We start from the raw sequence: 72,089 nt of genomic DNA on the forward strand, positions 1-72,089 counted from the left end.
CTAACCAGAGGCAGACTACATGGAATGTGAGCAGCTGCTTTTCTGCAGGCATAGATATGGTGTCATGTGGGAGAGACAATAGTCCCTGGAGAGCATCAAATTGTGAATTCTACTCTCTCATCTCATGTCGAATTGCTGGAAGTTTCTTTGCAGTGGTAGTGACTCCAAACCAGATCGTCTACAGGAGCTAATCCTTGTGGCTGTGTTTCACTTTGGTGCCTTCTCTGGTGAACAGATGCTGGACCTGAGTGTTGGACCACAGGATGAGGTTCACAGGGGTGCTAAGAAATGGCAGCAAGCTGCCTCAGGCAAGGAATTCATCATGCAGCCATCTAGAACTACTCTCTGGAAGCAGTTCCAGTCCTTGTTTCTCTCTCTTGTATGACAGCTGTTCAAGATACAGAAGTCTTATTTAGGGCCTTAAGCAGATTTTTCTGCATCTGGCTGTAACAGAAGATTCCAGCACAGGAAACTAACTGGTATTGTTCACGAGGTTTTATAAATAGTGTTCCTGAAAAAAAATGTTATTTCACCAAGAAACAGGAAGGAAATGCTCAATTCTGGAAACTCATCTCCTCTTCAGTTAGGAGACACAGCATTTTCTAAAACCCTCTCATTTAGCTGCAGAATATTTTTACCACCTTGCAGAATGTCATGTGCACAGAATAATCACCATCACGCATAATAACATAGAAGAGGACAAAAAAGAAAACTTCCCAGACACAAAATACAATTTTGCTGTTCCCTCTGGAGTGCATGACATTTACATAGGTAAGTGATGGTTCCTGGAAACCTGAGAATGCTCCTAGAGAGCTGCTGAGCGTCATCTTCAGGACATTAAAGTTTAGCTCGAGGTAGAAACCTTCTTGATTGTGAGGTGACTAAGAAGAACTTTAGGATTAGAGCCACCATGCCCTGTGATTATCATGGGCACTAACCCCACACTTGTCTTAAAAGCTAAAATTCACAACTTTTTGAGTCCAGTGCAATTCACAGAGTACTTTTTCAGCTCCTTTATGAAGGTTCTCTTCTGGTGCCACCTGGACCTATGACACTTCCTGTTGTCCCACAGCAAGCCAGATGCTGTATCTTTTGGAGAAACTATTTTCTGTCCTGCCAATCCTTTTCTGTGGCTGTGCTCTTCTTTCCTGGTGTTGCCTTGAGAGGCAACTTCTCTTCCCCTCCTGTGGTGGCTGCCCCGGTAAAATACTGTTGAGGTTGTGCAGAAGAGGTGGAGTTAGAGCATAAAGCTACAGTGTTTGCTTCCAAGATATGCAACTCTTCCGAACTCTGGTTTGGAACATACATTACAAAGAGGGGAGGGAGGCACTATGCAGAGCCAAGGGCACAAACTGCATGCCTTTATGGAAGGATAAGAGGCAGCATACTTAAATTTCGCTGCTTGGGACAGCAAACAGCTGCCTTCTGTATTTGTCAGACACTTGCCTGCCTTCTGAATCACAGGCATGTGTCTTTCCCCACGTTGTGGGATTTTCTGTTTTATTTTTTCCCAAGTTTGAAAATTGCTCAGAAATGGCAGTGTGAAATCCCTACTATCTGCTATTTGCGGTGAGAATAATTTACATGCTGTGTTATGTACAAATATAGTCCTACGTTATTACATAACAACTGAAAGTAAAACAAAATGAAGAAGGGGGTGGAGCGTTTGCTGCTGTCACTGGAGCAAACTTCATCCTAACTTCTTCTGTGCAAACTTGTTCACAGCTTCTCCGAGACTTGTGAGTATTTTACATCTTTTAATATACTCTCGCTTTCCTTTCTTTCTTTCTGGTATTAAAAACATGAGGGGACTCATACTACTTAGCTTCCAATTATTTAATGAGTTTGAAAATTGTCTTGTAACTTTGTTATAAATATAAAATGCATAGTTTAAGTATTGTATTTAACCTTGTGCCTGGCTTCTGTGTCTCTGTTTCTGCTGTGTGAGAGACATCAGCTAGTATGGAAAACTGGTGCTAGCTAGTGGAAAATTGTCATTGTTTTCTAAGAAATTCACAAAGCAAAAATTAGGAGAAAACAGATATTCTGCAGTGAGCCTAGTTAACATAACAGTGACAGAGATGAAAAGCTAGAGAAAAAGTTCTTTACCATCTTAGTGTATACACTTGAAAGAGCATTAAACACAAGCAGGGACCTGAAAACCTGCGGTCAAGTGAAATCGTACTGAAAACCGTGATCCAGGGATACTGTAGCTGATAGCAGTATAACAGGAAGGTACTAGCTGGTAGTAAACCCAAGGAAGCAAATAGATTTATGAGTCTGCTGTTAAAAATAGCACTTTCCACCTAATGAAACCAAAAGGCAGGAAGAAAAGTATGCATGGGGCAGAAACTTGTTAAGAAATGTATTGTTAAGACATGCAAAATGACCTCTGTAAAAGTCAGTAATAGGAAATTCTCCTTACTGTGCACAGCCACTACCTTGTGATTCCTTCTGTATGCAGCAGGTATATTTGTGCTGTTTACACTTAAGAGAGTCTAATATCACAGAACAAATTCCTCATTATAATTACCACCATATGTTTTGCTATACTTTCTGAATAGCCAATAGCACAGCACTTCCTTTGCCCATTATGAATGTTTTTATTTCTATTTAGAGTCAGCATTTCATTTGACATGTACTAGATAAAGAAAAAGGTATCACTTAATAATCTTATCCTGGAAGAAGATAATTATAGATCAACTTAGTATAAACAAACTATTTTTATAGATCAACAGGAGTATCAAAGTCATTCTTCAGGAGCCTACTGGGCTGTTCTAAACTCTAAGAGCATGTAGTATGACCTTTATAGCCTGTCACAATGATTTTCACTCTGCAAACTCAAACAAAAGTCAGCTTTGGTAGCTCTTTAGAGTGTAATATTATACCCTACTATCTTTAAGAACGCTTAAATTATTTGGGAAAAAGGATATTACTGTCAAATCCATTCTGAGGCTTTCTCGATCTTCACTGAAAATAGAGAGGGATCATAGGGGACAGAGATACAGGCTGATGCAGAGTAAATGGGTAGTATGGATAACATAATGCTAGATTTTTTCAGAATAGCAAAAAGCCCCTTGTCACTTCACCTTGCAGTATCCTGGCTTTATAAGAACATAAATATCTTCCAGGCTCTGGCCAGTAATACATGTGACACAAACCTTCCAATGTCAGGTGCAGGGTTCCGTCAGCCAAATGTTTCCCTGCTGTGCGCTCAGGGTGTTCAGCTTGCTGCAGCCACCACAGCTGGAAAAAGGCCCATCTGGAGCAGTCCCTCTGTGAGACGCATTGTTCCCCTCTGTGAGATGCATTGTTCTAGCAAAATAACCTGTTTTGCATGAAGTTGATCACGTTCTGCAGGTCAGCACAGGTTATTGCTTGCAAAGATCAGTAAAGCAGAGCAGCCCAACCTCAATTGTTGGAACAAACTTGTTAGTCTGCACAGATATACTTATTTTATTCCTTTTTTTTTTTTTTTTGTTTTCTTTTTACATAACACAGTCTTGTTGATATATACTTTATTTCATTACTGCACCATCAGAAGCCAAAATCTGAGAGGGTGAATACCCTTGCATTCATGTTTTTCACAAGGTCTTTCTGCGCACTTAAAAACTCATAATGGAAGATAGTGACATTAAAGGTCATTTTAACTACATGACTATAAGGCATTGCCAATTCTCATTATTATAATACATTGCCAATTCTCAATGCCAAATTATAGTGTGTTAGGCAAAGCAAGAACATCTGAAACATGTCCATTTCATTTGCTGTGCATGCATGATAAAATATTTCTTGTTTTCAAAAGTATTTCAAAAATAATTGCTCAGAAATGGAGGGGAGAAAGCCCTACTATCAGTTATTTATTAATAGCTGTTGATTACTCAGAGATGTGTATGAAGCAACATTTTTTTTTTTTAATAACTAGTTCCCAAATTTAAAGACATTCTTCTCACTCAGATTTCTGATTCCCATTTTACAGACTTCAATAGGACAGGAGTTCGCTCCACGAATAAATACTGATGTACTTGCAAGCAAGCTGATACATTTGTCTCTGCAAAGAACAACCTCTGGTAGAAAGCGCTATTAATAGGTCCTCATGGGAATATATGCCGAAAACTCCTTTTTGAGGAGACATTCAAAGGGATTGAACCATGATGGAGGTCTCCAGTACCTAGACCACACAGCTTATTCTTCCATAGACATAAGGACTTCCAATTCCCTATCATTAATCGCAGATCAATTTACCTTTGTGTGGCTTCTGTGCCAAACACTGAAAATCATCCACAGGTGCCCACCTCCAAGGTTACTGCATGCTGAAGGCCCTTCTGCTTTTGCTGGGCCAGTGCCACTCCCAAGTCAGGTGCTGTGATCCCATGCTCAGAGGGGACATCAAGGAAGAACTGTAGTAGCAGGACATCATTTCATCCAAGGTGTCTGTACTGTATCACTGTAAGCAGGGATCCCACTTGGCCAGGGGTGAGTGCCACCTTTCAGATAATATTCTGCGTGCCTCTCTGGAGGTCTAGTCTGGGATTTCCTCTGCATTCTTTAGCTGATCTGGGGTCTATTCACCATCCAGCAGGATTCAGGGGAAGCTGGGGCTAGACTTTTATATCATGCTGACAACACAAATAATTAAGGCGCCTCAGCAGCTAATAAAAGCTTTCTGTCTTCCATTCATAAATTAATGTACTAATGTAAAATAAGGAGACTGATTCTTTTTTAGCTAAGAAATCAGCAAAGAACAGCAGAAATATCTGGAAGCCAGCAGGAGATATACTATATAATTAAACTGTTGTCCTTGCCAATAGGTTATTATCAGCAGGTAACAAGATATATGTATTGTTACAAACCATCTTCCAGTATTTCATGCTATAACAGATGAGATATGGCTTTAGTGGCAGCATAGGGTGATCACTCAGTCATTGTTACCATTATAGCTACTGTAAATTACAACTTCACAGTTTAATAGTTTATGAATTAACTCTAGTACTGATGCCTGAAAATTCTTTACCCAAAAATGACTATTTTTTTTTTGCCAGTTGAGGAACTCCTTTTAAAAGCCTGCTTTATAAAAATACCTGTAGACTAGAAAGGTTGACCCTGTGACAGTTGAAAAAATCTTATAGCAAAGTTGCTAAACCAACCCACCCGTGACTAGACTTTACCAAATATTTTAGGGTACCTTTTTGTAAATAAAATTCCAAGTGAAGCACATTTATTGTCTGTAAGGATTTTTTAGTAGATGGATTGTCATATTCTAAACCACTAGCCAAAAATGGCTCACACTGCACCTTCCCCAGCTGCAGTCTCTGCCAGGAGTCGGTGAATGTCAAGTGTTTAGTAATTCTCTTCCCTAGAGTTTAAGCTATAAATAAGGACAGTGTGGAGAAGTTTATTGTCTCTGCTGGAGAAAGGACTTGAGCTCATTGGTGATGTCAGGTCACTGTCTGCTACAGATCCTACATGCACAGATACAAAATATGACCATGCAGTTGTTGAGCTAATGATTTTGTGAACAACTGGTGCAGTAGAAGATACATTTCATGTACAGGAATAACAACACTGGCGAGGTTTCAGTTAATGTAGCTTAAATACTATATTAACTGTTAATATGTTGTTAACTGTTATTAACACAATACCAATTCTGATTCTTTTGATGCTGCACTGGCTAATTAAGGATTATGGCACTTATACCAGTGGTGCCTGCCTCTATCTCTGGCAAGTGACAAAGCATCACTGTCTGTCTTCCGGCAAGGTGAAGCAGGAACCTTACCTGCCCTTCCAGGATTAAGGTATTGCAGGAACATGGAAATCTGTTTTCCTGGCATCTGAAAGCTGCAGCTAGTTACTGTCGTGAACCTGCTTGAAGGGGTAAAAGGTATCAACATAAGCACACTTGTTTAAAAATTACTAATTATATCTGTTTGTATAAGCCATATAGGCTCTCCCCTGAGTCACGTAGCCTCAGCTTGAATGTCATGTCAGGCTGTGCCAAAGTATTTTAAAATACTGAACATCTGCATACCTGTTAAAACTTAGTGCACGCTTTTAAGAACACAGGAATGTGAGTCACAGGAACTTTCCCAGACTAATCTGTTGTAGCCTGCAACAAAAAACCAAAACGTATGGTTTATTTCCCTGCTAGTGTACTTTGGTAATGGCATAGTTGCTAGGTGGAGTTTTTCTTTATGCTGCTTCTTGACAAGGTAAATAGATCAAAGTTTTTCACGTTCCTGAGGCTAGATTAGTTCTGATACTAGTATTAACGTGATTAGTTATACTCAGGGCTACCGCATGCAACATAGATCACTGCCAGGCAGCAGAGGGGATGGGAAGGAGGGAGGCACTGGGAGCCCACCTGGGATTTCACTGGTCTCTGTTCTCAGACTGGGGTTTTCAACTGTCAGTCTGCCCTGTGATGACCAACACCAGATGCTGGTGACAGCAGAAGTCATCAGATCAGGGTTTACATGCTGCATTGCTGGTTACAGCTTTCTCTCACTAATTTTATTTCATTAAAAAAGCCTTAGTTACACTGCATCTTATAGTAGTTAGTTACATGGGCACAAGAAATGTGATTTTCACACTGGCTAGGATATGTGTATATAAAATAAAAATAAAACCCAGATATGCTGTATTTCACATATTCTTCTTTTGTATGGCCCCATGTCTGATTTGCTGCACATTCCTTGCACCGTGTTGTAAATCCAGAAAAGTTTTATCTTTTATTTTGCCCTCCCTTTATGGCACAAAAGTCCAGAGGGTTGGGAATTTTACTATACACATGGAAAAAGACTGGAAGAACCTGATAATTTTGAGTCCAGTGTGTGATACCTGGAGATGGATTTTTAAGATTGTTTAGTATTCCTTAGGACTGTGTATGTTCACATACAGCCCCCAGCGGGTTCTGTTGCAGCTATGAGACCTCAATGCTTTTTTGAACTCACCTTTATAGAAGGCACTTATTTCTCCAAATCACAGCATCTGCACTGGAGAAACCTGTATCTGAGCTAGCTGACTATAACAGTCTGAAATATGTGCTTGGGGAGCAGGAAGCGTCTCATTCTAAGGGCAGATACCCAAAGCAACCTGAAGTCAAGATTTCTTGTGGGAGAGAACTCAGAAAATTATTATTACTTGTGAAAAATCTAGGTTAAGGAACTTGCCCAAATCACAGGGAGATGGTGAGATGAAGGCAGGGACAGGACTTCTTTCCTCAGGGCTGCATTCAGTTGCCTTTGTCATCAAGCCCATGCTTTGCTTTCTGTCATCTTCTGTCTCCTTTTCTACACATCTTCCTCTGTCAAGTAAGGATATTTATACAATTTTTTCATAAGCTTGGTCCATTTGGTTCATAAAACCTGTGAGAGAAAAAGGAAATTGTTGCATCATACTGTGATTAAAGATTTAATACTTTTTAAAAATGATGTATTCATGAGAAGACAGTGGGCATGGGAGAAGAATATGCTTGAGTGCTGATAAATCTCTCACTTCTGCTACACCCAGCCTTTCCTCCTTCCTTTCACCTCCACCCTGTCTTAATTTTTTACTGTGCTGTCCATTCAGTCATGATACTCAAATTCCACTGCTGTGTACCAGCAACATCTGAGATGGAGTATATTCATTGTGAAGAGGCTGCTGGAGACCAGCTACACAGTGTCAACAAATCTCTTCTGCAATTATGTAAACTAAGCCATATAAACTGACCAATTCATGCCTTGCCCAAGTTTGTGCAGATTTTCTAGGCTGCCAAACTTGAACACATAACTAAAAAGCACAGCTTTAATTAAATAGTTATAAACATTTTCTTTACATGAAAGAAACGCATATTTCTGCTAATTTGTTTTTGGAAATAGCTGAACTACTCTTGATGAGACTTAAAATAACTAGCCTAAATAAGTCATTCAGTGCAGGAAATTTCAGCTCTAACAATTTCAGCTTGACCAAACTAAAAGCAACTGAAATGGAGCCTTATTGTTTTAGACCCAGCTGCAGAAGGCCCTAACAAAACTGTGGGCAATAGCTCCTTTACATACATATTAATAGAGATAGGACTATGTTCCCAGCTCATATCTTTGGAATTATTGGTGTTTAATTTAATCTCCTAAGGAAATAACGCTTATGCAATCACACATCTGTGTGCATTTGCATGTTTCTGCCTCCCTCCTCCATCACATTATTTTTTAATTCAAGGCTTAATTTCATGGAATAATTTGCACTGGAAGACAGTGTCTACAGGTCATCTCTTCCAGCCTCCCACCTGAAGCAGGGCTAACTTTAACATTAGAGCAAGTTGCTCCAGTCTTCATTGATTTTTATAATGCCTCTGAGGATGGAGCTTCCACAACTTCTTCTAAGTTGCCTCCTTCACAAACTTATTTTGTTGGGACTACTTTTATAAATAATACTACTATTAATGTCCAAATAAAGTGTTCTGCCACCATGTTTTCATCCTTTTCTGCTGTATCTCTTCAAGGTCTTGCTGTGGATACAAACCCAGTTATTTGAAACAAAATAAAACAAAAAAAAAAGCTGATTTCTCCAACAACCCTGAGACTTGGCACATTTGAAAGTGAATGTAGAAAAAAAAGTTTCTAAAAGAGAAAGGAAACATTCCAATCAGATTTCATTGTGTAATCTTTACAATGGTAATAAAAACAGGAATGAGCTGGTTAGACAGCTGCTGTGATTCTTATGATGAACACACTGCTTAAATGGAAGTGGTATAGTGGATTGCTGCCGACCTGACCTTGGTTCCAGGTGGTTTTCCTCACTTGTTGTTTTCTAATTGATTTTGTACAATGAGGGGAGAACAAAAGTAAAATTGCATATCTGGACAGTACTGTGTCTATGTAAAAGGCAGCTCTTAAAAACAATAGTCATATCATGCTGTAGGAATTAGGGGAACTCTTCCAGCCCTAGAATCAGACTGATTTTAATGACTTCATTACTAGCTAATCTGGCTACAACCTCTCCTCTGAGTGCCATCACAAGTCAGAAAAAATTATCCTTTGATGACCATATAAATTTTCCTGGGGGAACCCTCCTTATACTGCAGCATTCAAATATGACAGTGTAAGAGGGGTCTCTACTATCTAGATAAAAATAACCCTTTTTAAAAGTATGTGTCTCGTGTTTTCCATTAATTCAGAAGATTGAAAGGGGACTTACAGATGTTACTTGCCAAATTTCAGCAACATCCTGCTTTGAATGTTCTTAACAGATGTGCTGAGAGCTACTCAGAACTCTGTTGTAACATTTTATATAGATAGATAGATAGATATATATATATATATATATATATACACACACACACTCTTATTTCTCCACTTCTAGGTCCCACATTGTACCTTCCTGATCCAGATCCTGTGCATCTGTTCTGAGTAATGTTCCAGCAGGCAGGATGCTGGGGACTGCGTGGCCAACCCAAAATTCTGCTGAAGCATTGAGCAGGCTGGAGAGTCAGGTAGGTGTAATTTAAACATGACGTCTTAGGAAATTTCAGCAAAGCTTTAAATGCCATTTTTACAGTAATAAAACCAGGTAATACAGCAAACTTAGTGTTTGGAAACATTTCCAGTATTTTAGATGAGATCACTAGCACCCTGTTCTTTTCTGCTTTGTTTTTTCCACTCGTCGTTGTTCACTTGTACCAGAATTACATAGTAATCAGGCCTGGATTTTTTCACATTTGTGTTTTTCACAGTGGCACAGCAAGTTCTAGCAGACTTTCCCTCTTGCTTGGACTTAATGCCCATGTCTATGTTGGTCTCTTCTCCCAAGTAGCAAGTGATAGGACAAGAGGAAATGGCCTCAAGTTGCACCAGGGGATGTTTAGATTGGATATTAGGAAATAATTCTTCCTGGAAAGGATTGTTGGGCATTGGAACAGGGAAGCGATGGAGTCACCATCCCTGGAGGGGTTTAAAAGGTGTTTAGATGAGGTTCTTAGGGACATGGTTTAGTGCTAGATTTTGGTTATGGTTGGACTCGATGATCCTGAGGGTCTCTTCCAGCCAAACCGACTCTATGATTCTAGCTGAACTTTCACAACATGCAAGGCTATAACCTCTGACCCTCCAGGGTATTTAATACAGGAGGAAAATCCTTGCAAATGCCTGGGCAACAAGAGAAGTTGAAAAGAGTTAATCATGGTAGAATAGTCTAATATGAAGAAAAAGCTGAGTGGATTCCATCCACTGAGAGTATATTATTGTGCACTCTATAATAGTTTTGTAAAGATTATTTTTGCTTTAAATAGTTAGTGATCAATAAAAATATGAACTGGATGTTACTTTTGTAGTTGAGCTATCTTCTCACTTATTTTGAACTGAGATTATTTATATAAAATAAAAACTGCACAAGAGCTAACTAAGAGTATTCCAATAATGTTAGAAGTTTCAGAACAGTTTCCAGAGATCAGCTCAGAGAGGCATCACTCACTGCAGAACAAACAGGTAGTTAAAACATTACCAGGTATTTAGCAACCAAGGTTCTGAGCTTGTTTTCCAGAAATCAGACTATCCTTCCATTACCAACATGACACTGTGTAACTGAATCTCTGTCTGTTGGCCATTCTGCTATGAGTTATCTCCACATGCTAGAAGATGCCATAAACAAAAAGTTAGAATGGAGCAGCTGGCCCTTGGGAACTTGACAGGGAAGCAATGAAAGAAGGTATTAATCACAGGCTCACAAATAATTACTTATCCTTAGTGTACACAAGGGTCCTTCTGCATGCACTGAACTAGCTCCTATCCAGTTGCTAGCCTGTGGGCTGTGTGATGCTCTTAAGCGATGTTGAAGAAGGTCATTGTTAAGGAGATTTCTGAATAAGAGTTTATTCCTCATATTAACCTTCAATATAAACAGTTACACTAACATAAAAATGGGAACAACCTAAATAAAAGGGGGAGATGTACGTGTCACCCAGTGTCTTGCTCCACTGATTCTAACAGCTCCCAGTGCACGCAGAATTTTTTGTTCTCTTAAAAGTTTCTACAATAGTTTACCATATGATTTGAAACTAAAAGTTGAAATTAAATTACAGACTAGCTGATTCATTATTCTTAGTGCAAGGTTGTCTATCTGAATTTGAAAGTTCAAAATTTACTTCTAAAAAGATCACTGATATGCCACCAGTACCTGTAATTCATTCATGAAAATGAAATAAATCAGCCCTGACCTTGGTTGTTAATTTATTTTCTTTTCTCTGAAATGCCTGTTCCTTATTCAGTTGAGTCAATGAAAATGTCCCCGTTTAAAGCAAGTGTTAGGCCTATTTATCTGTTGAAGAAATAAAACTCACCGCACACAACCTTTGACTTCTGTTGTTCAGCAGATGCACATCTGTAGAAGGACGACACAATGCCACTGAGAGTGCAGCCTTTTAGGTTTTCACTATTCTGTCCTGTCTCCTTTTTCGTCATCGTCGCATTAGGCACTTTTTTTTTTAAACACAATCAACTTTAGATCTGTAACCAGAACACAATTTCAGTGCTTTTATTATCTAATTCATGCTCATATTTGAACGTAGTTTCATATGCAGTATTTTTTTTTACATCTTTATAATTATCTAGACAGTTGTAAACCAGATTTATTCTGTTACACTGTGAACCTACTGAGGTTGCTGGACAAATAGAAGCCTCAAAAATAGCTCCAGACATATTCACTAGCCTTACTACTCCTCAAAGGTATTTTTTATACAAACACCAACCATAAAATTCTTCAGTGTCAGAGTCAAAATTCATCAAAGTCATAAAAAGAAAGAAACTAGAGGTGAGTGTGACAATTAGTGTGCAACTTAATAGGCATTTCTGTGAATGACTTAGTAACAAGTTTTTTATTATATCATCTTGGGAAGTGAGATAGGCTGTAACAGGGTAGACATGCTCACTATGTGAGAAACTCCCAAGAAAAGCGAAAGCAATCCAGGCAGTGTTGCTCTATTTCTTTTCTGAACAAACTGCCTGTTGGAGATACACCTCTAACACCTCTAAGTTAAGCTTTGCTTCAGTATTACAGTAGGCTGCAGACTTGCCTTGTTCTGCCCTTATCCAGCATCTCCAGTCCTCCAGTCAATGAAACAGCCTAAGCCTGAATCAGGCCTCTTTTGCAAAGCTGAATGAAGATACTTTCTCTCCACAAGCTTTCCAGATGGTGGCAGGAAGCAAGGGAAAAACCATGGAACAGTCATTCCAAACCTGATGAAAAATACAACTTTCATTATTGCTGCCAAGGAGAAATGCATGCAATAATAATATTTTCTGTTCCCTAATTCCAGAGTGAGAATAATAAACAAACTCTCTTCCATTGAGAAGACCATTTTCTATTTCAGAAAAAACAAATCTTTATATGAAGATTAATATTCCTTTTCTTACCTACTCAGCTCACCATCCATGTGTTTAGTGTAAGATTAATTCAGTTACCATATCCTGAAGAGGGATCAGACAATAGAAAGGAGAAGCCTCTATTTAAAAAAAGGGAGTAGCATAGAAAATTGTCAGAAGTCAGTACTGAGAAACGCAGCAACAAGCAGAAACAGCTGCTGGAGTAACTGCAGAAAAGGTTGGTCCTGCAGGAGAATATTCCAATTAAAACACCAGTTCAGAAAAGCTCTTCAGCCTAAAATTAGTGATATGCTGAGAACAACTGTGCACTTCTCCCTCACTCAGGCTGCAAGATGATGAGTCACTGGCAACCTCACTTTTTTTTTTCTGCTATTTGCCTTCTTGTGCATGTGTCAAGGACAGCAGGCAGAAATACTATGTTAGCGGTAGCATAGACTAAGTCAAACCTGCAGCCTTAGTACTTGCAGGCATGCTTACTACATCTGCACTGGTACTTTCAATGAAGTTTGAAATATTTATTCTTACAGGCTGAACATCCTGGTGCAAGGTTTGTGGGTTTGTTTGTTTGGTGGGGTTTTTTTTGTTTGGTTGGTTTTTTGTTGTGGTTTGTTTTTTTGTTTTGGTTGTTGTTGTTGTTTTGTTTGGGGTTTTTTTTTTGTTTGTTTGTTTGTTTGTTTTCCCTAGGAAAAAACCTTTATATTTGACAAAGTCTTGATGCAACAACCATAAGGTGTGTGCAGCACACACAAGAAAGTTGTTTAAAGGAACAGCTGCATGGAAGCCTTCAACTTGTAGCTTCCTTGCTGACAACCTTGGTGCTGTACTCAGCTGGCAGGAGGGATTAAATTGCATGAACAATAGTCTTAGCAGTTTTGCTTCTCAGCCCCTGTGTAATTCCCCTGCCTTGTTTTTGCCAGTATTTTTTGTGTCAAATAAAGGAAGTTTTTCATGCACCTGAGTCAGGCACCATCTAAATGTTGTTATTTAGCCTCAGCAGTAGCCATTGTGAACTCCTTTTCTATGTCCCCGCAGAAAAGATTTTGGTAATTCCACAACTTCTTAACATCCTCCCTTCTATCCTGTTTGTCTGGTGACTGGATCAGGGGCAGGGTAGTGGAGTGTAGTAAAGGCTTGAGCCTTGGAATATTGTGCAAACAGTCTGCAATGCCTGAAGGGCCATGCAGACGAGTCCTAATGTTCCTCGTGTAGCTTGGCAATCCAAACTGTGCAAATCCATCTGTCATCCATGCACTGCAAAATTTTGTAAGCTGAGATCTCAGCATCCACTTAACTGATGTAATCTGCTCATCTACAGCCTTGGTGTTTGACCTGACCACAGCAAACTGGTGAGCTAGGGATTAGTAGTAAACTATGCCCTGAGGTGGAACTATCTCTTTGGTACTCTGTCTTAACCTCTAGATTGTCTCTGAGCAGATTTTTATGATAATGACCTTTCCATGCCACTTAGTCATTTTGCTTTCATATCACTATGCCTTGTTGTGAGTCACCGTTCTTTCCCAACATTCACTAGTAGTTTACTGTGCCAAGAAATAATGGTCTCCTGAATGAAGTTGCTCCAGGAAAAGTTTATTCACAGCTTTTTAGCTGGAGGAAAGGGAGGAAAATGTCAGCATCACAACTTACTTGCAGCTTCAAGTGAAAGTGTATTAGCACTTCTTTTTTAGAAGAAAACAAACTCCCTCCCCAAATGCAATCTGGAAGTTCCACTTCAGTCAAGACAGGTGATTAATGAAGTCCTTTTGGAGCAAACATGGGATTTTGTTGCATTGACTTAAATCACAAAATCTAATAGATATCCTGCAGTGGAGGCAGGGAAGGAGGAATGAAAGACCTTTCAGTGCCATTTGTATGTACTGATTTAAAGAAAAACAGCTATGGAAATACAGTTATTTATTTGAAATTAATTCTGTTATTTATAAAAAAACCTAAACATATATATAAATATATATATAAATATAAATATATATATATATATATATATATATAAAAATAAAAAAGACATTCTCCCTGCAGGTATTAACAGTAAGTTCTTGTCTATGCTATCAGACAGTTTCCAGCTAAACTCATAAAGCACAGGCTCCTATGAAAGTAGTTGTTTCTACTGCAATATAACACAAAGTACCAGACTGTTTATGTCTCACAGTACCCTTTGCAGAAGAAGAATTGGTTGCCTTTATGTCTTGGCTAAATTCTTATGTGGATAAGAACTTTTCCTCTCTCTTGAGTCCCAAGTATGTGTTTCTTCATGTCTCCTTGCTGCACCTTCAAGCAAACTTTTCATCGGAAAACCTTGATTTGTATGCTTTGTACATATCTAAAAATAATGAGATGAATCCTCTGACTTCCAATTTTCTCCAGAAGCCCTGTGGATATCTACATGATTTTATTTAAAAACAAACAACAAATGTGCAGACAAACACAATATTATTTAATGGACTATAACTTTGAGCTTGCAGTTATGCTATTTTTGTTACAAAGGCATTTATCACCTCACTATCCTGTTCCACATAGCCAGAGAATCGCTCCATTGTCCTGCTCGCTTGCTTCTATTCAGAATTCAGAGTGCTAAAGGGTTGTGCCATAATTTGGCTGATCTTAGACTTTCCCAGCATATTTTGGTCAGTTTATTCTTTCCAAGATACACCTCTCTGTGCTACTAAAGAGGTCTGATTTAAAAAATCTCTAGTCAATAACATGAATTTCATTTTGCATCAAGATATTAATTCAGAGAGAAGACTAAATAATATGTCAAAATTGAGATCCTGAATTATATTAATCATTCACAACACTTCTCTAATTTGCTGTTGATTTGTAGATAAATTTGTCAACATAATTTGAGAGGTATGTTATGGCATTTTGGACTTAAGTTATTTCTACCTGTGCAGAAGCAGTCTTTATTTGCCTTATAGCAGAATGTGCCTTTCACTTAATATAATTACTCAGTTAATTAGAAATAATTCGTGCTTCCCCCTCCCAGTTACCATTTTTCTTTCAAACATAAATATCTGGGATGTGAGGTTTTTTCCATTATAGACATCCCATGACTCTCTTTCTCACCTGTCAATACTATGTCGCCTCCTTAGATTAGTCAACAGAAGATCCTACCACACAGGATAGTCTGTCGGCCTCAAATCCTATATTCCATATCAGCAAATAGTACATTGCCTGCCACATATTTTTGTCAGTGTCAACAGATGTTTTTTCCTCTGCCCTGCTCCTCAAATCCCACTCATGTCAGGTGTAATCAAAATTCAGTAGTATCTTCTACTTACCCATTCTGCCCAGCAGCTCCCCTTTCAGATATTCCTATGAATATGCTGGCAACAGGCAATGGTTACACGCCCTTAAAAGTTTATCTTATTTTTCATATCCTTTTCCATTTTACAAAGTGACAGTCCCCATGCTGTTACTAAAAGAGATTAAGCCGTGGTGTTTAAAAGGCCTTTAGATGAGGTTCTTAGGGACATGGTTTAGTGCTAGAGTTAGGTTACATTATGGTTGGACTCTAGGAAAGAGATCCTGGGGGTCTCTTTCAATTGAAATGATTCTGTGATTCTACGATATGCAGTTGTTGAAGAATCTTCTGTAGAAATGTCAGGTAGTAGGTAAAGATCTTTAAAAAAATAAATTTAAATAAAATCAATATTTGGTTCTGTTTTGAAACTAGGAGCCTCTTCTAGTCTGTGACATTAGTACCATGACACTGGATAATAAACCGATGCAGTGTCTAGAGACCATTGAAAACTGGCCTAGGTGTCACTGAGATTTTAACTGCAAAGTGGTTTAGTAGCCAGTCTCTCAAGAATGGTCCCACCATGTAAGCCCTGAGGAGAAACTAACATAATTTCCAAGGAGCAGGATGCTTGTTCACCTTACAATCCACACTGGCATTCAGGAGAATTCAGTTCACTTTCTGAAATCTCCACAAATTCTATGCATGACCAGGGCCAGTAAAACAATATTACTGTGTCTCAGCTCCCCAGCAGTAACAATGATGTAACAACTCCTTCCTTTTTGTATTTTGTCTGAATGGCTGAGGTGTTTCGTAAATGGAAAACATTAGCCTTAATTACAGATTTACATAGGTTTAGGGTATAGTACACTAGTTTACATCTTAAGGGACGTTTTCAGTTGCTACCATTAGACAAAAAGTTGTATAACATTAACATAAAGTACAGCTTCCCAAAAAAATGTCAGCCTTTCAAAAATGCAGGCGATGATCTCAATGTTTTTCTCGAAAAATGAGTTCACACAGAAGCAAATAGAATCAGTTTGTTTCAGCCAAGCTATTATCTTTTTTTTCTGATAGCAATCATGCTGACATTCATGTAACTAAATAACATATACAATTATTGAAATTAATTACTATTATTCACTCTACTTTAAAAAAAGACAGAAGTCAGATACACCGAGTTGGCTGCATGTGAGTGAAACTACAATTTGGAAATGACTCAATAAGTATTCTTTAACTGGGCTCATCCTCTAACTGAATGTTAATCAGTATCCTCTGCAACTGTAAAACAAGATGATTATGAATATGCTGTGACTTGAGAAAGTCACACCATTAAGAGATCATTACAAGTAAAGTAAATAACACAGCTTCAGGAAAACTGCTGAAGCTTCCTGGTATTTTTTTCCATTTATTTTGATCTCCTGTGCTTGGCTTTGCTCACTTCTTCCCAGCCTCTCCAGACCCATGTAGGACAATTAAAAACAGGTAGAAAATTTAGAAAAATTTGCATCTACCACATCACATCACAGAAAAGAGGAATGGGCCAATTATTTTTTGCCAAAAATCTTCAAAAACATTTATGTACTGATTCTGACATACAATATGCTGCTATCGGGTCCGAATATGACTGTTGAAGAAAAATTATACCAGACCCAAAACATTGCTGGAAAAGATCTAAACAGATATCATAGCTCTATAAAAAACTGTAAGGCTTGTAAAAGGGATACATTAAACTATTATACTTTGATCAGTGCATGAATCGAAGTGCTTGGTTCTGTTTCTGCAAAATTACATAATTAAAATGTTGTTTTGTGCTACATTCACCCTTTCTAAAAATAGAATTTGAATATACTGGAGTTAATATCATATGGAAAGACTCCATTTCAGAGAAAGAGATACGTACCTTTGTGCAGATTGTAGATTGACTTTGAGATTAAAAATTACTTTACTGATTCACTCCAGCATTCATTTCCTGTTAAAGTTGAAACAAAAGCTTATCATAGAATACGTCCTTATTAAATATTTATGGTAAAACTTGAATAAAATACAAAGAAGATATTAAATTTGTCCTGACTTTGGGAAACATTTTCATTGACACCTTCATCTCAGGAATACCCTGTCTTCTCATAAAGGCTGGAACTCTTCAGTGTAACATTTTTCTAGATTTGATGAAGCATTTGGGTTCTAATATTCCTGAATGATGAGAGAAACATGACAAGTCTCTGCCCTCACAATCCTGATTTATGAGGTAGATTGGCTTATTCCTCCAGCCAGAAACATAGTATGCATATATATGGGAGGAAGAGTGATATGCAAGCTGGAGCTTGCAAAGACAGCAGAGAGAAAGAGAAGAATTCAGGACTGTTCTCAATAATCAGCTCTGCACAAGAAGATGCCTCAGAGCTCAGTTGTGGGACAAGACACTTTGGATCAGGAGAGGAGTTTGTTATTTTTTAAGTAAAACATATGTCAAGTTGTTATATTTAAATGATTTTCCTCTCAGTTTCAAGTGGAAGACTCTCACAACATCTGTGTTGTCTCTAGAAGTTATTGCACAGTAATTCAGTATAGAATACTTCTGATTACTAGCTTGAAGATGAAGGAGACCTTCTAGAGGTTTTATTTAGCACCATGACTTTGGTGGTGCTGGGGAAAGTGAAAGTAGCACCAAGAGCTAGAAGGTAAGCTTCATAGGCTGAACTTACCCCTTGTTCTGGTGTGAATGTGATTTTTACCACATCTGTTCTGTAACTGAACAGACACCTACACTGATAAATTAAAAATTTTTTGGGAATATGAAATAGTCAGACCACCACTATAGGCATTGATTTCACACATATCTCTGAGTTTATGCGATCATTTCTCCCTGTAGGAGCCCTTAGCTTAAAATCAATGCATTTGCTTTCATTTCCTTACCAGGCAAAAGAAGGAACTGTGATCTAGAGAGGATCTAGGGAAAACCTAGTGAAGAGCTATGATGCACTGGCTTTGAATTCCCCACAGGGATGAATAAACCCCATTGAAAATTCTGTTACGAGTACCTGGTTCAACCATTTGCATTGCCTGCAGCTGATCAGAACACAAAGTGTACCTCTCTTTTCTAGTATTCAAATTTATCTTGAGCTTTGAGAAAACAGTCTTCAGTAGTTGGATATCCTGAGGATATATATGATCCAGGCAGCTTTACTGACTTTCCTGCTCTCTCTCTTCTATTATCCCATGCTCAGAACCACTTGACTTGTGCATTGTACTCAAAAATCCTTATGCTACTAACATTTGTTATCTCAGTTGGGGGTTATCTAACAGTACCTGAACATATTATAAACGTATGGTGATACAAAAGAAATGTCTGGAGCATATATGTTACTGATACTTTCACTCTTGAAGTATCTATGAGACTTTCGTGAAACTTTTCTCATGTTTTGCTTTTTCCTGCCTTTTTTCTTTTTTTTTTAAGGACAAAACCCTCACTCTTCCCTCTTCCTTTTTTCTTTTTTTTTTTTTGAAGGACAAACCCCCTCTCATCTCCTGCCCTCATATAATGAAAATATCTATTGGATTCATAAGATTTTTATAGATGCCTGTAGATTAGTTTGCATAATTTAAATGACATGAATATTCAGGTGTCATTTTAAACTGGATGCAATTTCAAGACACATGGGTGATAGCGAGGACAAGGTAGTTTTCTAGTAGTCTTCATTCAGCTAAAGATTAATGACTTGACAATAATGCAAATGTATGTGCTGTGCATATTTGACAATTTTTAACAAGAAATGAATAGATAATTTAAATACCGATCTAGGTAAGATACAGCATTGAAAGTGAACTGATATATAAATGTCAGGAAGGATAACTCAAGCTCTGTGTTACATTTACTAAAAGGGACTTTTCAACAATAAGGTGATCCAACAAGATAGACGGCTAATAGCGATCCTCTGTGATTTCTGAGATCTGAAGGTTTTTGCCAGTATCTTTCCTAACAGCTCAGTGCTCATACCACATCTAAATGATGGTGGCCTCCAAGGAGTGGGACAGACTGATTTATCTCAGAGTGATTTAGGACACCTGTTTTGTACTGACTTAAATATTAACAAGCAAAAAAACCCTTCAATTAAATAATGGATCTTAATTTTGATTTATGTTTATACTTCAATTATTTTCTAAATAAAAGGTCCTTTTATCTAGTTTGCATAACCACTAAAAACTTTTTGCAAATGAAATAAACCTTTACTTTAAACTTACTACTTCATATTTCTAAGCAGAAAAAACCAATTTTTTAAGTTATACACTCAGATTCTTTACTGTTAATGTATTTTGATCTAATAAGATGGTGTATTATGCCTTTTTTACTTTCCAGTTTGATTTATATTTTGCTTACAACTTTTATTAGTCTCCATTCCAAAGAAACGGGAGTGAAAGTAACACACTTAAAGAATATTTGAATCTTGCCTTGTATGACTTATAGGTTGGGAAATTACATATTAGAGGGCAGTGTAGGGGAAAGGGACCTGGGGGTCCTAGTGGACAACAGGATGACCATGAGCCAGCACTGTGCCCTTGTGGCCAGGAAGGCCAATGGCATCCTGGGGTGTATTAGAAGGGGGGTGGTTAGTAGATCGAGAGAGGTTCTCCTTCCCCTCTACTCTGCCCTGGTGAGACCACATCTGGAATATTGTGTCCAGTTCTGGGCCCCTCAGTTCAAGAAGGACAGGGAACTGCTGGAGAGGGTCCAGCATAGGGCAACAAAGATGATTAAGGGAGTGGAGCACCTCCCTTATGAGGAAAGGCTGAGAGAGCTGTGTCTCTTTAGTTTGGAGAAGAGGAGACTGAGGGGTGACCTTATTAATGTTTATAAATATATAAAGGGTGAGTGCCACGAGGATGGAGCCAGGCTCTTCTCGGTGGCAAACAATGATAGGACAAGGGGTAATTGGATCAAGCTGGAACACAAGAGGTTCCACTTAAATTTGAGAAAAAACTTCTTCTCAGTAAGGGTGACAGAGCACTGGAACAGGCTGCCCAGGGAGGTTGTGGAGTCTCCTTCTCTGGAGACATTCAAAACCCGCCTGGACATGTTCCTGTGCGACCTCACCTAGGCGTTCCTGCTCCAGCAGGGGGATTGGACTAGATGATCTTTTGAGGTCCCTTCCAGTCCCAAACATACTGTGATACTGTGAAATGTGAGTAGCTAAATGATTTCTGATAAAGAAGAAAAAAAAGAAGCATTCTCAAATGGGTTATTCTTTTTGCTCAGTATCCCTCAGATTTTCTGAAGGACTTGGAAGCACCTTTGGAAAAAATATGCTAGGCATTTGAGTAGCATGAATATCTCACTTACTGAAACTGCTAGGCTTCGAAAGCAAAAGGTAGAAAAGCCACTGCGAGGGGACAAAAAAGAGAGACAGCAACTTGCAACCTCGATATCCAAGTGTAAAACGAATAATAGTATTGAATCTGGATTAACCAATTTTCAATAAAGTCTTTGAGGTGGCAGGGATACTGTAGAGTGCAGGAATTGATAGTTCACTTTGGAAAAATCAAACAAATGTAATATTTAAAAAAAAATAAGAAGTAAGTTTTATTTTCTGGGATTGAAATGGTACTGGACCTGTTCTCGCAGAGGTATTGAAACCCTCTAGGCGTATGATTTCAGGAGAAGGAGTCTAGTTCAGTAGCTCAAGTTTTGGAGAAGAGAGCTGGGGCAAAAATCAGTGAGCTCAGTTAGAAATGTAGAAGTTCCTCAATTTAGGGAAGGAAAATGTAAAATTCTTCAGTTACACATTTCAGCCATTCTCTCTGCTATGCTGATTACCCAGTTTGCATGTTTTATGGAAAAAGCACTAGGAACACTAGTAAAAGAGCCTTGATTCTTAGAAAATAAAGTGTTCACATTGATGACAATTCTGGTTTTGGTTTGGGAGTTGCTGTAATCTTTAAATGAGGAAGAGTGTGCAGGTACATTCATTCTGACCTGAGACAGGTGTAACACAACTTCGCTTTCTTCCCATATTATTCCCATGTGGAAATAGGCACTCAGTGCTATCAGTTAAGTTTAAAAACAAAACAAAACAAACAGGAATGCTTATGTCAGCTGGATCCTTGTCTTCTTGAGATCCCACACTGAAATACCCAGAGATTTGTTACTGACAGTAACACATAATTACTGATACTATTTGTTACTATAATTAGTTACGATTATTAGTTACTATTTGTTACTGATAGTAAGTGAGTCATACAAAATGCAATCACAAGACTTCAGTGTGGAGCTAAGTCTTAAGGTCTTAAAACACTTAGTCAGGGAAGCTTCAGAAGCCAGGTGGCAGCTTGGGACTTGTCTATGAGAATTCACGTGAATTTTCCTTACTGCTTTCACTTCAGTTGCATTCTGCCACGTGTCTTCATGTGCAGTGTGCATGATGCCTATTTTGGCTTTGAGATGTGAAGATGCTAGGCTGTATGTGAATGGCCATATTTTTACTTTGTTAGCTGGTCTTACAAAGAAAAGGAAGTAAATTAGCTTCCAGTATAGCACTTCCATTCAGGAGAAACAGATACCTTCCTTTGATGGTAGGCAAGTAGTAAGCAGTCCTAGTGGGAGAGCAAAGAAAAGCCTATGTAAACCAGCAGGGCATATTGCCTTAGGCAAACCCTGTATTGTTCAGGCAAATGGTATGGAACACAGTTATTAATTTCTTTGTGGTTTTGCTGGTTTGGTTTCAGTGTGTGTGGGTTTTTTGTTGTGGTCTTTTGTTGTTGGTATTTTTTCAAATGAGAAAGAGAAGCTATGATTCTGAGGTAGATCAAACACTATATCAGCCTTTGCTTAGAATGACACAGAACTAATTTATTGCTTTACCATTCAAAAGTGAGGAAAAAAACTTGCTTGAAAAAAGACTGTATTATCTTTAGGTTATCTTCCTCTTACGCCTTCCTGCAAGGTGGATGTGGCATATTTACTAGACTAGTTACCTTCAGCTCAATTAGGCATTTATTTCAGTGGGAGCTGCTGAAAGCAGTCAATTTTGAAAATGAGACTAATTTTGTTTTTCATTGATTGTTGTTCATCTGAAGATGTGTACGTTTCATTTGTAGGAAGTATTGATTTTTCTGTCAGATTGCATTAGCTCCCTAAATGTTTCTTTTACTTAGCAAGAGTGATCATAATTCTGTAAATTTATATATATATATATATATAATAGAATTGAATGACTTTTTGTAATGTGGTCATGGGTTAAACTTAAAACGTATATTTCATCTCTTACCATTTATCTTGCATCTTGTATGAGCATAACGGAAACAGTTATTATCAGTTAATTACTGTCAACAAAGTGAGTTGCTTTTTGGCTTAACATCTTGTGTGATAAATCAATGAAGTAAGAAATCCCAGAGTGCAGGCCTGTAATATTTATCGAAGAGTTTACCCCTTTTCAATAACGTTGTTCCACACATCTTTATAATATAAAGGCACCCAGGGATTTATTTGCGCTTTGCAGTATTGCCAATTATTTTATACGCAACGGTTTTTAACATCCCTATGAAGTACTTTTTTCAATCTTTTTAAAAGCACTTTTGTTTAAATGAACGTGCTGGCCAGTAGACTCATTTTACCCTGTCTGAAAGAAAATGTGAAAATTTCTGCATGAGTGCTGCGCTGCACTGTTAAGAACTATGACTGTCATTTATTCTTTTTTTAAGAGCTATGATACAGAAACCAGCTTAATATGATTTAGTACTGCTTCAGCTCTCATTAGTTTGCACACACACAACCTCTTCCATGCCTCTGCATGTTCTGGGTTTGGCTGCCAAGAAATGAAGGAAAACCCATCACCCGTAGAAATTAAAGAAACCTTAAACAATGACAACTACTGTCTTGCATTCACCACTTGCATACACATAGAAAAAATGGTTGGGTGTGCAACGTCATAATTTTTTACATTCCACGAGATACATTCAGAATTTACATGAAAGTGGGAGGCTTCTGTAGCGTGAGCTAGAGCTTTTCCAATAACCAATTTTCCTGTATTCTAAAGCAAGAAACTAAGGATGATTGCTCAGCTGCTGTAAGTCTTACTGCATTGTTATTTATAAGTGATTTAGAGTAATATAAACCAGAAATAATTTCCTTTCCAAATTTGTTTGCCTTTCCTGTGCAGAAATATGAAACAAATCTATAGTAGAGATACTTCGCTCTTTTTCTGCATCCTAAGTTTTTCTGACTTTTGATATGTTTATAGTATTTCTTTTGGAAATTTATGTGCTACTTTCCTCAGCTGTTCAATAAATCTGTTTTTCCCAGTTTAACATTTTGGTCAAGTTCTCAACAACTCCGGAAACGGAAATAACTTCACTGGTTTCAGTAAAGCTATGGCAATTGACACACATTAGGATTTCAATCTGCTGTTTAAAGAATAAAAGCACAAGAAAATGTAGATTATTTCAGACTACATCCTGGCTGTTTACCTCAGGATACAGCAAATTCCAGTAAAAGTACCTCTGTAAGAGAGGTACATAGATTATAATTTTCCTTTTTTGAAAAAGGTCTGAAAACACTGCCCCACCCTATCATTTTGAGAACTGCATTTTAGTCTTCTATTACAAGTATGTTACAGAGCTCTATTAATATATTATATTATTCACAGCCTCTAAGCTGAGTATTTTGCCAAGACTGAGACAGTGTTTGTCCAGCAGTGATAACTATTTATGGTCTCAGGATTTCCAACTTGTACACATTAGCATGACGTCCTTCGTATGTTTTACTATTTAAGTTTGTCTTTGGCACTGGTTTAGATGTTACAATCCTACCCCTAACCACAGAAATTTTATCCCTGATTTTATCTTGTTGGATATTTGTTGCCATGCCATAAAAATATCACAAATAATATTTACAGGCAACGCCAGACAGCATATAAAGATCAGGACATATTTCGCTAAACAAACTCCAGCGCCAACTAGTTCTGCTGGCTCTTTTGTGTGTGTGTGTGTTTTTTTAATGTCCTTTGCATTTCAGATTGCCTATGATTCAACTGCTTGCTTAACCAGGAGAGTATTTTCTGAAAGGTCCTTTCACTAATTATTGCATATTGTAGAATCAGGGGGGCTTGTTTGGGGATAAATGGACAAAGCCAACCTCTGTGCCCTACATATGACTTTTTTGCTGTGTACTTCCTCTTTGCTTTACTTGTTGCTTTTAACTCATTAATTTTGCCACTACTAAAACTTGAGACTTCTCTGTTTATTAGTCACACTGTTTGTCAAGCAAACCTAGCATTAATGTCATATACGCTTGCATAAGGACAACAATAAGTTGATCTTTCATCTAAAAAAAAGTATGTATCAGCTTTCTTTTCTGGCTGGATTTTGCCAGCTGGCAAAAAAATGCTAAAAAGAGATCCTGAATTGATAGGAAAGGAGTAAGTCTAAAATATGGAGTAAGCAACGTGTCTGATGTTCTGGTCAATCATGTAAACAAAGACCTGGCACCCCCATTTCAAGTAGAACTATTATTGGAAGATGCCTGCAGTCATGGAGTATGAATTGTTCTGAGAATATGACTGACAAATTGTTCAAAGCAGACAGACTAAAAGGAAAGCTCTTAATTTATAATATTCATACTTATATTCAATTAGTAATATTTATCCCTAAATAATGCAGCACTGCTGCTAGGTTTCACTCCTACTGTGACTATAAGGCTCTTTGTAAAGGTACAAAATCTTTCTTTGCACCAAGGACAAGGTTCCTCTCAGGTCTACAGCCAAGTATAGGACATCTTCATAAGGCAACATTATGAGCTGCAGGCATTAAGTATGTTTTGCAAAAAAAAAAGGTCAAAGGTAATATTTAACTTTTTACATTTCAAATTCTGATGTTTAAGGTATTGAGTGGAATGGCAATGGCTCTGTGACCTTTCGGCAAAATTTTCAAACAGGCATTGCGAACTTTACTTACTGGCATAAATGCCAGTTAGTAAGAGTGTATATGAGAAGGAAGTCCTACTGGAGGACTGTCAAAAGCAAATGAACAAGTATTTAAGCAAACTGAGAACACAGAAATGCATAAGTGATTAAACTGAGTTTCCTGCCATGCTGATTACTGAGAATACTCTTTTGAAGGTCAACACTACTCACATACAAGCAGAACAAGCCAGGTAGAATAGTACTCCACAGGAGACTTGCCACTACGCAAAATAAACAAGGAAAGCTTTAGTTCTTGGAGGAAGAGGGTAGAGGGGAAGTAATCAAATAGAAATAATATTTAAAGAATGCCCAGTTTTAAAATGGCAGCTGCAAAAATACTTTTGCCTGTCTAATTCTAGCTAAATAAAAAACTTCTGAGAAGGCTCTTTAGCTTTGTCTAACAAAGGCTTGAAGACATAACAATCTAAGGCATGTTTTGGCTCTCATCCAGGTGAGCATTCAAGCATGTAACTCGGTTTAACATTCAGTAAATTCCACTGACTTCCTTTCTGGATCAGTAAGTAAAAACTAGACAGAAACCTGGAAAGCTCGTTCTTTGCCTTCAGACCTTGAGGAGAAGAGCTACTGGTAACACCTGGTGGAGCTTGAAGGCTGATTTCCAAGGCTTCCATGGGTAGGAAGGGCAAAAGAAACTTAAATGGCTGTGGAATCATGATGGACTCCGGCATAGTGATAACAAAGCAGCAACTTCTTAATGGTTGCTGTATCAATGTTCAGAATAGAACTTACCAGAGCTGTTAAATATGGGAATAGTCCGTAGAAATTAGGAAAGGATTTAAAGGACTGGTACTAGATCCCATCACAGAAAAACACGCACAAGTGAAATTGCTCTCAAGTTGTGTTTATAGGACTGCACATGTAGGTAGCATCTGTTACCAAGTTTCTTCTTGTCTCAGAGTACATTAATGTGGTTCCCTGATTTTATCTCTGAATTCTACCCCATCAGAATAAATACATTTTGACACTAATTGATATTCTGGGGTTTTGTTTGTTTCCCTTTGGTTGCTCTCTTTTAAGTGTCTGCAGAAACTCAGGAATGAAAGAGCAGAGAGAGCCTTCGGTGAATCTGCTCCTTCAACTTGGAGTATTTTCCAGCATTTACTCCATAACAAGGCACTAAGAACATGCCTTTCCTCTAAAACTTACTCATGATCCATGAAAATTTGATTTCAAGCTTACTTGTTTAAGGTCTCAATACCGAAACATCTATGTAGTTCAGAAGTAATAGTTTCTTTATGGGCTCCGTTCATGTTTTAGTTACTCCCATTAGTTTATAGAATCTTTTCTCTCCATGGCTTCTCTCCAGATTTTTTTTTAAAAGCTTCTTTTTTACAAGAATACAAATGGGAAATATATCTTTTATTTTCTTTCCAGTCTTACAGATTCTGACATTAAAATGCTCTCTATGATCTGAGCATAGAAAAGGAGCTCAAATATTATGCACAATATACAACCTTAAATAGATGCAGCACTCTAGTTGTGCAGCTACTTGGCGATTTGTCCCCTTGAAAGGGATTGCCCTAGCACAGAGCAAACAGAGAACAGCAGAACAAGAGATGTAGGATTAAATTTTGTTGGAGGAGGAGTCAGAGTTCTCTAAAGTATTCTTCAGTTATTGTGGCAAAGGAGACACTGAAGGAGAAGAATTGCAGAAACAATGCACATGAATGGGTGTAGAGCTCAGCTCTGCATGATGTAGATGGTTCTTGAATATGGATCTGGAAAAAAACACTTTATACTTGAGATGTTGCTCAATAAAACTTCCAAGGACTAGAGAGAACAGGAGGTAATGGTACAATTTTGGAGGAAAATTTGCAGCAGTAGCAGAGAAAATAATAGAAGATTTACAGCTGTTTGTTGTATGAGAAGTGAAAGTTAAGAGTTGAGGACATCTATTTGTAGAATAGGGAAGAAGTAGAGACTGACTGAAATAGGATAAATAATGTGCAAGAGGAGGTCTATTGCACCAGAGAATGAAGATGAGAAATGGGCAGACAACAAAAATTGCATGCCAACAAATAGGAGAAGAACAACACATCATACAGCATACACACACACACTCACACACACCAAAAAAAAAAAAAAAGAAGAAGAGGGAAACCAAGACGACAAGGATGAACAAAAATGGAATACAGGGTGTCACAAGAGAAGACAGGCTGAGGAAGATTATTTGTTTACAGGAGTAAGCAATAGGTAGACTTGTGATGCCTATCAGCATTGTTGAGCCTAGCCAGAAAGCCCAGAGGCAAAGGGAGAAAGGACTGATCAAGAAAAAAGCTGTGAGCTAGAGGTCAAAAAGTTAGGGATAAACTGAGAGTAACCAAAAATCAAGAATGTTAGACTTTGTGGTGGTGTTTGTGTTGGTTGGTTGTTTTTCAGGGAGGCGAGAAGGGGTTTGCAACTAGTGGAAGATTATTCACACATTCCAGGATTCTGAAAGAACTGCACATAATATTCTGGTAGGGGAATGTACTACCGAAGGTTGAGCCACCACTGTGACATAGTTACGATGAAACACTGGTACTAGTCAGTTCCCTATTTCCTGTGGAATGTGAAAGTATTAGAACATTTGAAAAACTTACCCTCTCCTCTTTTAATGCCAAGTATGATGTTATGGGGTATGGAGCATCTCTTTGCTCAGTTTGGGTCAGCCATGCTGGCTGTGTCACATCTCAACCTCTCATGCACCCCAGCCTGCTCTCTGGGGGTGGCAGGGAAGAACAGTAAGAACAAGAGAGGGACTTTCAAGCCCTATTCAGCAATAGCTAAAACATCAGTGAGCTGTCAATACTGGCTTAGTCACAAGTCTAAAACCCTATCAGCTACTACAGAGAAAATAAACTCCATTCCAACCCAACTTAGTACACTAGTCTAGTAAAATGTTAGCTGAGAGAAGACTGCTGTCTACTTACTTGTCAAAGAAGGATCCCAGTGAAGTAAAGAGCTGTTGTAGGCTGGAGAACAGCATTGAAACCATATGCACACATAAACAAGAGGTGGTTGAGGACTTATAGGCTCATGATCTAAATTCTGTAATGAAAAATAAACATATAGTTCAAAAGAAGCAATACAAGTAGTGGACCTTTGTAGATAAAGCCGACTTGCTTAGAAACTAAACTTTCTTAGTTATAAGTATCACATCTCAAGCATTCACTGAGAAATTTATAAGCAAATCTTAATAAAGAAATTTAGATATATGATATGTAGCCAAAGACATGGAATTTTAGCTTTCAGTGCTTTCTTTCACATGTAATTTAAATATTGTAAAGACCTGTGAATATTTTCTTTTGACTAATAGATTATTGTTTTTGTGGCAGCCAGAAGAGCAAAATTCTGCCTTGGTCAAGTTCTGTCATTTGCTTATACACTTTCTTCTTTAAAGAGAAAACGGTATTACTGTGTCTTAGATTTTACTCAGTGGTAACTGCTCTTGCAGTGTTTCACTTTAACTTCTTTATGAGAAAAACACACTCCTTTTCCAAACAAATAATTGTGCATTTCATAACTCTCAGTTGCACTGTGGAATAACATACATGTGTTTACAAAGGCTTTAATCCTTAACCTAGAGTTGCAGGTTATCAAGACACAAGCTACAAATAAAGATGTATTTTGTATTTAAATATGAGCTGCTCCCTTGTCCAAAGTTCAAGCTTCCATAAGACAAGGAAGTATCAGAGACATAATAAAGAGAGAGAGGGATTGGTTAATGATTAAAGAGAGTAAGAAATGAGAAACTGACACTAGCAAAAGGAAATTTTTAAATTACAACAATGTGCATTCAAGGCAGGATAATAATTTGTCAAAGCACGTAAGTGAGCTAACAGTCCTTACATTGTTGAATAATAACTTGGATGAAATAATGAAGAAATTCATGCAGAAAATGACCCTGAATTGTTGAAAGGAATGTGTTAGGTGATCTACTGTACATTAAGAACCTCTTTCTCTATGAACAAATTTAAGACCCTTTAGAGTATGCATCTAATATATTTTGTATATACTTCACAATCAGTACAAGTTCTCTATTACTTCTAGAAACTGAGTGTTTATTTCAAATTACCAATGATTATTTCATTACTGTAAGTTAGCTACCATATTTAAGAAAACCAAAGATCAAGGAAACAAATGACAAACTAATGATAACCCTGGCCCATTATTCATTCGGTACTGTGATGTATTATTCTCCTTAGCTTGAACATTTTGTTCTACAATATAAATTTGATGATGCACTTGGACTCAAATCAGCTTTTTAAGGCCATGTAATACTAATTATGACACACAAAGCTGGTAACTGCTTATGGACCCAATAGAGGTCTTTTCTGTTTTCATTTGCAGCTACCTCATCTTGTTTGTTAAAAACTGGCTTGTAAAATGTTTCTAATACATTTAAAGTAATTTTGTTAAAATGTGCTTTTAAAAATCAAGCATGGGATTAAAACATGTTTACTTCAGCTTCAGCCAAGAAACCAGATTTTATATTACCTAAAATGTACTTTGAGTTTCCCCATAAGGCTACTTTTGAACTTCAATTAAATGAAAGAAAAAAAAAAAGTAAAAGAAAGAAAATAGTATATATTTTTAAGTAGTGTCAAATCAAATCAAAACAGTTAGTATGGAGATTTAGAAAACAAACCAACAAAACAAAACCATGAAAAATTTCATATCAAACAATATAATTGTGAAAAGGTTACAGCTACAGCCTTTCTGTCATCCTATAAAAAAGCATTTAGCTCTTTTTATCATAGCCAAGAAGTTAATATTTCTTTCTCATTACATTCATGTATGTTGGAAAAATATTATATTTATATATACTTAATATTTTGGTTTTAATACTTGTATATTTTAGATTTCCATTTTTATGGAAACAGTAGCAGGTTGAGCCTTTTTTTTATACATAGTAGTAGGTAACAATAACATGGCATGTTCCATACTAAAATAGTTCAGTAGATGGATGTTCATTGCTCTGGCCTTACTTTAATTTACATTATCTACTTATTATTTAACAGGTTTTGGACAGACACAGATGCACAAAGGGTCTCGCACTGCTTTGCATTATTGAGTGCAGAAATTTATGTAGTGATTAGGTTACTATGCTATTTCAGCTAAATCTTTGCATTTTGGAAACAGAATAACTGCAATGTATTTAAAAATTTTCTATTTATGAGAGTAACAAACATTTGTTGCAAATACTCTTCAGAAGTTGCCTGTGACACATATATTACTCTTCTGATTTTACCAGTAGATGCTTTAAAACAGGTGGCTTTCAGCAAGTTAGCTGCAAACCTACCAATATATGGATTGACCTCTCATTTTGATATTTTTACCTCTGCACAGCACCAGGTCTTGTTTTATTATGTTGCCTGGTCCATTTTAAACTATCCACGTGCAATTTAGCATGTAAATAACCCACTGCTAAAGAAACATCATTTGAGGCAGTTAACATAAGTGTGTTGCACATATGATAAGAAATAAAACATTGGACCAGAAGCACAGTTGCTGATAATTAACCTGTGCAGGAACTGTATCAGCTGAAATCAAAGGGCTTGTGATTTTGGAATGAAGGTTCCCAGGCTGTGCACAGTGCAACTTGTGCTTATGGTCAGTGCACAGCTCACAGCTCATTTCCGTTTGTCAGATTTCACTGACAAAACTCTTAAATGCATCACTTCCAAGTATTAGATGTACATACACTAGGTAAAGAAGCATAAATAGATATCTAAATACTATATTTAAGATCTATACACATAACTATAGTTTTCAATGTATTCAATGCAGAGTTTCATACATATGTAACCACAACATTGTGGGTAATGTTATGGCTGTAGGTAATTCAAAGAATTTGGGTGGCAATACATAGGCATGGGAGCGATCTCCAGGATGGAAAACAAAAGAGAAGTTCTTTAGTATTGTCCCTGTATTATATTGCGGTCTGCAGTATGAACAGAAAAATAAACAGAGAGCCCAGAATGAGTTCAGATTTTTGCAGTGTGTCTTCAGCATCTGATTTTCTACCAACTGTTTTGTAAAATGATTATATATTTCTCGAAGCTACAAATCAGTTGGTCTTTTAATCTACACACAACAGGTAGTCTTGCCTTGATTGAATGTCTTGTCAAATTGGTTAATTAAATTAGTACTAAAGCAAAACACAGTGAAATCAGGTTGTGACAAGCTATTATCTTGGTTGTGTCTTTCAGAAAACACACCTGAAAAGTATTTGTCTGCAATATCAGCTGTATCTTCTTCTGAACAGCCATTTCACTTGCCTTTTAAAGAATGAGATGAGACTAATAATCTTCTTCCTATGGTAACTACAAAGTCAATGTTAATTAGACAGTAAATACAAATTATTTATTTTTACTATCCCAGCTGTTACTTGCCTCCAGCTGCTTTAGAGAGTGGATCCTCTCTTGCCATGATGTGCAGTCCCCCATTGCTTCATAGGCCACGGTCCCTTGAAGTTTATTCTGTCTTTCTCTGACTAGAATCAGTCTGCCAAGAATGCATCTTGGCCCTAATCTCCGCGATAACCCTCAAGTGTTTGGAATTGATGCATTTAAAGACCTCAGTCAACTGCCATATATCTTTGTGATGAACATGTTTAAACACATATACTGAGTTATGTATATGAGACGTGCCCTTCCATTCTCACTCCAGTTTCCTGTCCTAGAAAAGTGGCCCTGCTTCTAGGGCCCACATGCCCTATTTGTTCTCTTCAGCCAAATCTCTTTGCTAAAGTCTGACATTTCTTCTCTCACTCTTCCCCTGGCAAAAATGTTGTGTCCTCTGATTCTTGTTATTAACCCCATTTTTTTCCTTTCACAAAAACATTGTAATTTTTGAGCCTTTGCTTAAGGCTTAGAGGTTTATCGACTGTTTGGTTTTTTTTAACTAACTTTCCCAAACAATTGGTCTGTCTTTCCCTACATTGTTATGTGTTATTTTTATTATATATATGTATAGTATATTATTTATATACTGCTGATATATATATTATATAATATATATATATAAAATTATATATTATATAATATATATAAAAAATTATATATTATAGAATATATATATCAGCAGTACTGAATATATATATGATATATAATATGAATATTAATATAATATGATAGATATAATATATCAGCAGTACTGAAAGGCATCCAAATTAAGGATCCAATAGAGGACACATTAAAACCGCAATTCACATTCCAAATACCTTGCAAAGGAGAAGGAAATATTCCTTCCACTCTTTAGTGGTTCATTTTGAGCAAAATCTTATCTGTAGCAGGAAGAAGCATTCCTGTATACAAGAAAATACATTTAAAATGACAAATACTATTTCTACAGGGCTTACAGTAGAAATTCCGTTGTAGCAGCACAGGAAATTTTCAGTATAAGAGACTTTGAAACGTGTGGGAGTTTTGTATACCTTAAAGGAATTGTAATTTTACATTAGTAGTTGAGCCTTTCTCTTGCATTATGTTCTTTTAATCTGGCCTTTTTAAAAAACACATTAGCTGTTTATACAGCGTGTGACAGAGATGTAGTGTTTATATAGCTATATGATTTTATGATTTCTCAAAGATACTTGCCCCACATATTTACCATTTATAAATATACATACTATAGATACATTGCTTACATGTATCTAAAAAAACTCTAGCTTTTTTTTTTTTTTGCATAAATGAAGTGTATACCTACTGCTTAGCCTAGTGATCACTGTTTTTCTTCTGTTCTAGTGCTTATTTACCAAAGACAGCAGCAGGTCACTGCAAATGGGCAGAAGTTCTGAAAGATTTGGAGCAGATCAAGACATCCAAAGTAAGTCTATAAAAAGTCAGAATTTCATATAATCATATGAAGAGACATAATCTCATATTTAGCACTGTACTTATCTATAAAGTGACAGGGAGTGGGAAAAGGGATGGTGTTGGTATAACGCTCTTTCATGGGTAGAAGCAAAGCAAAGTTAAAAGGAATTGAAGTTGACCAAATACTGCAGCCTCTAGAATGAAATATTTTCTTTCTCACTTTTCCTGATAAAAGGGTCAGTGGGCTTGGGAGTTACCTCCTTTGGAGGAACTATTGTGGGACTCAATTCTGATGAGTTCTCCTCACAGGGAAGCCCGTCCTGTAGGTTACTGCCTGACTTGGACATCCCTGACTTGCTGGGTCCCAGCACCTGGATGGATTTGGCCTTTGAACTTGGAGCTAGTCCATGTCTTGCAGAGTTAGCTTTATTATTTCTAAAACTGTTAGCTAATGTTCATGATTCTAACTCTTATTTTCTTTTAGGACATTGATGTCAGCTTATATACCGCAAACACAGACGAGGATGTAAGTAAACTTCAAATCTGACCACAACTGGTCTATAATAATACAGTAGTTTCATTTCTTTACTAGCAACTTTCTCCTAAAGCAAGAAGTTTCAGAAATCCTATAATTTGCCTTGGAAGGAAAAGTTCTGCTAGTTAAAGTACATATGATAAATTATGTAGGCATATATTAATTATTTTTATTGAATGACCTTTTATTAAAATTAATCAATTAAAAGGGATTATGCAAAATCATCTTATCAGAACAAACACTGCTAAAATAATTCTGGTATTCATTTGTAATTTAGGGGAGCGGAAAAGTGACAAAGAAAATACTTCCAAATATGATTATTTAACACCATGTGCTATTTAATGGAATAAAAAATGGAGAAGTGGAATATGGAGAGTAACTGTCAGCATTTACCTGTGCATTTCTCTGCTTTTGCCATTCATTAGCTTAGCAGCAGATACCTAGGTATTCTCAAGGATTTAGATTTATAATAGTTGGACATTATAATTTAGGTACTCCCAAGGATTTAGATTTGTAATAGTTATAGATGATAATTTATCCTGCAAAGGATTAATTATGTTAATTTGTCAATATAATTCTTAATGCAATCTTAGAAACCGATGTAAAATATGATCATCTTAAATGCAGTTTCCATACATTCAATCCTAAAGAGACTTTTTCACAATCTGTTGCCATGGAGCTCAGTTTGCACTCTATGGCACATGTGCATCCCACCAAGAAAATGAACCCAGCCAGTACCCCACACCCAGAAGTCATCTTTGTGGTGGAACTGGATGGATTAATTGCTGTGGCAGCAGCCCTGCTTTTGAGACACTGCTTTCCTGACACAAGGACTGTACCGAGCATAGACAATATGTGAAACTTGTATATAAGGAGTTAATAAAAGATTTCTTAGAAATGATAGACTGACAACCTGAGTGCAGAGCACTCTTAGTTTACATGCAGAATACAGTAATGCTGATGTGTTCAGTGGATCTGGCAAGCCTGAGCAAGCACAGGCCAATGTGTCTGTACAGTTAGTCCTGCCCATGACAGGAAAAAAGGTCACAAAACACGCACATTCACATTCAGACACACGTTCTCTTAACTGAACTGAGCCAGGGAGGCTAAGCCATTGTAATGGCTGATTTGATACCTGGTAATGTCAGGAAGATTTTCTGAAAGTGGGACAGTCTGATCTGAAAGTCAGACAGCCTGGGACTGATTCTTTGCTATATTATTGACTTGACAGAGAAATCAGTAGCTCTGCTTCTTTTTTTTAATTTGTGAAATACAGGTAATATCTACTTTCTGTTCTCCTTTACCTATTCTGAATTCTGATCTCTGAATGAAAGTGCTAGAACTACTAAGAATAATACTAATTTAAATCTACTACTTTTAATTATATTCCAGATTTATTTCCTAATTAATTACTTTCCTATATTCTTCATCAAGACGCTATATTTCACTTCATCTTAGTGAACTGGCTGGCCTTTATGTTGTTAGCTCTCACAGTCATTCTTTGCAGATACTTTAAAGTACTTGAATAGTAAGAAGAGATCTCCAGTAAATAAAAATCAGCCACTTTGTGGTAAATTTTAACTTATGTTTACTTATTCCTCTTTAATTATGAAACTATTATAACTTCATGTTTTTCAGAAAGAATGCCAAGAACCTATAATGAGATGCTTTTTCTTAGAGATGAAAGTGATTGTTCAAGAATGTTATATCAAAAATTGCAGTAAAACACAGGATGTATTGAACATATGGAAAAACGGAAACGCAAGCTTAGAAAATAACAAGGTAAGTAACACCAACACTCTGTGGAAAAAAAGCCCCACAAATCAAAAGTGTTTCTTCAGTAGCAGAAATACCTCTTTCATGATATAAAAGGTGGGATGGTACAGATGAAAGCAAATGGGATCCAGTAACCTCTACATATAACAACAAAAAAGCTACACATACAATGATGAAACAGCAGAATTCAGTGCTTTTCTGAAAAACACTTTCACGATTCCTATCGAAACAAATACTTTTGACTGCGCATGCATACATATGTCAGAGTGTTTGAATGTGTATATATAAAGTTTGTAACTTCATTATCCAAAGTCAGATATGCTCAGACACATACAGGAAAGTATCCTAATTTTCCAAGGGACAGCCACTTGCATCTCTCACTGAAGGGCGGTGGCTGATTCTACTCAGAAAGCAAGCCAGGAACTCCATGAGTACCTTGGAAGCCTTCAGCAATGCTTTCTGCAGCCATTGACTGCATTGGAATTGTTCTCAAAAACAGGACAAACAAGGGTTAGTCCTCTGTCAGAACAAACAGATCAGTATCCTGCTTTACTATTGCATTTTCTTTTTCAGTCAAATTCCACAACATCAGCAAAATGCAAAGAATGTGAAGAGTATGAAGAAAAAAATTTTACAGAATTTATACAGAGTTTTGTAAAGGTTATACAGAGGGAATGCAGACACTGACCAAAAGACACAAGATGGGAACCAAGATTCTTCCATGAGCACGCCTCAGAGAAATTAGATTATCGCCAACAATAAGCTACAAAGAACTTCATTTACAATCCTACTTACATAGCACAAGTAAACAAAGAATAATAAAATACCTATTACTCATAATGTATTCATAACTGAGTGCATATAAATGATACTACTTACGAAATATAAATGAAAGGAATTTAACAAGGTTTAAGGCTTCTTCTTGACTCCAAATGTCCTTATTTTTTTTGTAAGTCCACCAGAAAAGAAATCCTTCCAAACTAAACAAACTTTCAACAAAATTCTCTGGGAAGATCTCAGAATATTTTCAGTGGGAACTTCCTCATGAACATCAGTTCAGGGCTGAGTGGGGTTTCAGAACAAAGCTCTTATTTTATTATTATTACTATAAAATTATCATACCCTGTTAAATCATTTGGCTAGCTTTATTATCTGAAATATATCCTTTTACTATCTGTATTCAGATTATCCATCTGGTTCATATGGCAATGTGAGGAAAATAAAGACAAAGAAATGAAAATCTTCCAAAACCTCACCTTCTTCTGAATGCTTTTTTAGAGGTGGTATTTTCTTGGTCAAATTATACTGTCCAAGAATCAATTGGATTTGTAAAAATGGGGGAGAAATTGTCAAATACAGTAAAGAATGAAACATCAGTTTAAATGACTGAGTTATCTGTACCATGGCATAGGCAGATCACTACCTCTAAAAGTGAAAAACATATGGGGAAAAAAGGAGTGAAGTTAGAACATGAACAGAAATCAGGGGGATTTCTGGGAAATTTACTGAGAAATACCTAGGGCTAAAGAACCTTATTTTGACTTTTGCATACAAATTAATATATCATGCTGGTTGTCTTTCTTCCGAGTCTGAATCAGATTTTTCAGAGATGAATGGTGACTAACTATGGGGTAAAAAGCTTTGAAGTCTCTGCCAGATGGTGAATAGGGAGGGAAGCAGTTGAAGAAATATCAGGAGTTACCTAAGATGTGTGGCATAATCTTTAGAACATGTCCTCATGGACTGAAGAAATGGATGCCTTCATCCTCAACTGATTCATGATTCCATTTGTAAAAAGATATGTCCAACAGAAACAGATAATAATAAAGTTCCTATCAACTGTGACTATATCACTGAAGAAGAGTTGAATCCTTCATCCTCCTCCTTCAAAATCTGATTTCCCTGGGGAACATAAATGGCTTTATATTCCAACGGGATGCCTGCACAGTTCTTCCAAATTTCTAAACCCAAGTATTTACTTAAGATTTATCTACAGCTAGTCTCTCATCATATTCTAATTCCTTGGGCTAGAAAACAAAATGACAGCATGGTTTCACCCCCAGACTCTAATTCCATGAAGTCCTGAACCACAGAAATTTTGCCCCTTTGTTTCTTTTCCTAGTGAGACTCAATACTCTTCTGGGCTTTCCACTTCAATATTTACAGGTCAGAGTTCAATCACCCAGATAAACTAACTTGCTATATGTGGCTTGATACATCCTCCAGCAACCTCACTTTCCTTTCTTATGTTTCACATCAAGCATTCTACAGAAAAAAAAAAAAAAAAAAAAAAAAAGAAAAAAAAATATTATCAGCACTTTCTTTTGAGCAGGAGAATGTTAGTCAAAGTTACAAGCTTTAACAAAGTTTGCATCTGTCTGAAACTTCTCGTTTACATCACTTCTCCCTGTGCCATTAGCTTCTTCAGCACAAAAAGAGGTTCAGTTCTTGTTTCCTATTTTGTGGTTACGGTTTTATACAAAATACTGCTTTATTTAAACCTGGTGAAACAGAGCTGAGAATTAGCCAAAGTTCAGTACCAAAATTTCCTGTATCTTTCTGTAAGTGGCTGTGCCTTTCAAATTAAATAAACTTGCATAATATGTGATGTGGAAAACTATGTGAATCTCAGGGGATCAACATGCAGCATATATATAAATATATTTTCAATAAATATTAAAAACCATACATATCTATAGTTTATTTTATATTGTGATTACTCAATCTTCCTATAGGTATATAATTTCTGGTGTTTTGTTTGCTCTGTCCAGATGTTAAATTTACCATTATCTAACCTATCTAATTATTTATCTATTTTTTTCTAATAAAAAGGTTTTTTTAAAGTAGTATGTTATTTAAGTTATATTTATGAATGAACATGCTCAGCTGTTTTATACGTTGATACATCAATACTGTTGCTTTTGAATAGGCACTGGTCAAACTGTAGTATGAGATATGCTTTATGACAGAACATATTACATTATGAGAACTGCAGTTATGTTAGAATATAATATAAAAATGTATAGCCATATTTATTTATGATACATAATATAACAATCTAATAATAAACTAACATTGCTTTAATACAATATGATCACACAGATTTGTGTGTTCATTCCATACTGTTTATCATCAATAACATTCCTAACTCTGCCTAGTCAACCAATAGAAATTTTTATGTGATTTGCATTGCACATTTGATCTACATTGGCAGTTACACAGTGTGAACATTAACCATATAAAAAAATCCAAATGTCATATTTTTTGTGGTACAAGCAAGGTAAAATGTTCCATCTACACCTTGCGATAGAGAAACATTTTAATTTATATCTGCTTTTCACAAAAATCAGGTATTGCTTTGTGGATCAAGAATTGACTATGAAAAGTTAAAAGACTAAAAGATGTTTTGATTTGGTTTTCAAACCATTGAAAATTATTTGCACTGAGTGTTCTAGACTTCTAGAACATGCAGATTTACCACTAGACATCTACAGGCTCAAATACACTGATCTCTACCTAGTATTTTTGCTGTATTTTCTTATTCATGTCTTGCATTCCAAGGACTTTAAGGTAGAGGCATTATTTTTGTTATATTCATTGGAGTCTTCAGGAGTAATGCGATTTTATCAGCTTCTAACTGGAACAGCTTAGAGCTTATCCACTTTCCTGCACCAAATAGATGAGCTTCTTCATATACTGTTGCTTATTTTATATGTGTATGTCTGTGTACAGGCCTGACTACCATATGCTGTAATCAAGAGATTTTCAGCTTGTGGTCCACAGGGCACTCAAGTAAAAAGTAACCAAGCAAAACAAGTCTATTGTCCACCAGAAAATGTTAAATGGTTATCAGAATAAAAATGTATGGGGAAAAAAAAAAAAACAACAAAAAGAAACAAACAGACAACCCTCAAAAAACAACAACAGTTCTAAGGACTGCATACAGTTAAACTAAAAACATTTTAACTACTCTGAGACTGGTTTCTAATGCACTTTTTTCACAAGTTGTAGTTTAGGAAAACAAAGAACTTTATGTATGTCAAGTTGCTTTCTCAAGATAAAATTATAAAATACAGTGATAGTATTGCTGAAGGAACCTGCATTAGTCCCAAATACACTATTCCTGTTGTGAGATGAACAGAAGCTTGCAGCTTTATTTATTCAATGCTTTTCAGGAACCAACTATAGGGGGCTTTTCAAAATGAAATATTGCACGTCAGTAATCATTACACAACCTTAACGGCTGTGGTATCACAAATGACAGGTCTCATTAAAGTGACAAAAGAGAATTAAAGAGAAATTTTAAATATGGTTTCTAATATGGCAAAACCAATAATAACATTGTATTGTAGCAGTATGCTATTTGTGCCATAGGTAAAACTGACCAATCATTTTATTTGAAAATTACCTTTCCTAGATCTTCTGAGACTCGTATACTTCCCTCAGTTATCTTGAAATCTGTAGTCTTGCAGTTATACAGGACATATTAATAATCCCAGTCTGGGATATTTTGAGCCATCATATTCCCAATGAGGAAAAATTTTTGCTCCCACAAAAAACCAAACCAAAACAAAAACAACAACAACAACAACAAAAAAAACCACCCTAATATTTCTTATAATTGATAGAATTGACTGGTTTTGAGTGGAGTACTGAGAAGTCAGATCATTCTTTTGGTCAATCCCAAAGCATTCAAGACACTTAATATTTATGCAGTTAGTAGTACCTGGAACTCCCCAGTTCCCTAAATCAGTGATACTGAATAGCAGGTGTTTATAGCCATCAATGACAACAGCTGGGAATTTCTTCTCCTCATTAACCTTAATTGTGACTTTATACATAACATTTAGCAAGATTTTTTTTTCCTTCTTCTTCTTCTACTCACAAGATAACAAATGAGAGATTAATCTATATTTTCTTTATTTGTTCCTTTGGCAAGCTTGCTACAACTAATTCAAAGAAAATTAGGTCATTATGAATAATTTATGCAACTTTTTCTGTTACAAGCTTCCTGTTTTCATGCATCATTCGATATTTTAAAGTTTTTACTGATGTCTTCAGACAACATTTTCCTCTCTTACACTACTTGCTGCAGGACAGTGACTGGGCTTCATTTTACCTTAGATAATCTTCCTAGCAGTAGGCATCAGGCAAAATCCCTTGACTGTATTGTATTTTTACCACTTGATATAATTCCTTTTTAGGACTACAGCCTCTAGTATTTTATATCACTAATAAATTATGAAGATCTACCTGGGACAACTTAAACAGAATTCATTTAATTTCTTAAGTTATTTGTAAGTTTTAAGTTCTCAAGCTATGACATATAAGATGCAGATGTTAACTATTGCCTTAAATACCTAAAGGGGTTTTTGAGAGTTTAATGCCCCTTTTTCCCCTCATATTCTTCTGAGATGCTCTGAAAGCACTGATAACTCTGGATAGTCCATATTTTGTTTCAGCAGTGGTGAAGGAATCTCAAGCAAGTAAACTTCCACAAAGCAGGCATCGATTCTGTCAGTAGGTGAGAACAAGCTTTTCCAGATAGGTGCTTGTACAGGATCTCCATTGTCCAGTGACTGGCAGTATGACCAAACTATGGAAATGATGCCTCGTCCTCCTCAATGCACAGGAAAAGGAGACAATCACTAACAGCCAAGGGATCCTGAAACAGTTCTCTGCAAGTTGTAATTTCTGACTCCTTGCAGTGGAGCTTCTAGAAGTCCCATTAGCAACTGAGTAGGATGTTGATGATGGCTATCATAGAATATGAGTTTTGTGCAGATAATTTTCTTTTAGGCAGTTGCCTTAAAATAAAAATCCTAAAGTCCTGCTCTCATGACCGTATCAAAGACTTTTACATCTATACGAAAGGATGAAGAATTATTCCTTGGCCATAAGGCCCACTGGCACAGTACGGCTTATTTGAGGGTGACCACATAAATGTATGAATCTGCATGTAGTGCCAGAAAGCAAGGAATATTTTTAAAGTGCAATGGAATAAAGGGACAGGACAAAAAATGATAGCACTGCTGACAAATATGCTATAAGGAGTCATGAGGAAGGTGTAGAAAGTATTTTTTTTGTCTAGTCCTTCAAGCTATTGTAACCATTAGATATTAAAACTGACAAGATTTGGAATTTAGACAAACAGATATCTGTGACTCCTCTCACTACACTGTTAGCTACATTCTTCCAGGCCTGGAAATCATGACCAAAATGCCCATTCCACTATAACAAAGTGTACTGTATGTTGAAACTAGAGCATCATCTCCCCCTGCCCAGCTACAAGTAGCATTTCAAGAGCAAACCATCTTGGTACCAGTGATTTCTAACACCTAAGAGTATTCTGTAACCAACACAATCAACAGAATCCTGGGAAACAGAAATAAAAGAATAAGTTATTTCCTTGGCTGAATATCATGTCCATGGATGCTGAGATTAACAAATCTTGAAGTTCTGCAAAGTAGGGGGTAAGAATTAAGTAGCATGTGCATTCAGACACTATTTTTAACAGCAACCTGTTCCACATTTGTTTATGAACAGTATAAACCAAGGTCTGCCATACAACCTTCCCACAGTAAAACATTTCTTGCTTTGTGGTAAAAAATGTTGTATGCACTTCATTTTACAGCCGCCTTCTCCTTAAGGGTGTTACACTTTTAATTACACTCATCTCCAGCCTGACTGCTGTCAACTGTGATACCACGCTAGGTTCTGTAGCTGAAGCAGTACTGAACAAGAAACATTAAATGTCTTGAGATGCATATCTGCTCCTTTTTCGTGCCATGTACATCCCCATACAAGATACAAGGTTCACTCAATGCCATTACAGTGAACTCCTTTCAGAATCCATCATTCTCGTGTTAGGGAAAAGAAACTTCCTTAACACTCTCTACTGCCAAACTGCTTTAAATAAGCCACGCAATACTCACAGTAGCTATGCCTAAGACAGTGAATACAACCTTCGGTTATGAAAGCTGAGTGCTTAAGGATATCCATGCATTCTTGGTCACCACTCCAGAAAGGCATGATTAATACCTCCAGGCAACCCTAATTCCATATCAAAGCTTTCTGTTAATAAAATATGGTGTATCAAATAGGTGAGTTATAATACAGTGATTGCAAACAGATCTTAGAATTACTTAGTGGAATGAAACAAAAGCCTTACAATACCTTTTATCCTCTGAAAAGGCAAAACAACCTTCACCCAAAAAACAGCTTTAGCGCCTCAGATCCTGCCAGACAGTCTTCCAGAACAGTTTTTGCATAATAGTTCTGACACTGGAACATATGTTGAAACTTGAACAGCACAGCTGGACAATATTTCTGCAAGGAAAAGATGTTTATTTCACCCAATATTCACTCACAGCTGTTGCTATGACAAAAGCATATCAAGATTGCTCAGGAATTTATTTTTGCTAAAGATTATTATTAGCTGTTTTTTGGTTGTAAGCAGAGTTGCAAGTAAAATTATTTTTTACTTGGAAATATATTCTAATAGAAACACTTATTACATCTTCAGAAATAGTCTTTCAAACTAATTCTTAAGTTACAGATTTATTATAAGACTACTGCTGTACTTATGAAGAGGATGACAAATGTATGTATATCAAAAATGTGTATTGAAGTAATTTGCATTTTTGTCATAAACTAGGAAAATGCTGTGTGCTGATACTAGCACATACAAACAGTGTATAGATTACATTCCCAAGCTTTCTCAGGACTTCAGGGACACTTACAATGTTTTTATTCTATATTCAAAAAAGAATTACTGGAATTTTCAACTTTGGCTAATTAAAAAAATTGCAACTTTAAGCTAGGCTCTCAGTTAATCCAGCAAAATCAGCTCAACAGTAAAAATCTTGGCTGCATCTAAAGTAATTAAAAATTTTCCAGAATATATTTGTGTAAAGGCAATACAAGGAAGTGTTTATTGATTTTTTTTTTTTTTCAAGATTGCTCAAATACTGTCTGATATGTACCTTTGACAATACTTCTGCAACTAATTGTACAAACTCATACTTGTTTTGCAAATATAATGATAAAACTCACTTTATGCTTAAGATTGTCTATATTTTCCCTTGACGAAAAGACCTGAAAACACCTTTTACTTAAAGTCAGAGACTTGAGCTGTTTAAAATACATAAAAGTCATCTTAGAATTGATGGAGCTTTCAACTCCATGTTTACCCCATCTAAAAATACTGAAACCTTTCTCAGAATATAACAGGGAATGTTACTGTAAATCTTAGGTCAGAATTTCTGTAACTTCACTGTAAGCATCCCAACTGTCAGCAATTAAATACATTTCTATGAAGAAACCCTGCAAAATCATGGTTGAGGCTAGAAAGTTAAATAAAGAATAAAAATATAAATAAATATAAATGTTGAGAAGCAAAATAGATTAATCATATCTCAATGTGAATGTGATTCAGATGACTATAATTTAATTTTGCATTTTGTATATTCCTTTTTTGTCCACGATCTCATTTATACTCTCCCTTCCTGCATTTCTTTCAGATAGGGCTTAGGCCAGGGGTGTCAAACTCATTTTCAGTGGGGGCACATCAGCTTCGCGGTTGCCTACAAAGGGCCGAATGTAATTTTAGGACCGTCATACATTTATACAGTCCTAAAATTACATTCTGCCCTTTGAAGGCAACCGCGAAGCTGATGTGGCTGCCAGTGAAAATGAGTTTGACACCCCTGGCTTAGGCTTTTAAAGTGATTTCTTAAAAGGGAAGGCTATACCTTTAGAGTTAGACTGTGTCTCCAGTACACTGACTTTAACTTAGGTTGTAGAGAATGGCGATATGCTGCTTTGCATAACAAGGAAGATGTAGAGCAGTAAGGTGACAATTCCATGGGTTGAAAAGTAGAATTTACAGAAGGCTGTGCATCTCTGCTCCTTTGCTGTCATCACCAGCCTTCAGTTGCTGTGGATAGGTTAAATTAAGACATTTTGTTATAATGGATATATTGCTTCAATTCCTCCTTTTCAGATATTTGAAAGAACTTTATGAAATCTAGAAGAAACTAGAATCAGAGAGAATAACTGAAATGAAGCATTATTAGGAGCTCTTATGCTGTAAGGTTACATTTCAGCCCAAGAAACAATTCTCATGTTCCCAGCTACAGAGAAGTGGGAAACTCATGAACAGCCTCTAGATCCTGGGATCAAAAGAACAGACCACCAATATTTTCCTTTTTTTTTTTTTTTTAATGTTGAACCTCAAATATATTTATAAAGAACCTTTACACTTTGGCTTCACTAGACAAAATTAGTCAACTTCTTTGTATCTCCAATGAAAGAAATACATCATTTTCCTACTTATCCTAACACCCCTTCTTTGCAACATAGAATTGATAGAAGTGCAACATTCTTTCTTAGGCATCCATGTAAACATACATGAGAGTCAATGTTAAATGACAGATGAAAGATAAATAAAATACTAGAAGTCCTTGCCAGCTGTATACTAACTGTAATCAACTAGCAAAGTTGAGCACTGAGCATCTTTTAATCCCCTGCTATTGAAAATACCTAGCTAGCTCTCCAGCCTTCACCATAGAACAGTTGCCAGGAGGTATGTGAGCTCAGAGGTGTGCAAATTACAGAGATCCCTAATCATACTTCGCCGCACACAAATGACCTTTGAATTTATTATTCAAGCCTCGACATGTACTACTCAGTTCACTAAATACATTTGGGAGTTGCTGTGGATTAAAGATTAGCTGCGACAAACTGAACTTTTCAACCAAGTAACCAAAGGGAAAATACCAATTAAGCAACGCTGCAGTTCCACGCAGACAAAGCATGCATTCAAATAGCAATTCAAACTATATGGATTCCCCTGTGCCTCCATTCCCATGTGCATGCAATCCCAAGGAGGGACCAGGTTAATGAACAAATGTGTGCAGACCTTTCCTCCCTACAGAGCCATCACACTACCACAAAGGAAAACACAAATGAGTTATGGCTGTGAATGTTGTCTGACTATAAAAAGAAAACCTACTCTGAAAGATTAGTCTGTTCCAGCTCTCAACAGTATTTGAGGTTTAAAATTTGCACAGCAGACTTTAATATTTTAGTAGGGCACAGTTTAAAAAAAATATAGTTGTGTCGCATTCTGGCTCTTCACATACTGGAAGATTTCCCAAATAACTTTTAGGATATCAAAAGGGATAGGCCAAATTAACAGTAGCAGTAAAGAGAATCAGAGCCTGACCCAGTGAACTAAGATAATCTCTTCTTGGAAGTGTTCAAGTGATACCAGGTTTATAAACAAAACCTTCTTGCAACACTTGCAGTTGCTTTAAACCTGAGGCCACCCATAATACAATTATCATATATATTTTTTAAAAAATAAAATCATAAGTAGCACTAAGAAAAATAAAAATAAAGAAGGCGGCATGACTGGGTTCCTGATCTAGGAATAGGAGGGACTGAAGAAACAAGTAACAAAAATCTGTCTTTCAAAATATTGTTTCTAGTGAACTTGTGAAATATCCAGCTCATAAGTGCCAGGTTGATTTGGAAGGAGGTATATTTCTTCTAGGAACAGCTCTTCAGCGTGATTGTGTTTGAGAGCAAACTGCTGTTTGGATCTCTCTTCTTCTGGGATGGGCTATATGGGACCAAACTTCATGTGCAACTACATTGTGTGTGTTATTTATATACATTTATTTTTCTGTTTTATTAAACTGTTCTTATATCTCCCCTCCCTTTTGATTCACTCCTCCATCCCACTTTGCAGGGGGAAGCATGAGTGAGCAGCTGTGTGGTCCTCATTGCCAGCTGGGGTTAAACCACAACAGTCCTTTTGTTGGTCAGAAGTGGGGAAAAGAATGAGCACAGAAAAAATCTCTGTGGAACTGTTGTGTATAGATAGGGATCAAACGGGATAGCTTCTTGCTTTCTAATCTGAAAATGCTTCTATCTAAATATGGCTAGACCTCAAGACCACAAACTTCAAACAAACAAACAAACACACACAAAACCCCACACAAACAACAACAAACAACAAACAAACAAACAAAAAACAAAACAAAAAAAACCCCACACCACAATAAAAATCCTAAGTTCTTAAAATAGCTTCTTTGCACATCAGGGCATTTGCCATACTTGTGTATGAAAACAGATTCTTGCAAGTGGGCAAATACTTATGAGGAGCATAAAACATCTCCTAAGTGTCAAGACTCTGAAGCATTCCACAATCAAATATCTAAATTATGGCCACAAAAGCCAAAACCATTTTGTATTAAAATTATCTCTGTATTTGCATTGAAAAAAATATTCTGAGGATTAAAAAGTCTTGAAAAAAATTCATTAGGAATCAGTTTTAACCACATATGTAACAGTTGCAATATCAGCCAGATAACTGGTCGATTGTAAACAGTGGTTAATACTTTCCTGGAATATGTTATTTTATAACGAAAACTCTTCATATGCAGATCTACTGAGTCCTCTCTCCTGTGCAAAAGGGTCAAATTCTGCAGTAGTGTGTCATTGACAGGCATTTACACCAACACAACCAAAACTAAATTTTAGCTCAGTGACTTATCAGTCAAGTAAAAGACCCATTTTATGTTGAATACAGTGTTATATGAAAATTTATTTACGACATAAAATCAAGGCTAGTGCCTATCAAACTAGTAAACTTATAATGTTAGATCTATTGAAAAATAGCTGGAAGGTGCATTATTTTTATTCAATGTGCTTCGTGTCTTTTCCCAAATGGTCCACACTGAATACACATTTAAATGTAGGGTAGTTCAAGATTGCAAGACCTCTCCACTTGCTTCTCTCTCATGGGTGTGTAGCAAACTAGAAAAAATAGTATTACCAGCAAATGCTTCACCCAAGTTACGTCAAATATTTCATCAAAAGGGAGAGTTTAAGAATATTTGTCCAAGAAGACAGACATTTTACCAGATCACAGGACAGAGATGAAAGGGCTCACAATCCATGTGCTTAGTATAATTTCATACCCTATGCCTAAGCTAAACAGAGGAATTTGTTAGGCTTCTCTTCCAGGAAACAAACAAACAAACAAACACTGAAATCAGTGGTTAGCAAAGGAAAATCATTCACCCCATCTTCAATCCCCCCAGTACAGAACTATCATTTGCTGTAAATATACAAACTAGAAATGTAAAGGAGAAGCAGCTACCACCTGCTTCCCTTCTAAAAGAGATTTTGGGGGATATAATCAGAGTTTAATATTTTCCTATGCTTCATGCTTCAACAGGGCTGTGATAGATGTCGTATGAAAATGATCGTGTGTGTGTGTGTATATATATATGATAAGTGTTCTCAATCTTAAGGAATAGATTTAAAGATAACTATTTTTTTTCATATCATATTCTATGCATTTTAACTAGATTGCACATCTCCTTGATGATCAATTAAAACTGGAATAAAGAATTTCAGTTTTTAATGGTCACACCTGGATTAATATTTTGATAGAAGACTGCAACATTTTAAATGTAAAGATAGATTAGAAATACCTTAGTGTACTCTTTCCAGATTCAGTCAAAATTCCTCGACTTTCATAGGTACTTAACAACAATATGGACAATTAAGCAAAATGGAACCGTACAAAGAAAATAGCTCACTGTGCATTAAAACACAGCCTAGGAATCAAAGACAGATTGATCTGTAATTTCAAGATGGTTCATTACTCGAATGTAAACAACCACCAACTGATACTTTACACCTGATGATAGAATATTTCAGTTTGGCATATGCTGCTGTAGCTAGACACTGGAAAGAGATTATTTTGGGATCACACCTAAGACCGCTCCCTTTTTTCAAGTACTTCCCTTTGAACAAGTTGTACTTGAAAATACTTGAGCATATTTCATCATAAGATTATTTTCCAGTCACACCCCATTAAAAAAAAAAAAAAAAAAAAAATTGTTCAGCAAACATTCATTGAGCAAACAAGAAAAGCCCTTAGCCTTCATCAGCACTCTATTTCCCTTAAGTCTTATTTAAAGAATGCAAATGGAATGGGCAGCTCTGTGCAGCATTAAAGTATTTTTTCAAGATCTCTGTTGAGAATTTCAGCATTTAAAAAAAATCAATTAGTTACTTTCACTATGATTATAATTATTTTCTAGCCTGAAATCAGTTTGCAACACCTTTTTTCCATCAGAATGTTTCTTATAGTAGGAAAGAAGTTTGCTAAGTGTTTTAAGTATCACGCATATTAACAACATGATGATTCATCACTTAGACTATTGGACTAACTTGTAGCAGTGAAGACTCAGAGCTACGTAGCTATGAAAGCAAAATTCAATGTTGCTGTTTGGAGGCAGAAAAAGGATTGTATGTTTGTGGGGCAGAAGAGATGTCATGGGGAGCTGGGGGATCAAAAAGGCTGGGAGAAGCCAGAGGAGTATTGGGAGGGTACTCAGGAGTAACTGAGTAAGCCTGGGAGTAAGCAGCCAGATCCAGGGAAAGACCATTCATAAAAATCGAGGCTGAAAGGTGCAGAGAGGGACAAAGATTTTTCCTTTCCCTCGTCTTCAGCCTGCCCCTCTTCTGGCATGCTGTCTCTCCACTCCACCTCATCCCATCCAAGACACAGAACTCCCCCATCTTCCCCACCTCTAAAGGCACCTTCCCACCTTAATATCCACCTCCCATTCCATACCTCCAATAAACTAGTTTCCCTTCCAGCAGCTTCTCTAACAAAGAAAGTGCAAGGACAGACTCTTGGTAATGCGGGTTGAAGACAAGATAGGATCAAACAAAGAACCCAAAGGATCTGGTGATCTCAGAGAATGTGGCTTTCTGACACCTTCCTGGCAGTCCTGAGGCAGATGTGGTGGTAGGGACAATGTCTGCTTTGGACTGGGGCTACTGACATGGGCTGCCACTCTCCACCTCATCTTCACATAAACTGACCCTAAGCAGAAACAGATGGGGTCAGAATGGATTGTTCACACTGCAGCAGTCCATCTTTGCCATCTCAGGCACTATTATAAACAGGCAGTTTGCAGCACCCTACAGGCTCATATAGTAGAAAAATGTTGATATACTCTTGCCTGGGCAAGCTGTATGTATATACAAAATGTGGTTTCATGCTGAAATACTTTTAACTGCCCTCATTTTATCTTGGAACAGGCTGACTGTTAAAAAGCAGTAAATGCATGGAAATTTGGTAGTAGCTTTATCACATTTCAGGCCTTGAAGGGAAACGTGCATATAAGTGCCATTGTTATTAGAGGAGTGTGTTATCATAGAGAGCTCACCTAAGACAGATACCAACAGATGTCACACTTGCTTCATCAGAAATGAATAAGGGAAACCAAAAACCATTAACAATCACAGACAATCGTATATGCTCCCAAGTGTCCTTAACCAACACAGATCCTTAAGACTTGAAGTCCAGCCTATGTTATTCACTTGACTTTGATAACCATTGAGGATCTCTACCCTGGAGTTTCCTGGATATTCCCTTTGATAGCTGGGTGTGTGTCCAAGCCTGAGTTCAGAGCTGCAAAGATATCCAGGTGAATCTAACCTCTGAGTCAGTTTTTGCCCTGTTCCTAAGTCTTGCTACCTAGGGAATCAGCTGATTCACCCCAAACTAGAGCTAGAGATGTTTGCTAACAGGCAAATCATAGAAATGGTATAAAGGGTGTGACCTGAGACACAAGACTACATGATAACAGAAGTGTTGCCTCAACACCACCCTTTTCTGCAAAGTGAATCACTGCACTTTATTTTTCTATAGTGACTGAAAAAGGGAGATACATCATTCACTTCAGCAAGGAGGTTTCTATATTGAATTGAACAGGCTTTCCAAAACTAAGTTTGGATGTTTTCCTCTCTCACTCCCAAACACTTGACAATGTCCAACTTCTTTCTTAATATTTTGAAAATACTCTATGAGTGGTTGCTAAAGCACCTTCTGGGCTCTGAAGAAAGCATCAAATTCCTGTTAGGGCAATTTAAAATTTCTTTGGTTTGCTATTTAACTAGGAAAAAGATTACCGCAACATAGCAAGACAATTAACAGAGAAGCTGGTTAGGAGGATGTGTAGGTTTAACACTTTTGTTCCTAATTCTCTGAGACCTTGTTTCTGACCTGTTCAGCTGTGAGTTTGCTCTCTCATCCCCAGCACTTAGAGCTCTGCTTCATACCATGCCATTCTCCAGACACCGTCTCAGGACAGACAGAGATAGAGCTCAACAAATCTGAAGCAGGAATTAATCAGGCATCTGACCTGGGAGGTCCTGCAAATTCTCATTATTCAGTACTGAATATAATAGTTGACCGAAGGGGGGAAAAAAAAGAGTGAGTGATAAGGAATTATTCTTCTTAGGGGGAATAAAAGAGACATAATTAACAGTAATGCCTCTACAGTACTTTGAATATTTAAAATGCTATATACTTTATGCGCTTATAAAGTTGATTAAAAAAATAAGAAGCACAAGGAAAAGTAATGAGAATGTGGTTTTCAGACTAATCTTAAAACTGAGGAGTCAGTCTGAATGTCTACAAATCATAGCCTGAGTCTCAGACTGGGATTTCACCTCAGTCTCCCATGAATTTCCTCACCACAATACCAACAAGATTACTTGAACAGGGAAATGTACTTGTATTTCATAATTATTACATATTATTGTTATTATTGCTGCCCTTGTTCCTGTAATTATGCAAGCATGTTAATGAATTCAGAATTCAAAATTCATAGTTATTATATACCTATTTTGTCCTAGTAAGCTTATTTCAAACATATCTGTGTCCAGGCTTCCACAATAACCTTCTAAACTTCGGTATCAGTAGAACTCATAGTTCATTACCTGGTTTGCTAATGCCCAAAACTCATTTTACTCATCTGTGATCCAAATATTAGACATTACTCTCCTCTATTTTAAGACTGCACTACTTGCTACAGAGCCACATCAATTATGAATAGTAAATGGCCTTTCAAAGGTCTTAAATTTTACTTTTATCAGGGAACTCCCATTTAGAAGGAAGAATAGTGCTTCTTGTTGCTGCTAGTGATCATATTATGGCTAAAGCAGTCATAATTCTGAGTCTTGGTGATGCTATTCTGTGAATTGTGGCAAAACTGATTACAAGAAGAAAATATGATGGAATAATAATGACGTTACTTATTTTGTATAGAGATAGCACTGGGAAAGCAACCAGAAGCAGAGGCTCATTATGCTGTGCATTGTACAAACATAGGAGACAGTGACCGCCTTGAAGAGATTACGGTCTCAGTAACTTACAAAGATTGGGTAGTAATAAATATTGAGTAATATGATTTCCTTTCTTGATTTATTGGCGGAGGATGACTGTATCCCCCCTTACTTATTTTAGTTGATGAAGAAATACTTCAAATCACTAATGCAAAGGAAGGAATTTTTGGTAAACCTACAAAGCCTAAACTTCAAGCCTCTGTCAACACCTGTTAGGAAAAATGCTGTTTCTCATACAGAAAGGTACAGTTACTGTACCTTCTCACTTCTACTCAGTAGTGAATACCTGGGAGATGTGCTTAAAATAAATTGTTTAATGCTATCAGCTATGTTTCATGTTTTCCATGTTTAGCAGACTAGAAGAGGCCTAACATGAAAGGTAATAGCCTATTTCACACATCACTGTCCTAAAGAGAGAAAATCAAGAAAAAAAGGAATATTGCTAGTCTCAACAACCCATTTACATCTGTAAAAGTAATTTTTCAGTCTCTTTTCTGTTACCCCTAGCATTACAAGCAGCACTGCTAGTACAATAAAGGCCATATTTTGTTTGAAGTGTAAATAGAGAAAGGTCAGATATTTTTTGTACAGGGAGTTCAATCAATGTCTTGTCCGTAGAGGAAAATGGCCAACACTACAATGTTGTTAGATTTCTTGAAGATCACAATGACCCCAATGAAACTTTTTTTTTCCCCCCATTTCATATCTCAGTGTTTTCCTCATGAACAAAAAGCAAACAACAATGTGAGCAGTTAGACCTGAGCATGAGACTTTGTGGTCAGCAGAAACTTTGATAGTGAGCCCGGAGGGAACAAACCCAATCCACATATGATTTCTGATGCTTTTTACTCCTCACCACTGAATCTGCTGGTATTTCTTAAACGTTGTACAAATCTGAAACATTGTTTCCCTCTGTTCCTAAGTCAGCATCTGTAATGACTTAATTGCAAACTTACTCTCTGAGGAGTTTTCTGTTGGTGATGATATCTTCCAACTCTGTTATTGCTCTTCTCTATTCGCTTTCTCACTGAGTAGTGACCACACCAATTCAGTAGTTACTGTAGAAACCTAAATAAAGTAATAAACTTCAGATCTTTTAAAAACAGAATTTTCTATCAATTTCATCATTCTCTATTAAATCCAATTTACTTTGCTACAGATGTTGTTTTATCTCAGATAGTCCAAGTCTTTACTGGGGAATAAGGTTTATTGAGGAATCCGTCCACAGCAGAAGGCATATGTTCAACAGCTGGCTTTGGCCTGTCCTCCAAACACGATTTCAAGCTGATGGGACAGTGTAGACAAAGGCTTTGCTTCCAGCACAGCTGTTATTTCCTTCTTTCTTCAGTGCCCAGAACATGATTCAGAGCAGAAGCTGCTGCAACTGTTTGGAACAGAAATAGCAAATAGGTCATAGACACCACTCATGGTTTAGAATATTAAAAACATGACCGCAGACAAAAAAATGCATGTGAAAGCATGTTTGTATCCCTTGGTTTCTTTTACTATTTCTGTCATAAAACAAGCAAAACCAAACTTGTCTCAGTGTGAGAATTTTTTAAGCTGACATTTGAACCTTTGGATCTTGTTCAAATTGTCAAACTAACTTATTTTGTCAAAAAATAAATTTAATGCTGATATTTTTCATCAAAATATATTTGGAGAAAAATGTCTTCGTCTTTTTTTTTTCAATTTGTTTACAATCTTTTAATTTATGAAATCACATTGAACAATTGAAACTCAAATGCTTTCAGTGAAAATCTGAAAATGCACACATCAGAACCATACATCACTGGAATGTATTAAACGAAATCAAGATTGGCATTTAATATTTTGTCACCTAACTCAATTCAAAATAATTTTTGGTTGCTCAAACCTTAAACGTGACTGAGTCTGCTTCAAGAATCACAAAGTGTTGGAACTGTTCCAATGTCCCAGTGAGGCTTCAACCAAATTGCATATAGTATAGAATTAGGAGATATTTTAGTCACTCAGACATAAAAAACCTGTTGTTTTTAATTTTTCTTTAGTTTTTTTGTTGTGTTTTTTTTTTTCTTTTTTTTCTTTTTTGAAATGGAAGCAACGATTCATTTTCTGCCATGGACAGCTCAGAGCATAGCCTAAATTCAGTTGTTCCTTGACTGAGCAGAAGTCCTCATTTTGTTCTTTATACATTGTACATTTTATAAGCAGAGCCCTTGTAGGCACAATTACAAATTCATTGACTCATTGATATTTATAAACTCATAACTGAAGTTTTTGCATTGCATTTATATACTATGGAGACAACCCATGATTTTTCAATATCAAAAATTAGAAGGGTTTGGCTTTTTTTTACAGTTTATTGTTATTCAAATTCCTGTGCTCTCTGCTTCTAGACTTGCACTGATGCTCTGCTTTTTTTTTTTTAAAAAAAAAAGCATCAGTATAAGGGTATGAGGGTTCTAAATTAGCTTCTATTATCCCTGAATTGGTAGTTTCTCTTGTGATAATGGTACTTAAATACATCAATTGTGGTTTTCCTCTTAGTTTTGTTGAAATGAAACAAGTCATGAGAAAAAGCCTTCCATCCCTAAGGAAATTACAAAAGAACATGTTATACATCAGTAAGAAAGCATATTTATTTATCTTGCATTCTTTTATGATACAGCAATTGCTTAACTGAGCTATTGCCAAGTGCTGCTGGAAACAGACTGGCTATCTGATCTCTGAACTTTCCACAGACTTGGGATCTACATGCCTCTTCAACTGAGATCTTGATCAAGTTCATTCACTGGATGCCCACTACAATGTAAGTTTTGTACGCACATCTGAGAGGTTAGTGAATGGTAAGTCCAGGTATACTTTTTGTCTGGTATCAAATCTGAGAGGAGATGCAGCAGCTCTCACTAGAGGGGCAGTTAAACTAACCTTCCACTGTTATGGACAATGATGTCATAGCTCCCTTTAGGGCAAATTCAAAGAGCTTAGCTCTACACAAATTATACTATCCTCTTATAAGATCCTTTGGTATGAAGACCTTCAGACAACAGATCTCTGTCAGGAAGCAGTATGTTGTAGTTAATAATCAGTAGGAAACAGCTTCCTAGCATCTACCACCTGCAAATTATCCAGAGGAGACCTTCACATAGACATGCAAAGAGGCCGAGTGGAACCCACATGAATGCTGCAAGATCTTGTGATGAACCTATAATTACACTTGAGGTCCACATCATCTTGCACCTGAACACTGGCAGACTGATGACACGCATTTAAGTTCACACACAGTATTGTACAGATACAACAGTGGATACACGTTCAGACATATTGGCAAGTAATACTCTGTGAACAGTATTACTGCTCTCTGTTCCTTCCCTCTGTAGATGTGTGTTGCTTTAGCTATGTTTTCAAGGGTGACACGGTTTCATGAATACACTCTATGGGAAAAGTGTAGCTGATTCTGTCAAGTCTGTACTCAGAGAAAGCAGTTTACATGGACTACCTTAAGTCACCTGAAGAAAGGCAATCCTTTGAAACCCGATGCAAACTATATGAACTCTCTCTGTACCAGAGAAGATCAAGGTTTTCAGCAAATCAGTCCTTTACTTTTTTACCCCCACAGCAATAAATCTGTCTTCAGGCAGATGGCCAATACTCATCCAAGCATCTTACTCTTATACTAATTGAAATGCCTGTTCTCTCTGGGTAAGCAGAAAATAAAATACAGGGTCTGAAGGACTCTCCATTTTGCTCCCAGAAACTGCTCTTCTTTATGCTCTGTCCTGAAGATCACAATGTGTTCCAGGTTAAGGTTCTCAAACTTATAGTGAATCCTTTGACTCTTCCTTATCCAGAGGGTGGAAAGTGTATCACATTAGAGAGTTTGAAGTTGTACAGCAGATTGTTACAGGTGATAAAATAACTCTGTAAATATATTCCTCACTTCTAATTATGACTGTGCTGATTCTGTGATACCTTTCAAGTAGAGTGATGACATTCCAGAACTAATATAGTTCCATGATCCCTGAATGAATTACAAAAACCCTCATAGAAACCAGAGGCCTTAGAACAGTCAAAGTGATCTGACTTGCTCGCAGGCCTGTTTTATCCTGTGCAATTTTTCAATATAAAGAAAGTAGGAGTGAGAGCTATCCAGCCTCAGACACACTGTCCTGCTTACATTGATCTTCCATGCTTCTGAGAATCTGAAGTACTGCCTCTTTTAACTGCCTTTAAAAATAAAATTATTGACATTATCTCATAAAGAAAATCTTTGCGTTTATTCACATCCTCTAAAGATCTAGCCCAACATCTTGCCTAAAACGTCCTATGAAGAGATGCTTTTTTGTGCATGGATTTTTTTTCTTCCTTATTCAACTGAGTTCTGGCTAATAAATATCTTTTCCATCTGGTGAGAACCTCAGAGGAGTTCAGACAGTAGTAAAGACAAGGCTCACAAGTTTAGGCATTGATTTTATTTTTAAGGAAATAGTTGTCCTGGAGCTGTCTTCTAAAAATTAATACATGCCAAATATAATAGCTGAGGGAAATAAGAAACATTTCTTGGATAACACTAGTTTCTCTTCATTTCTGTTTTATACACAGACGTCTCTCACACAGTCAGCTGAATGCAATACTATTGCCTTTGAGCTGTATTTCTCTAGTATATTATAGAGAAATCATTTAAAGATAAAAGTTTAAATTGCCTTGTGGAAAAACACTACTGTCATGAAAGTGAAGGGGATCTTTAAAAAGGAAGGTTAAAAGAGCATTGTGTTATGCTCTGGAATCATCTTAATTTTTGCCATTTAGTGCAGGTTATTGCAATTCTTACACTTCCTGTTTCATTCCCTTTTCTCGGAATTACTCCTTCCTGTGTGTTTCAGAGTCCTGCTGGGATTAATTTTCTCAAATATTCATTATTTTCCACAAAAATCTGCATCACAGCATTTGCTTCAAATAGATAAACCTATTTTCAGAGCTTAATTAATAGAATCAGGATAATAAGTATATAGATCTCAATAAGACAGATACTATGCCAGAACTTCCCTTCAGAAACTTGATCTAATGTTTTTCAAATTATCTTTTCCTTTACTTTTCAAAAAAGTAAAAACCGTGATACCTTGAGGACATGAAAACTCTGGGAGTTTCACTCCCAGAAGCCCTCTAGCAGAATAGCGCCAGCCCTGCTTTAATTCACCCTGTAAAGAAGCTCATTTTTAATCTACACTGGTCAAATCCTTTCCTAAGATAAGTACCATATAGGTATTTCCTAAGATAAATACCATATAGGTATACCAAATGCTAACCAGTGTTGTTGGGGCTTTTTTATAATTTAAAACCCAATATGCAAATCTCCCATGTGAAGCCATGACAAAACCAATAACTATTGTGTTGATCAATGTTTTTTGATCTCTAGGGAGAAGGTTTTTTTTCTCTCTCTAGAAGGAACAGATGTTACATGCTCTTTTTTTTTTTTCTTTAATGTATTCTTCTAAGTGCAATAATGGCTCTTTTGTCCTAAGCTGTGACTATTCTATATGGGAAACAAGAAGGATCTGGGTGAGGTGTGTTTTGTTCTTGTCATGCTCAGCTGCCAGATACTCTCTTAGTACTACAACCCACACAGCCAGTTAACATTAGTTGCCCCATCTCCAAAATATTCAGCTAGCAATGGAAAGGAAAAATATTGCAAAAGTATTTACTCCCTGCTTCTCCACCACCACCCAGCTCGAGATTATTTCACTCTTCTCTGTCTGTTACCCAACCTGCTTGATGTAAAATAAAACAGAACTGGTGCCCCACAACAACATATTTAAACTACTTTTTTTTTTTTTTTTTCCTGCTGCTTTTATGGGGAAGTCCCCAGGCTTGATGGGGGTTTTAAAAAGGGACACACATTCCTGAAGAGCACTGAGGCAAAGACAGCTGCCTATATTCCATGCAGGAGGAGGACCTGGGAACACCTCTGACAGTTCTCCTTGGAAGAAATTATTTCCATTTAGTCCTTGAAATGCAAGGAACAACCTATCTAAAAGATACCTGGTATCTGTTCCTCTCTCGTCCCCAAGTGGTGGTTTTATTTTAAAAACTTCTTACAGTTCCCAGCAGCTGTGTGGCCAACAGTGAAAAGCTGTGTAAGTCTGAACCTGCACCAGAGATCCCTTCATTGCACTTGAAGAAAAGACTTCTGAGCTCTACAGCCTAGGAAAGAAATTTAACAACAGCTGAATGTGCCAGCTAAAGGCAGAATCAAGTAAAAGGCAAACTCCCAACTTCAACTCGTAATTACAACACTATAAGCTGTAATTCATGTCTCCTAAAGACCCTGCTGGAAGCACTGAGAGATTGCTTTCTTACCTAGATAGCAGAGAGAGCTAAAAATCAAAAAGTTATCAATCTCTTGTATATCGGAAGCCACAATCATATAAAAAGGATATTGGCACCGTGATATATTTCAGTAAAAAAAAAAAACAGTAAGAATCACCTGCTGACTAATTTATTTTACAGCTGGCTTTGCTAGGCTGCCAGAAAAGAACAAGCTTTGTGGGGTTTTTTTTCCTGCTCTCTTTATTTGCAAATTAAGCAGACGCTAAGGAAGCTGCAGCATCCAATCTGACAACATCCTGTCCCATCCTGTCAGCCAGTTCTAAGAAAAACTCCACCTCCAACACACGGCTAAAAGCCTGCTACCATTTTCCTATCATTTCTGGGAAGTTTCTTCTCTTTTGCATGATCTCAACTTCTAACTTTTTACCTCCCCACTTAAAATTCTAACAGGAGTATTGTCACCTTCTGACACGAAGTGGTCTGTGGAGCCAGTAAAACATTACATGGTGACCTACATGTAAAACATTACATGGTGACCTACATATAAAGCCTGCGGAGCCGACACAAAGGCACAGTTGAATGCTTTGAGATGCCCGTGTCAGTTCTTGTAAAGGAATTCTTGGTGTTACTACTTCACATGGAGTTAGTGTTTTGCAGAAGGAAAGGTGCGCACATCATGCAGACCTGGAAAAAAAAAATCTCTGCAGTGAATTATTATTCACATTTTCTTACCTGAACTGAAAACCCTTGCTTGATGACCTGCTGGCACCTAGACAGAATAAGAATATAGAGTAAGACCTCATTCAGCCATCCCTTTTCAGAATCAGGTATGCAAGATCACAGGGAAGAGTAAGTCTTTGTCGACAGCTACAAAAAACTAAAATAAACCTTCAATGAACCTTTTCATTTTTTGACAGGCACACAACTTGAAAGGAATGCTAGTGCAGCCTATTCTTTTCTGATGAAGTTATTTGTATGACACCCCTTTTCCGATTGTCAGCTTCTCATGTGTCAGAGACAGTACCGTATATAGAGGAAGCGCAGGCTGTACATTTGTGAGAGATATAGGCAGCCTTCTTTGTTTTAATGCTTTTCAAGAATGTGTATTTCTTTTTAAAACATTCATTGGATTTAGGGAAAATCCAAAACTATTAGTCAGTTCCTTCAACATAGTGTTTGTACTGAAATAGTAATTTTCTCTGTAATCCTAGTTTCTATAGGAAAATGTTACATGAAACTGGAAAAAACCTAAATGCCAAAAATACACACTAAACCTTGAAACACATATTACAAATTAAAAGGAAAGGGTTTTGTTATAACTTTATTGATTGCCAAACTTACCTATTAACCCAGGTTAGACAGTTCTTGTTTTACTTTGAGGGGCCATCAGCAGAAATTTTTGTGCACTGGTCAGTCATACCTACTCTGAAAAATCTTTGGTGAAATCATGCAGGGAAAAGAGGCTACCCAAAATATAAAAATCTTTTCTGTATTACCATAAGTAAATGAAGACAAATTTCTACACCATCTACATGGAATCCTTTCTAAAATCAGTGAAGTCTTGGAGAAACACACAGATTTAGTTACACAATTTTAATGTCAAAATGGAGTCTCAGGGCTACCAAGTTCAGAAAAGATGAAGACAATTTTTTTCTGAATGTAACTCCACTTTGAGTCCTCATTAATAAGTAAGGAGAAACATAGCATTGTCCAGATATTTGTTACTAAAAATCGTTAGCAAGATTTCTGTAGTAATATGATCGTATACTCTTCTTCCTATTACATTAGTAGCTTTTGTAGTCCATGGGTTATATTGGTTTTTCTCCTGAGAATATGTATGGCAGGTTTGGTATGACAATTCATTCCACTGATTTTGAAGATAAGGTGTAAAGGAATAGACAATGATTTGTTTTGTCAGTGAACCAAGGTTGAAAGACTTACTAGTCTTATTAGAATCCAGAGAAGATTTGAAGTGACACGTTAGGTGATGCTTTTCTGGAACACATGTACTGATAATTTCTCACCCATATTATTTTCTAAAAAGTAAAATAATATTTCTAAAACAGTGAAAATTTGATGATCTGTACCAGCTTAGCAAGTTGTCTGAAAACAGACTTTTTTTTCCCATGAATTCAAAAGTTATCAGTCTAGTGAGCCACAATAACCAAACAGATTAATTTCATCCCAGAAAATATATAGTATAATTCATGTTGCAATTAACATAATAGACATACTTGTAAATAGTAATTCAAATAACCAAAATTGCTGCTTTTTTACTTTTTTAAAAAAATATTTTTCAAAGGTGTTATGTTCCCTATAGTCTAGTACTGAGGTTCTATACCTGCATTAAAAGCTTCATCAACCTCCATCAGGCAGAGATACTCTGGGCTTCTGGTTTCCTCATAGGAAGAAGCAGTGGGGTTTTAGGAGAAGGATTAAAAACAAATAGACAAATAAGTACAAGCAAGTCCTATGTTTTGATAATGTTTATCTAAGTGATTTTAATAATTCAGTTATTGTTTTCTTGGCCTGTTTTTACCTTCTTCCTATCTCTTTCTTTTCTTTCTTCTGAGAGTGGAGCAGTATTTGCAGCTGTTCTGTGCATATGCTGCTCTGTTCATCGAGTTTAACAGCAGCAATTCCCCTTCACCTCAGAGAAATCCTGCTTTTTATCAAAATAACAACTCCTTTAGTATTCACAGAGAGTCTTGCTTAACTCTTTGCATCACTAACAAATATTTGTATGAAATCTAACTTTTTGTGTAATCTTTTAAGATCTTGATTTCTTACCTATCTCTTCCAGTATGTTGAGCACCAGCTTCACAGCATCAGCTTTGGTGGACCAAATAATTTTGCTTCTTTGCAGCTTTGTACAATGTTTGAGGAATTTTAACTTCTCTTCGCTCATTATTTGTGTGCTTTCTTCCTCAACTGCTTCCTCTGCTATTTTTTATGTTGGACTGTATATTTTTATAACAACGCATGTGTTGAGGGCAATGAGTTCAGCTTTAAGTGCTCAAAATGTTTAGTACTCAAAGTGGCTGTGTCGTGCTGGTAGTTAAACACTTACTACCCTCTGTTTGCAAGGCAGCAGTGCAGGTGTTGAACTAAGCCTGGAAGGTGATGATACAGACCCTATACAGAGTGGACAGCAGAAGGAGAATGAGAATTTGGAACCTCCTGGCTGCCTGCTTGCTATGACAAGCCACAGTGCTTTCCAGCTATACTGGATTACCCCAGGGAGATCAAATGGGATTGTTAAATTGTGCACAGTTGAAGCAACCATGGGCCAATTACCCTCAGCTGCTGAATCTTCCAATCTAACACTGCCTATCAGCATCAGTGCACACATTAGCAAGTTCCCAGGAAGAAGGTAGAAATAGATCTCTTAGCATGCTATCCTCTAAAAGAGAAAGCAGTGGTGAGGGGTGAAGAGTTAAGGCATTTTGACTACCTCACATCCCCAGACCAGAAAAAAAATACACACTCGAAAGGTAATCTGAAAAGGAGTGTTCTTAAAGTAATTTTGACCATGGCAGATAAAAACAGGATACATGCTGTCAGTACAATCACTTCCAACTGAAAGTGCAAAGTATGCTTTATCATAGAAAGTGTAATTCCATTTCACAGCCAAAGTCTGTCTCTCAGTAATTGAAAATGGACAACTAATTAACCTGCCATTTTTTAAACTGAAAGGTGTTTACAAGACAGTTGCTTCATTTAATTAAAAACTATATTTAAAAAAAAAAGAAGGAAAAAAATAGTCTTAAAAGTATGAGGCTTTAAGTTCAACACTTGTTTTGCAAACAGAAGAAATCTCTGAAAATTACATAAAATCAACCAGAGTCTTTTTTTGTAATGTTAAGAAGTCAAACGTTCTCATGTAATACCTCACAAGAATTTATCATTGGTGAGCAGAGACTTAGTAGGCAGAAGTAGCATACACAACACAGAATAGATACTGTTACTCCTGGCTGAATGTATTTGTGCTGCAGATCAGAAAACCAGAGGTAGTTGTTAACAGGCCATCTTGAAGAATTCCAAAAGTCATTTTGGTGGCTGGTCATATGCCAGAATAGATTTCTGAGGTCAAAAACATGTGTCAGCCACTGAGAAAGATTTGACAGCAGGTTAATTGGAAAAATGTGTAAAAAGCAGCAGCATCCAAAAAAAAAAAAGAAAAAAAAAAAGTTTACCAGTGATATTGCATGCCCAAGTTCTCCAACCTGCATTGAGAAAGGTGGTCTTGTCCTTCAGTGTTCAGCTGATCTAGAAGATGAGACTTTAAAACAATCAGAAGAGTCATTTGTAGAATTTGTGAAGTCCTGAATTCAAAACAGAGCTTCAAACACGAAGCAACTTAGATAAGCATGTCAGTGATATAGGCAGCTCCTGAGAAGAGAGGTTCTAGACTATACATTATGTAAGGGAAGGACTGACATTCCCAAAAGCTCAGAAAAATATTAATCTTGAACCTCAAAACACTGAAAAATGCACTTGTTAGCATCTTTGAAGATACTTCACTTTGTAGGGTTGTTAAGGGATTGCCTGTTTTATATTTAAGATACAGAAGTGTTATTCCAACCAGAAAATAGCATAAGAGTTGGATCGAGACTTGCTGTGCAGTAAGTGTATCACAAGCACTAGCATTGCTTTCTTCAGCAACATCTCCAGGGATATTTGAAACCAAGTGTCCTGATTAATCTGTTATGAAATCCATAAGAAATTTAACAGTGGCATAAACCTGAGAGGTTCATACTCATTTTGAGGTTGCCATTTGGATCAAATCATGCTCAGGCATAAATGGGAGGAAAACACAAACTATTCACCTGAAGAACATTACATCCTTTCTCATCCCTCTCACCATAAAGGAAATAAAGAGTTATCCAAGTCCTACTTTGAGACCTCTGTACCCAGTAGTAGTTACAGATACACCAAAAGGTAAGTATGCTTGACAGAGAAGGAGCTTCAGGGAAAGCAGTCAGCTGTATCCAGACATATGTCAGATACTTCATAAAACTCTTGGGTATGCCAGTTCCATGCATTAATTACCTGCAATGGATAGCTGCTGCTCAGAGGTTCCAGCCTCCTTCCCTATCCCTCACTCCACAAATTTTTCAGCAAACCAGGTGATGGAAAACAAAAGTAATTGTACCTGCTGTTATTTTGTTTCTCATCATAAGGGTCCAACAAGGAACAAGAGCTTTCCCATGAACCAGCTACCAGCTGTAAAAAGATATGCTGCAGAGTGGACACTGCCAACAAAATCAGTTTGCCAATGTCAGAAAGTCAAAAGGAATTTAAAATGTCTATACTTAAACACAGACTGACTGACACTGAATCTCTCCATGTTTTTCATTTAGAGAAAACACTTGCTCATTATATTAGCCTTGGCTTATTATTTCATGCAGAGGTGCCAGGCAAGAATTCCAAAAAGCTACATTTACCCTTACCCTCTGAAGCTCTGCTTCCCTTTCAGTTTAGATAGGCTGGGTAGAGATGGAGGAAGCTACATGAGGAGTTTCACAGATGGGCTTTCAAGATGGTTGTGCAGATCTTCAAGAAGATACCTTCTCAGCTGGTGCTTGTTAAGAGGCAGAATGTATGTATGTCAAACAGAGCATTACAGCACTGAAGAGTTTCTGGGATGCAGAGCAAGTCCTTGAAAGCCTTCTGCACATTTAACTAATTAGAAAAATAATTCCCACTGCTGGAAAGAAGATAGACTGGTGCTTTTCCCAGTGCCGCAAAGAAGAAAAGACTGCTGCTTTTACAAGTCTATGACTGGGTGAAAAAATGCTACTGTTGACAGTAATTAATCTCCTACCAGTCCCACTTTGTCCAAGGTGGAACACACGATCCCAGGAATCTTCATCTACCTGCGCAGCTTTTTGAAAACTATTTTATAAATTCTACAACAGCAAAAGGTGAAATAGTGGAGTTATGCATTATACAGCAGCTCCCAATATGGAAATAAAGTATAAAAAATAAGCAAAACATTCCAAATAGCTCAATGAAAGTTTGGGACAGACCAAGTCCATGTCTGGCATTATCATTCTGAAATTTGCCCTGTTGAGTATCAGAGGCATGGCTTCTCTCTTTGCTTCTCAGAAAAAGTTCAGTCTATGAAGGCAGAGCTAAAATCACATTGCTCAGCATTTCCAAATATCAGATGTCAGGGAAACAGCTGTTGAATTACACCAGGTAATACAAAATAACCCATCCACTGCTCCTTCTCTCATACCTTATGGCTTGCCAGTGATTTTTTGGAAAGGTCTCTTAATCCTCCTACCTCAGCACAACTGACTCAACAAAACAACTGAGAGAGAGGTCACTTAGGAAGCCCTATGCAAGTATTCAGCTGTTTTATAAGATTCTTAAATGCACATTCACCTTTGAACTTTTTTCAAGGGCAGAAATATCCTGAGCAGGAAGTTAAGCATTATAATTTGAAAAATCACTGAGCACTTTCCTCTGGCATCATCCATGCAAAGGAAAAGCAATCATCTTTTTATAACCTACATGGAAGGGCAGTGTTGCTCAAGCACAGGCCAGCTCTGACACCATTTACAGTCAGTTGGAAACACGGCAATGTCCAGACCCATGAAATTTGCCATCTGATACTCACAAAGCCTGTAAGCCTTGCACTCACTCCTCTGATCTGAAGAAAGGACTCAAGCTGTACTCAGGCACTGAGTTTTCATGCCCAGTGCTGATGTTTGAGTAAGCTTATTATTTCAAGAGGATTAACTTGGTATTAGTATTAACATTGTGGTTGCTCCTTAGATAATCTTCCTTTTCAGTATGCTGAGTTTCTATTTGTGGATTGGTCCTATTCTTTATTACCATTGTTGCTGTTTGGACAGTACTACTTAATTATTTTTTTTAAGTCTCCATCTCAAAGTCCAGAGAATACCACAGTAAACAAATAACACAATAACAGTAAATGCATACACTATTGGGAGCACATGACACAAATTTAGTTTATGTCAGAACATAAACTAGTGTGATACTAGCAACAATTAAATAGATTCTTTTCTAGAGTTTCCAATGTACATTAGCACCAGTGAAACTATTAAATACAGTGTTAATCTATAAGTACAATACTCTCAGTCTGAATACTATAGTTGGTGCAAGTTACATCTGACAGCTATGGATTTACTGGCAGAGGACTAGACTAACGCCCTCCCATTTGCTGCCTTCCTCCACTAGGTACAATACAAGCCTGTTTATGAAACATGACCAGGTAGTTTGAGATGAGAAAATGGTCTTAAGAAACCAAAGTTCATAATACTTTGATTCATTTCATGAGATTTACAGTTTGCTCTCTTCCTTTCCTGTTAAAATTCAGGACTTGTGATAAAAATTCCCTATCCATAAAAGCAAAATACCACTGCCCTCCCCCCTTACATTCAAGTACTGAAAAGGCACTCCAAAGTCTGCAAATTCAGCATAATGTATATTTATTAATCAATAATCCATATGTAACTGTAAATTCTCATGCAAGCTTCTGCACAACGCTACAAGACATTTTGTAAAAGCTATATGGACTTTTCACCCTTCCTTCTCCTAACTTTTAAATGAGTATATCAATTTTAGCACAACTTATTTCCCAAGTTAATTCTTCTGTGTAACTTTTGAATGCTTTATTTTACGGCATATGGTGATTGCTTTCTACTATGTGTCGAGGGTTAAGATTGCGAGGTGACAATAAAACCCTGGCAGATGTATTGTTAACCCCCTCTCCCCCCCTCTTCCCCCCTTTTGCCCCTCCCTCTCCCCCCCTTCCACTCAGGAGAGGCGATTGGGAGGAAAAAAGAAGGACAGAGAGAAGAGAGTTGGAAAAAATTAAAGATGTTTTACTAATGCTACTAATAAGAATAGAGAAAATAATACAAAATATACAAAACCAATCTTGAAAGTCTCAGCAACTGCAGAGCCGGCACCCAAAGTCCTGGATTAGATTCCACAGCCAACCCGAGCTGGATTCAGTCTCTCACTAGGCCTCAGTTCACAGGGACGACTAGCAAGGTCCTCTCCTAATGTCGGCCATAGGGAAAAAAGGGAAAAGAAGGGCCGAGATCCTTGTGATCTCCCATTTTATATGAAGTATTCACGTGAATGGAATGTTATACACAGTTGGTCAGTTGTTCCTTGTCGCCCCTCTCGCGAGATGTCCATCCATGCTTATCAATAAGTTTGCATTCCATTGCTAGGTTTTACCAAAACATGTGTCTGGTTCTCCAGGAAAATGCAGTTAATATGAAGGCTTTAGCTGACAGGCAAAATTCACTGAAAGAGAAACTTGTTTTTAACAAAACCAGGACATTCCACCCCTTATAATATGCCATTCACTGAATGCTTTGACCTTATCAATACAATCTATCAATACAATCTAATGAATCACTACTACTATATATATATATATACATATGTACATATATACCCAGGAGTAATTAATCTTAATCAGTGGACCATCCTTTAAAAAGTTCATTAAGTTCATTTTGTCACAACAGTCTCCCAGGGCAGGAAAAAATGGTACAAGTGCATTTCATGACCACTGTTTGTGGGTTAAAGACATCAACTTCGAAGAAGTTTTCAGGCGCCACTCGAAGAAGCTAGCTCTAGTTTCATCATCGCTGTCTTGATCTGAAAGACACTTATTAAATACTGTTAGTACGACAATTCACATCATGCAGTTCAGTATTGAATATTTTCACCTAAGCTCAAATCCCCTTGAGGTACACACCGAACTTCTCCATCCTTAAGCATCACCCACCAGGTGCTGCCAGGTCCCTGGGCAAAAACAATCCCACGAATGGGCTTGCCTTTGCCTGAGGCAGGAGTAACCCAGACTGCCTTTTCTAACATATTTTTCATGTGTACTACAGGGACTTTATCTCCTTCTACAGTCTGTAGAATTTCTGATTGAGCAGGCCCGGCTCGATTGGTTGATCCCCTGGTGTTGACCAACCAAGTGGCTTTTGCTAAATGTGAATCCCAGTTTTTAAAGGTTCCACCACCAAGTGCCTTTAGTGTAGTTTTTAGCAAACCATTGTACCTTTCAATTTTCCCAGAGGCTGGTGCATGATATGGAATATGATATACCCACTCAATACCATGTTCTTTGGCCCAATTGTCTATAATACTGTTTTTGAAATGAGTACCATTGTCTGATTCAATTCTTTCTGGCGTACCATGTCGCCAAAGGACTTGCTTTTCAAGGCCCAAGATAGTATTTCGGGCTGTAGCATGAGGTACAGCATATGTTTCCAACCATCCTGTGGTTGCTTCCACCATTGTAAGTACATAACGCTTACCTTGACGTGTTTGTGGAAGTGTAATATAATCAATTTGCCAAGCTTCTCCATACTTATACTTTAACCATCGCCCCCCATACCATACAGGCTTTAACCGTTTTGCTTGTTTGATTTCGGCGCAAGTTTCACATTCATGAATAACCTGTGAAATAGTGTCCATAGTTAAATCCACCCCTCGATCGCGAGCCCATTTATATGTTGCATCTCTACCTTGATGCCCTGAAGCATCATGGGCCCACTGAGCTAGGAAAAGTTCACCTTTATGTTGCCAGTCCAAGTCCACCTCAGCTACTTTAATCTTAGCAGCTTGATCCGCTTGTTGGTTGTTTAGATGTTCCTCGGTGGCTCGACTTTTAGGCACATGAGCATCTACATGACAAACTTTCACAGGCAGGCTCTCTAGCCGAGCAGCAATGTCTTGCCACAGTGTGGCAGCCCAAATGGGTTTACCTCTGCGCTGCCAGTTGCTTTTCTTCCATTGCTGTAGCCACCCCCACAAGGCATTTGCTACCGTCCATGAGTCAGTATAGAGATAAAGTATTGGCCACTTCTCTCGTTCAGCAATGTCCAAAGCCAGCTGGATGGCTTTCACTTCTGCAAACTGGCTAGACTCACCTTGTCCTTCAGTGACTTCTGTAACTTGTCGTGTGGGACTCCACACAGCAGCTTTCCACCTTCGATGTTTTCCTACAAGACGACAGGATCCATCTGTGAACAGTGCATACTGCTTATCAGTCTCTGAAAGAGTATTATACGGTGGTGCTTCTTCAGCACGTTTTACTTCCTCCTCATCTGGAGACATCCCAAAGTCTTTGCTTTCTGGCCAGTCTGTAATCACTTCTAAGATTCCTGGACGGTTGGGACTTCCAATTCGAGCTCGTTGCGTGATCAGTGCAATCCATTTACTCCACGTAACTTCGGTTGCATGATGTGGAGAGGGAACCGTCCCTTTGAACATCCAGCTCAGCACCGGCAGTCGAGGTGCCAGGAGGAGCTGTGCTTCAGTACCGATCACTTCTGAAGCAGCTCGAACTCCTTCGTATGCTGCTAGTATCTCTTTTTCAGTTGGAGTATAGTTGGCCTCAGATCCTTTGTATCCTCGACTCCAAAAACCTAAGGGTCGACCTCGGGTTTCTCCTGGTGCTTTCTGCCAGAGGCTCCAGGTAAGTCCATTATCTCCGGCTGCGGTGTAGAGCACATTTTTAACATCTCGTCCAGTCCGAACTGGTCCAAGGGCCACCGCATGAGTTATCTCACGCTTAATTTGTTCAAAGGCTTGTTGTTGTTCAGGGCCCCACTCAAATTGGTTCTTTTTACGAGTCACTCGATAGAGAGGGCTCACAATCTGGCTGTAGTCAGGAATATGCATTCTCCAAAAACCTACAACGCCCAAGAAAGTCTGTGTCTCCTTTTTGTTAGTAGGTGGAGACATTGCAGCAATTTTGTTGATCACATCCATTGGGATCTGACGACGGCCATCTTGCCATTTTATTCCTAAAAACTGGATCTCTCGTGCAGGTCCCTTGACCTTGCTTCGTTTTATGGCAAAACCAGCATCCAAAAGAATCTGAATTATTCTCTCACCTTTCTCGAAGACTTCTTTCGCTGTGTCGCCCCATACGATGATGTCATCAATATACTGCAAGTGTTCTGGAGCTTTACCTTGCTCCAGCGTGGTCTGGATCAGTCCATGGCAGATGGTAGGACTGTGTTTCCACCCCTGGGGCAAGCGATTCCACATGTACTGGATGCCTCTCCAGGTGAAAGCAAACTGCGGCCTGCACTCTGCTGCTACAGGAATAGAGAAAAATGCATTAGCAATGTCAATTGTAGCATACCACTTAGCTGCCTTTGACTCCAGTTCAAATTGCAGTTCTAGCATGTCAGGCACAGCAGCACTCAGTGGTGGCGTAACTTCATTCAGGCCACGATAGTCCACAGTTAGTCTCCACTCATCACTAGACTTACGCACTGGCCAGATTGGGCTGTTAAAAGGTGAACGAGTCTTACTGATCACACCCTGGCTTTCCAATTGACGGATCAACTTCTGGATAGGAATCAAAGAGTCTCGATTGGTGCGATATTGCCGGCGATGCACTGTCGTGGTAGCAGTTGGCACCTGCTGATCGTCAACCATCAGCAGTCCTACAACAGAAGGATCATCTGAAAGACCAGGCAAATCAGACAGCTGTTCAATTTTCTCAGTGTCCACAGCTGCTATACCAAATGCCCACCTATACCCTTTTGGGTCCTTAAAATACCCTCTCTTGAGGTAGTCTATGCCAAGGATGCACGGAGCATCTGGACCAGTCACAATGGGATGCTTTTCCCAGTTTTTTCCAGTTAGGCTCATTTCAGCCTCTGTAACAGTCAGTTCCTGGGATCCCCCAGTCACTCCAACAATACTGATGGATTGCGTTCCTTTATAATTAGAAGGAATTATTGTGCACGGTGCACCAGTGTCCACTAAAGCTTTGTACTCCTGGGGGTGTGTTGTACCAGGCCATCGTATTTGTACAGTCCAATAAACTCGGTTATCCCTTTCCTCCACCTGGTTGGAGGCAGGGCACCTCTAGTTTCTGTTTTGCACAGTCTCTGGGTGTGAATTAGAGGTTCCTTCAAGAGCATCAGAATCTCTTCTGCTCCTTTTGTAAAATGGAGCAGCCACCTTCCTAGGAGTTTTTCCTTTGATCTCACGTACTCGTTCTTGAAGCTCTGAGGTAGGTCTCCCATGCCACTTATTCATGTTTTCTCCCTGCTCATGCAGGAAGAACCACAGTGAACCTCTTTTTGTGGGCTGCCTCTGTCCTCTCTCTCGAGATTGGAAACGCCTTTTCCTAACAGCTGAAACATAGGTTTGTGCAGGTCGTGAATGGTATGTGTCCTCTCTGAGTTCTTTGATTTCTTGCAATAGCTTTTCAAACCGGTCATCAGATTTTTCACACAGTCTCTCTACAGCAGAGACACAAGCCCGTAGAGAACCAGCAAGGCTGTCCTCAAATTCACGGAGCTGCTCAATCACTTCAGTAATATCTTGTCCAACTCTAGATGACCAGAGCATTCCTGCCAATGACTTAGCATATGCAGGTGATGCACTTTGTACAAATCTGCGCCACAGAGGTCATGTACAATTGATTCTATCTGGGTCTGTTCCGTCTTGGCTGTTTGGTCCAAAATAGATGATCTCTCGCACAGCTAATTCTCTCAGGAACTGAATACCTTTCTCCATAGTATTCCATTTCCCTAACCTGGATATACAATCTTCCTTGTAGGGAAATCTTACTTTCATAGCTGCCAGGAGTCGAGTCCAGAGAGTAGTGGCATTAGACTCTCTTGAAATTGCCCTATCAATGGTGGAATCTCTTGACAGAGATCCCAGCTGCCTGGCTTCACCACCTTCCAGCTCAATTGTATCTGCCCCATTGTCCCAGCATCGGAGCAGCCAAGTTAAAATATTCTCGCCTTCACGACGACTAAAGTCTTTTCGCATATCTCTCAGCTCACCTGGAGAAAAGGACCGAGTGGTGGTCACTTCATCTCCTCCCTGTCCTGATGGTGCCCCTTGGGTTGATGTTGGCCCTGTGCCATCATCTGCTGCACGGGTAGTCTTTCTAGTGACTTTCTTACAACCAGCAACTGATGCTGATATGGGTTTACCATCATTTGATTCATTTCCAGAGTCTGAATGACTGTCACAGTGGTCGCTATGGTTACAGCAGCAACAGTGCCCAGTGTGTGAAGAAGGGGGGACTGCCTTTAAGGCTGCAGAATTAGTGTTATCAGAAGTGACCTTGGCAGAAGAACTCTGTGTAGGAGCTGTACCTTCAGCCTGTGAAGGCACCGTAGGGGGGGGCAGTGGCTGCAACGGCAGCTTTCACTGTTTTGCTCTTTCTCGAGCGGCCAGGAGTGCTTTTTGCTAAAGCTTCCGAAGACGCACCGCAAATCTCAGGACAACAAAGAGACGCAAACCTCCTGTTGAACGCCATTTCTCTTAACAGAAGCACAAACTGACACACATTCAGCAAACCAGATAACACCATCACAGTTCTATCAAAACTCCAAGGGTATTCAAAGCTCTCTAAAACATTTGCGAACTGTCCTAGCGAAAAAACGAAAGTATTGTTAGTCAGCCTTTCTAAAGGTTCACTTGACCAATTAGCAAACACAGAGCCGTACGGCTCTTTAATCTCTCCTGGAGGCGTTTCAAGGTAAAGCAGAAGCGAGTAGAAATTCATTAGCGGCTGCAGTATAATGAAATAAACCAGTGACAAACCACACAGTATCACCATGAGCATTGTCCAGTTTCTTGTTGTTATATAATGAATACTTTGATTTAAAAAGAAAGCCCAACACAGATATGGAATCAGTGAGCACAATGCAGAAAATAACTGATACAACTTAAGCCATAACATCTTTAAATCAGTGGAATTCACTTTGCCTTAATACCACTAAATAATATCCGAAGAAAACAGACGCGCGAATATCACAACTCTATGAGTTGGCACCATGCCAAGAAAATTGAAAGGTACGTCAGACCAGTAGA

The 72,089-nt window shown here is 37.6% G+C and overlaps 1 protein-coding gene across 4 annotated transcripts; it reads left to right on the top strand.

Moving 5' to 3' along the window:
- Nucleotides 1-1,672: 1,672 nt before the first annotated feature.
- Nucleotides 1,673-38,642, top strand: IL15 (interleukin 15). Of its 4 annotated transcripts, none has more exons than XM_080343578.1 (7): nt 1,673-1,739; nt 9,340-9,469; nt 31,775-31,884; nt 33,311-33,392; nt 33,867-33,908; nt 35,556-35,699; nt 36,267-38,642. In XM_080343578.1, exons 2-7 carry the CDS (start codon nt 9,407-9,409, stop codon nt 36,378-36,380), a joined length of 555 nt encoding a protein of 184 aa, XP_080199704.1. In that variant the 5' UTR covers nt 1,673-1,739; nt 9,340-9,406; the 3' UTR covers nt 36,381-38,642. The 4 variants fall into 4 exon arrangements, with proteins under 4 accessions (XP_080199704.1, XP_080199707.1, XP_080199705.1 ...); XM_080343579.1 differs by lacking the exon at nt 1,673-1,739 and adding an exon at nt 4,464-4,476; XM_080343580.1 differs by lacking the exon at nt 1,673-1,739 and adding an exon at nt 5,804-5,881.
- The last annotated feature ends 33,447 nt before the right edge of the window (nt 38,643-72,089 follow it).

The sequence above is a fragment of the Nesoenas mayeri genome, assembly GCF_963082525.1.
Source record: "Nesoenas mayeri genome assembly, chromosome: 4".
Lineage (NCBI taxonomy): Eukaryota > Metazoa > Chordata > Aves > Columbiformes > Columbidae > Nesoenas > Nesoenas mayeri.

What these genes read in the sequence shown, in the direction of transcription:
- IL15 (XM_080343578.1), top strand. Translation starts at nt 9,407, where the DNA reads ATGCTGGGGACTGCGTGGCCAACCCAAAATTCTGCTGAAGCATTGAGC. An exon ending in TGAGCAGGCTGGAGAGTCAG is followed by an intron (nt 9,470 to 31,774) that starts GTAGGTGTAATT and finishes TGTGTCTTTCAG; the next exon opens with AAAACACACCTGAAAAGTAT. An exon ending in AGCAGATCAAGACATCCAAA is followed by an intron (nt 33,393 to 33,866) that starts GTAAGTCTATAA and finishes ATTTTCTTTTAG; the next exon opens with GACATTGATGTCAGCTTATA.